General features: G+C 38.8%; 2 long non-coding RNA genes across 3 annotated transcripts; one reads left to right on the forward strand and one right to left on the reverse strand.

Annotated features, from left to right (window-relative positions):
- The first annotated feature begins 29,722 nt into the window (after positions 1 to 29,722).
- On the forward strand, positions 29,723 to 36,506 carry LOC137246627 (uncharacterized). 2 transcript variants are annotated; one of them, XR_010951613.1, is made up of 5 exons: positions 29,723 to 29,762; positions 30,157 to 30,330; positions 30,403 to 30,633; positions 35,714 to 35,894; positions 35,965 to 36,506. It is a non-coding gene; the product is annotated as an uncharacterized lncRNA (long non-coding RNA). The 2 variants fall into 2 exon arrangements; XR_010951614.1 differs by lacking the exon at positions 29,723 to 29,762 and adding an exon at positions 29,813 to 30,054.
- A 2,096-nt stretch (positions 36,507 to 38,602) lies between these two features.
- On the reverse strand, positions 38,603 to 42,628 carry LOC137244271 (uncharacterized). Its single transcript, XR_010950867.1, has 3 exons — positions 42,459 to 42,628; positions 42,157 to 42,387; positions 38,603 to 38,680 (listed from the first exon to the last, which is right to left on the reverse strand). It is a non-coding gene; the product is annotated as an uncharacterized lncRNA (long non-coding RNA).
- Positions 42,629 to 72,089: the final 29,461 nt, after the last annotated feature.

Genomic DNA, 72,089 nt, shown 5'->3' on the forward strand with positions numbered 1-72,089 from the left:
GACCGAGAGTGGGATAATGAGATTGACTCTGGGAAGCTGGGTTTAAACGGCAGCCTGACGATATAACGACCGGTATCATCGCGTGAGGTTGTGGCTGCGTAGAAATTCTCGCAAAACTCGTCTTCTGGGGTTATTTGGGGTTTGGTGGGAACTTCCTCCAATTCCCAGAGTTTTCGCAATAGAGAGTTAAGATCTTCGTTCGTCACTTCTGACACTTGCATGCAGAAAAGGTTGATCATCACAGGGGCGCTACCGCTCAGAATCCATCCAAAAATGGTTTTCTGCGCTAGAAGATGGGGGGAAAGTTTCTCAACGCCATTTTGGATGATTTGCGGTATTACGTCACTGCCTAGGACGAGATCTATTTGCGAGGGGGAGTGACAGTTCGAGTCTGCGAGGTTGAGGTGTGCCCATTTTGCTTGAAGCTTGCTAGTGAGCTTAAGCGAGGGGAGCATTTTTGTTAGCCGGGGTAATAATATTGCCTCTGCACTTATTCTGGTTTTAAAATCGGGGAATTCCAAAGTCAGAGAGTACAATTTGTTTGAGGTCTGAACTACCTTGCCGCCCATCCCTGATATTTCAAATCTAGAGGGTTTGAATGGGAGCTTGAGTCTATCTTGGGCTCTGGTAGAGATAAAGGTTCGTTCAGATCCCTGATCCACAAGAGCTCTGAGTTTGAAAATGTCTCCTTTATGCTCTACGGGTACGATAGCCGTGTGTAAAATTATTTCACAATCGTTTTCGGAATAAAACGATTGCACTTGGCTTTTCTGCGAGCATGAAGGGCTTTCATCCAGAGCATTGGCTTGATCGGGAGTATTACCGGGTGAGACTGTGGAATTCGTGGTCGTAGCTTGTGAGGCTGTCTTTTGCAATCGTGAGGGTTGTCTTTCGGCACTTGAGATGTGTCTTCGTGAAGAACTGAGTTGTGCCGATCTTGACATTGATTGCAAGTTTGAGTACTGGGATAGTCTTTCAATATGTGTGACTGAGAGAGGCAATTGAAACACATATTGTTTTCTCTCACAAACCTTCTGCGATCAGAGGTCGACAGCTTCTTAAATTTGAAGCAACTTATAAGGGGGTGAGATGAGGTTTTACACATAGCGCACTTGTACATTGTTCGCTGCTCTGTCATATGAGACTGGGTGTGGGAGGTCGGTCTATTTTGAAAGGGATGCGACTGTTGGGGTTTGAATGATGGCCTAGTTTGGGGGATGGCTTTAAATTTATTTGGTCGCCATTGATCGACTCGCTCTACGACTTCATATCGAGTTGTGAGGAACTGGGCCATTTGGGACCAGTTAGGAAGTTCTCTTCTTGAGGTCAGAGACTGCTCCCATAACGTGACTGTATTTTCAGGGAGTTTAGAGGTTACGGGATAAATAAGTATGGGTCCCAGTTATCTGTGGAGACTTGTTGCGTGGCGAGAATTTGAAGGCAATTATTTACCGACGATTGCAACCTTTGAATGTCTTCACTGTTTTCCGTGGTGATCGTTTTTAAATTCATCAGAGCCCGTATTTGATTATCTACGAGAACTCGTCTGTTCTCGTATCGAGACTTTAGGGCTTCCCACGCTAAGGCAAAGTTGTCATCAGTCAAGGGAAATTGGTTGACTATTTGAGCTGCCTTTCCTTGGGTTTTGTATCTGAGGTGATACAATTTTTGCGCTTGGGAGAGTTTCGGGTGGTTAATATAAACGGCTGTGAACATGTCACGAAATGAGGGCCATTTTTCATAACCACCATAAAATATTTCGGTATCGCAGGGAGGGAGTTGTCGGGTGGACCTGGTGTGACGGTAGGGGGCGCGGGGGCATTTGCTTGTTTAAGCAACTGAAGCTGGTCTTCGATCTGGGCTTTCGTGTCTTCGTACGCTATGAGACAGGACCTGTATTTGCTATTAGCAGATGTTGGAAAATCTTCGGGCAGGTCCTGATCTGGGGTTTCGACAATCTTATCGAAGACGGTTTGGACTCTATTCCAGAATTTTTCTATGTTTGGGGTTTTTTATTCTGAGTGAAGACTCCGTGCTGTCTTGGAGCGACGTCGACCTAAACCGAGCAAAATATTCCCTAAAATTGTCCGTTTCAGATGTAAATTTTTTGGGGGCAGACGAGATTTTAAATCTTTTAACTCCTTGAGTTTTGCAGCCACCTTTTTTGGTTTCATCGTCACTCATTTTTGAGCTTTGTTTTATGACGCTTAGAGTTGAGAATTAATAAAATTTAGCTAAGAGAGAAACAACTTTTTTTTTTTTGAATAGAGAGTATTTGCTTTTAACTATGTGAGGGAGTTACTTTTAAATATTCACGTTAAATAGCAAGAGAGAATAATTTCCAAAACTAAAAAAAGTTTTTAAGTTAAATTTTATTGAGGGGGTGACCAATCGAGTTTGACCACTGTGCCGCGTTTGCACTGTATTTAATGCGTATATATATGGGGGGGATTAAATATACGTGGGAAAAATACAAATATATATATATATGTAAATATGAGTAATTATTTTTTAAGATTTTCACTATCGATATTTTTTGTGGACTGTATAAGAGAGATACAGAGTGAAAGTAATAATAACCACTGTTTCGGGGAAAATATAGCTTTACAAGGGGAGAAACTATATTTTTTGGACGCTAGTAACGCACCGAACCACTCTTGTACCACTGTATAAGTTTTTAATTTCACCGCTTATGTCGATTTGTGTAATTATAATTATATAATTGCAACGTAAGGAAATTTTGTTTTCAATTATTGTTAAAATGGGGGCAAATCAGACGCTTGGAGAGGTTTTGCAATATATTTAATTAACGACAAGAGATATTTTAATTTAAAATGAGAAAATTTTAAATTATTAAGAGATTTGTCGCATTAAAATATAAGGGGTGCTTTTAGCAAGTGTGCCCACTGTAGCTAACTACTGAGTTTTTCTTATTTTGCTTTGCACATATACCGTACTGAGTTTTGCAATATGGGGTTATTGCTATATATATATATATACGAAATGGTATGTGCAGGTTTTGGTGGGAAATTGAGAAAATTTGGCGGGAAATGAGGATTATTGGCAGGAAATTCTAATCCTCGAAAAGGAAAATTGCCTTGATTTTTCTCGTTTATGTATATGTATGTATATTTTCCGTGTTTAGGGTGTATTAAAATATCATTTAATACTCACGTTTGGGACGGGTATTCTATTCTTCTTGGTCGCTGGTTGCTCTAGTGGCGTCGAAGGACCACTGGCGGGGGGCTGGCAATACAAATTTACCTACCTTTTTTGGGATGCGGTTGCTGCGGCGGTGATAGCGATGATGTGGTGGTGATGGCGGTGGCGTTTCGATGATGGTGGTGATGGTTATCTGGCGGCAGTGGCGAGGTGTTGAGGGTGGCAGTAGATGCTGTGGAGTTCGGTCGGATGATGACCACAGCGATCCCTTTTGATGTGTGCAATGCACTTTGTCTAACTTTTTGCACAACCTAATAGCAGTCTTTATATACACACAAACCACTATTAATTTGGGATTTTACACAAGAGAAAAGGCACTTGGGTCTTGTTCAAACTTTAAAACAAATTTAGTTTTTTATACAAAGAGATTTTACAACGATAAAAAGATTTTTCCAAATTCAGGTCACACCGCGAGATAGATAAAATTCGAATTATAGGTAAAAGAAATGTCAACAAACATATATATATATGTACATATGTACGTACATGTCAACTGTCAACTCATCGTTGGGGTTGCCAGAGGGGCGAAACGTGAACTCTTATACTCTAATAGATATAACTATAGATATAATTCATGGATTTAACGTAATTCATGAGTCGTAAAGATAATAACTATACATCAAATAGTAATGTATAAAAAGGTTCAATGTACATATTTATATATATTTAACTTAGTTACGGTAATTATAAATAAGGTACATGTTCAAATTCAATATAAAAAATTCAGGTAAAATTCAAGTTCTTTTAATTGGTTATAAAAATACGATGTTGATGGAGTTGGCTGTTGATGACTGCAATAGTCGCTCAACCACTGAGCATCAGCCCCTGCCCCCGTCTTCTCCCCCCTCTTTTCCGGCAGTAATCGTGCAGGTCAGGAAAACAGACTTTTAGTCCCTACCTCCGTTTGCACCGTCTGCCAGCACAGAATATATAGGTTTTCGACATCCGCCCAATGCAGCACCTGCCTTGGGTGGTGCCACTTTCCTAGATGTTCTGGTCTCCGCGACGGCAACCCCCGACGGGTTTCATAGCGCCATGTTGCCAGGTCGCAAACACAAATCATCCGGGTACCCCAATGCTTGCCCAAGGACGCCCAGTCCCAGGGCCACAAGAGCAATTGCGTCCTGGCCTTCCACAACCCAGGCGTAGTCAGCCGTCACTTACCCCCAGAGTGGCGGCGTCTCCCCTTATGCACTTCAGAATTCTGCAGTTAAACTGTAATGGACAAACTGGGAAGATTACGGAGATAGTCGATTTCATGAAACGGCACAACATCCGCATTGCTGCGATTCAAGAGACTAAACTCACAGCAAGATCTGCATTGCAGACCTGCTCTGAGTATAATGTCCACAGGAAAGACCGCGAGAGCGGAAATGGCAAATGGAAATGGCTTCGTGTTTATCATACACCACTCTGTGCAATATTATATATTTGATCCTGGCATCGACCGCAGGGAAAATGTCTTAGAACGTCAAAGTCTATCTGTCCGGTCAGGCGATGCAAACCTAGAAATCATCAACATCTACATCCCTCCTGCCACCTGTTGCCCCAGTGGATACCCCCCTAATATCAGGGCCTTACTCACTGGCAACAATCGCATTATCTTAGGCGATTTCAATGCCCACCATGATCTATGGCATTCAAACTTGCGGGCGGACAGTAGGGGTGAGATGTTGGCGGATCAAATAGAAGAAACGACGTTCTGCACAATAAACGGAGACGCCCCACACGTACGGTAGGAAGCTGTCACAGCTCGCCAGATATCTCAATCGTGAGCGCAGAACTCGTAAACTGCGTCAACTGGCAGCCGATGGTAACATTGGCATCCGACCACCTGCCCATACTTATTTCGCTCGAGCGTACCGCCGACTTCATCGTCACTGAAAAACGCACTTTCATAAACTTCAACAAAGGAATGTGGGAAGAATATAAATCCTTTACAGACAACCGCTTTGCTGCCCTCCCTATCCCGACTGATGCCCGCCAAGGGGAGCATGCCTTCCGTAAGGTCATTGAATCCGCCTCGGCACGTTTCATTCCCGCCGGGAGAATTCCCGAAATCCGACCCCACTTCCTGGCGGAGGCCGCAAACTTAGCGATAGAACGTGACCTTATAAGACAGCTTGATCCAGGCGACCCCCAAATAAGGGATATAAACCAACGCATCAGATTGCTTGTAGATGAACACAAGCGGGCGAAATGGGAGGAGCACCTAAGAGGTTGTAACCTCTCTACCGGTGTGGGTAAACTTTGGTCCACCGTAAAGTCCCAATCGAATCCGACTAAGCACAAAGATAAAGTTTCCATCGCCTTTGGCGACAAAGTGCTGTAGGATGCGAAAAAGTGAGCGAGCGCTTTCTGCCGACAATACATGATCCATCCTACGGTCGACAAACATAGACGGAGAGCCAATAGACACGCACATAAACACAAATTCAGCGCGTCACCAATCACCATCACCGCTAAAGAGAATGAGGACGCCATTGGTCGTGCTAAACCATCCAAAGCAGTAGGCCCAGATGGCATAGCCATGCCGATGCTTAAAAGCCTAGGGAAAGCGGGTTTCAAATATTTAGCGCATGTCTTCAACCTGTCTCTTTCCACCTTTTTTATAACCCGAGAAATGGAAAATGGCCAAGGTGGTCCCGCTACTAAAGCCTGGGAAACCAGCTAACATAGGTGAGTCGTATCGTCCGATATCTCTCCTATCGCCAGTGGCAAAGACGCTTGAAGCCATTTTGCCCCTTATTTCCAAGCAAATTTGCAGCTAGCCCCTCATCAGCGTGGCTTCAGAAAACTCCATAACACTACCACCGCGCTAAATGCCATTAGCACCCAGATAAATTGCGGTTTAAATCAATACCCCCACCATAGAACAGTACTCGTAGCGCTAGACCTATCAAAAGATTTTGATACGGTCAAACATGGCTCGTTACTGCAAGACCTGGAAGGGTCTGCCCTTCCCCCATGTCTTAAAAGTGGACTGCAAATTATCTGGGTGGTCGGCAGGCACCGGTGCGATTTAGAAACGAAACATCAAAACCAAGGAGAATTAAACAAGGGGTGCCACAGGGTGGTGTCCTATCCCCACTTTTGTTTAATTTCTACATATCTAAGTTACCTTCACCACCGGAAGGAGTCACAATCGTTTCCTACGCCGATGACTGCACAATTATGGTCACAGGCCCGGGCCCAAACATCGATGCGCTATGCAATAAAATAAACGGCTACCTCCCTGATCTCTCCACTTTTTTCGCCTCGCGAAACCTGGCATTATCCCCGACTAAATCCTCCGCGACCTTATTTACAACATGGACGTCCCAAATGTTGACCATTTTGAACATCCACGTCGATGGCGCTACGCTACCGACTGTCGTACACCCCAAAATCTTGTGTGTGACGTTTGATCAGGATCTACATTTTGGTGAGCACGCAGCCGCAATTGTTCCGCGAATTCAGAGCCGTAACAAAATCCTCAAATCCCTCGCTGGCAGTACCTGGGGAAAAGATAAAGAAACGCTCATGACTACATACAATGCAATTAGCCAGCCGATTACGTGGTACGCGTCACCCATATGGTCGCCAAGCCTAAAAATTACCCACTGGAAGTAGCTACAGGCCTGCCGAAATACTGCTCTCAGAATCGCCACGGGCTATCTTCTTATGTCCCCAGAACACTATCTGCATAATGAGGCGAGAATACTCCCCATAAGGGAGAGAAATGAGATGCTGACCAAACAGTTCCTGTTGAATACCCAGAAACCTGGGCATCCCAACAGACATCTGATTGATGAACCAGCACCGCCTAGGGGCTTAAGGAGTCATCTTTGTAAGCATTTTGAGGAAATACGGCACCTGAGAACCCAGCCGTATGAAGTGAAAAAACACAAGCAGGTCCTTGATGAACTCCATAAACAGGCGTCGGAACTTTATGCCGGGAATTGCCCGGTGAATTCAGTACTTAAAGAAGAGTATCCAAAACTCGCGGAAGAGGAACGCATACTCCCCAGGGAAACGCGTGTCACTCTTGCTCAACTTCGTTCTGGATACTGTAACAGGTTAAACTCTTACCTATCCAGAATCAACCCGGACATACAAAATGTATGGCCCGCTTGCAATGTGTCCCCACATGACACCAACCATCTCTTTAATTGTAATGTGGAACCAACGCCTCTAACACTCCTTTCCTTATGGTCCACCCCTGTTGAAACGGCAAGTTTCGTTGGACTCCCCTTAGAGGATATTGATGACAATTTGTGATCGGTCGCGGCTACTAGGTGGGGCGAGCATTGCTACAACAACAACAACAACATAGCAGAGTGACTTGGCAACTCCCCTTGCGCTATATTGACGGCGGAGGTAAAAAGTTCTCTGGCCTGGGCCAGAAAAATATTGCTGCCAAGAACAACAGTAATAGCACCCCTGCTGTCGAAGGTGCTGCAGTCTCCGCTGCCATCACAACACCGGCAAACCTGAAGGCGCCGGCCTTTCGCGAGAGGGGAATTCTTCAATATAATACTTTAAACGATAGTATCGATAGTCATATAATAAATAGTACCATCAATAAGTAAAGCTATCGATACTATCGTCGATAGTTTTCCACCTCTACTAATACGCCACCAAAAATAATACGCTACCGAAAGAGGTCTCAAACGACGCGTCTTGACATCAGTATTAATAATCCAAACGGGGAAAATAAAAATTTTAAGTCGTTCAAAAAATATTAAGGAAAAACCAAAAATTACCCTTGGTTCCCTCCGAAACCGGGGGTGGGATCCATAATATTTTTGCGCAGAACACCTTTCCGCATTGGTGGCCTTCGGCCACGCTTATAAAAAATTACCCTGGGTGCGTCCAACACCGCTTTGGAGACCAAAACTATATCCGCACAAAACACTTATGTTCACAATTTTTTTTGTGGGTACGACAACATTACAACAACCACATGAAAATCGCCAGCTTCAACTGCAAATATCTCCGAACAGAGATAAAATTTTCTTTTTCGCCTTCGCATAATTGTTGTCGAGGTCAATACGCGTCTTTTGACACCTCTCGATATTTTTTGACGCGTATTAGCAGTCTTGGCTAAAACCATGATAGCATTGCGCATGTAAACATTAGTTCAGCTGTTTTTTATGGGCAATTTTTATGTAATTGTCCTTTAGCTCTTTTTTATCTTTTCTTTCATTCGCTGAAACAGTCAAGTGTGACGTAGATGCGCAGAACGAAACAATTTTGAACTCGTGAACGCACAATTCGATTATCGTCGTGAACGGACGTGTTTCTTTGTGTTGTGGGGTGCGCGCTTAGTATACACGACTAAAAAGCTCTTGTTGGCAACAAGGATTAATAAAATATTGTTTTTAAGTATTTCGTACACATCTGGTGTTGGCACCAAATCAACCTTTGAAATAACTAACTAAAACCAGTTTTTCAGCTGAGCAGCTACAACAAATTACCACGCAAAATTCCAATAACACAACAAACCAAATGCCAATTGGCGGCACTACGGTAAATGCAGAGAAAATTGATAAAAATATAACACTTGAACTCTTGTATAACGAGATAATGAGTCTCAAAGCAATAAACATTGATTTTTTGGAGACAATCAATAGACTGAAGGAGGAGAATATCGCGCTGAAAGAAAAAGTCGCAAAGCTGGAACGTCAAGTGAATTGGAGTGAGCAGAAGCGACTGGAGAGAGACGTTGAAATTGTTGGGATTCCTAACATTGCCACCGACAAAATAGACGAGTGCATTGGAAAAATAATTGTAAACGCGTTGGGTGTTTCTGTGTCGCCTGGTCAAATTGAGAGAAGTTACATCAAGCAATACAATGACTCTTCCTCTTCACCGCGCAAAATTCTTTGTTTGCGATTCTCTTCGCTTGAGTTTAAGAAAAAAGTAATGAGTGCAAAAAATGTGGCGAAAAAGAAACTAACAACCGAGATTTTTACGGGCGCCAGCAGTAAGCACAAGATATACATTAATAACAGCCTCACACCCTCTAACAGATCTCTGTATAATGCTGTTAATAAAATAAAAAAGGAAAAAAATATAAATATGCGTGGTTTAGTGATACTAAGTTTATGTTGAGAAAAGCTGATAATGATGCAGTTGTTGTTGTCTGGTATTCCGGACTAACTTTATATTTTTATCGTTTTTATTATTTTGTTTTGAGTTCTTTAACTTATAATGGATTTCAATGATCTCTACGTCGATAACCCATCAATAACAGCCCTTTAAATAATGTTAACCAGCTTTCTTATATTGAAAATTGTATTTATATATTGCATCAAAACATACGTAGTCTGCGGCAAAACTTCGATTCTCTACTGTGTAATGCAGAAACGTTTCCAGTCTACCCAGACATAATAGTTGTGTCGGAGATATGGATATATTCTCATGAGAATAGCTTTTATGATATTCCTAATTATAACTTTTTTGCAAATAATAATGACGATTATTCTGCTGGAGGTGTGGGAACTTTTGTGCGAAACACGTTTGATTGTACTATTGCTAAATACAACGTGCAAAGTGCTGATATTTTGAAAGTTTTGCTAAAAAATGGTGAAAAAACTTTAGCCTTAATATGTGTATATAGGTTACATTCTGAAATTATTCAGGCCTTTCTGGAAGAGTTCTCAGATTTTTTAAATGGTTTAAAAGAGAGGGATGTAGTTATATTAAGTGATTTGAACATAGATATAATGCAGTTGAATGCGGTATCTGAAAGCTACCTAGCACTATTGGCCAGTCACGGTTTTACATCGTACTTAAATGAGCCGACAAGGAACTGTTCTGGCACTTGTCTGGATCATATTTATTCCGTCTTAGCAGCTTGTGTGCGTGCACTGGCATTAATTTGGAACTAGGTATTACAGATCATAGTATGACTGGTGTCAAACTTGAGTTCCATATGAAAAAGAAAGGTTTAACGAGCAATACAAAAACGAATATGATAAACTATTCCATGCTTAATGAAAAGCTGCTTTATGAGGATTGGGTTGTTGTCTACGCTGAGAAAGATATTTCAAATACATACTCTCTGTTTATAAATATATTGCATGGTCACATAGAATTCTCTAGTTTCACTTGTGCTCGACGTAAATTCAAAACCAAGCTTAAACCCTGGATGCATTCTACCCTTTTAAAAAGTATAAATTTGAAAAATAAGTTAGGTGTTAAGTGTAGAAAGCATCCAAGAAATCTTGCGCTTCGATTTCGTTACAAAAAGTTGTGCAAAAAATTAAATAAAGACATAAAATGGCACCGAGATACTTATTTCCGGAGTAGACTATTGAGCTGCCATGGGAACACTAAAAAAGAATGGGAAGTTGTAAATAGCATTATCAACCGAAATAGCTCTGGTAGTGAACGGGTTATTGCTCTGAATAATTGTGGCAATATGATTGACGACCCCTCTGTTGTTGCTGATATTTTTAATGATATTTTTGTGTCTGTAGGTCAATGCAATACTTCTTCCTGCAACTGCATCATGTCCAGTGGTGACGCATCTATTTCTAGGTGCAGTTTTATGTTTGAACCCTCACAGGCACTGAGCTCCTTGCAATAATAAAAAGTCTAAGCAACTCTGGCTCTAGTGGATACGACGGTATTTCAAATAAACTTCTTAAAAACATAGCCCTTAATTTGCTGGACGTACTAAAGCATCTATTTAATACTAGTGTTTTTACAGGAATTTTCCCCGATGCCTTGAAGTGTGCAATTATTATACCCGTGTTTAAAAAGGGTAACAGGGAAGATAAAAATAACTATAGGCCTATTTCACTTCTATCCTCTATATCTAAGGTCTTTGAAAAAGCTCTTAAAAATCGAATTATGCAGTTTGTAGAAAGCAGAAGCTTTTTTGTCCAAGGCAGTTTGGTTTTAGAGCAATCCGCTCTACTGAAGATGCTCTCCTAGAATTGTGCTCTTTTATTTATCAAGAGTTGGACAATAAAAAAAATTGCGCTGGTCTTTTCGTAGACATAACCAAAGCTTTTGACACGGTAGATCATGCTATTTTAATAAATAAATTATATGATGCCGGTTTTCGAGGATTTGTACATAAGTGGTTTCAATCATACCTTTCTGAAAGGGTACAATGAGTCAGAGTTTGCGGAAAGCTGGGGAAAACTAATCCAATCACGAGAGGGGTTCCGCAAGGCTCCGTGCTCGGTCCCATCTTATTTTTAATTTATGTTAATTAAATTTTTGATATGCCCTTCTTGGGGAAAGTCACTGCATTCGCAGATGATCTTGCGATGGCATATAGTTCTCCTAACACCCTTGATTTGATAAGTAGTAAAAACCATGATGTACATCTACTGAGAACTTGGTTTGCAGAACATAAGCTCGTCGCTAGCAATAAGACCAAACTCATGAGTTTTAGTCTAAATATAAAAAAAACCACCGGATGTAAGTATTGTTTTTCATTCTGCGATTTGCGGCCGATTTGCTTTACATGACAATATGCGCCAAGATTTTCAATCCGGTACCTTCGCCTCGCTTGTGGCCTCTAGTAAGGACTGCTTCACGATAGACTATGTTGATGAATTTCAGTATCTGGGTGTAACGGTTGATACGAATATGAGCTGGGGTAATCATATATCCCATCTAAAAAAATATCTTCAATTCTCTTTGCGTTGTCTTTATCATCTAAGAACTTCCGGCTCCAACAATCTTCTCAAAATAGTTTATTATGCGGTCTTTCATTCTAAATTAAAATACGGAATCAGCTGTTGGGGTGGCGCCATCCTTAACAAAACCCAGCCCTTACTAGTATTGCAAAAGTATGCTGTTCGAAAAATATCTAATGTTAACCGGCTGCATCCATCGAGAGAACTTTTTAGAAGTCTAGGGATTCTACCAGTCAAGGACCTGTATTATTTCAAAGTTTTAAAAATTTGTTTCATTAGATGTGGCTACCTGCAAAGTATGAAGTCGGAAACATATAACCTGAGGACAAATTCACAAACTAGAGTCGTTGTACCTTCGACCAGAACCACACATTCAAGCAAGTTTTTCAAAATTGTTTCACGAAAACTCTTTAATATACTTCCCACAGAAATACGTACTTTACGGAATCTTCGGCAATTTACAGAAAGTGTTAAGTCCTTCCTCTTAAGCCTCGCACACAATGAAATCGAAGTTTTGCTTCAGCCAGCTACATAAACCGTTTATAATAACAAATACTTCATAATTTTAATTGCTTTTTCTTTCATTTACCCATGGGTTTGTTGGAATTTTAGCTGAATCTTTTTATATACTATAATTAAATTAAACAGCTATTTATAATTTAATCACTATATTTAACAGCCCACCCCACTGTATTTTTTATTGAATTGGCATAAAAATGTCATAACTTTTCCTATATCTACTTGTACATATATCTCATATATATAAGATTAAATTGTTTGCTTTTACGATGTTATTTTAATATGTACATACATAGATATAAGGAAAATGCCTAATAAATGAATGAATGAATGAACTTCTGTGTGTTGGAGTTCTGTTAACGTGACGCGACACAAAATTTGTCAACACAGTTTTTGGTGGCGACAAACGCGGCAATACAGAATTCAGCTATTAAAACTTCCAAAAATAAGCTTCTTTTATGCTCTTTATTTATTAATTTTTTATTCAATTTCAGAAAATAGCCAAAATAACCAGCAACAGTCAGTTTAATAGAATTGTGGCAAGGTTCTAGGGCAGCGGTCGACTGCAAAAACACGTCCAAAAAACTCAGGAGGGGTATCAAAAGACACGTATTGACCTGGGTTTTAATAATCCGAAGCCGGAAAATAAAAATTTTACTTGCGTTAGGAAATATTTGCAAAAAAACCAGTTGTGGTTCATTAAAAGGTGTATTGTGAATATTCAAGGATTTTTTATTTCCGTCCTCGGATTATTAATACTGAGATCAATACGGGTATTTTGATACCCCTCCCGAATTCGATTAAGTTTTCCATTAGTGCACCAGGCTCTGGGAGAGAATCGCAATCATCTACAATATATTCAAACAAATTCCTTGTGTGTATTTTGCCCGGAATGCTTAATTGTGCACATGGTTCAATTATGTACAGGTTGGCTCATGGTACAATAACCAGGTAAAAGCATCAGAGTTGCATTTTACATGTTTTTTCATTCGAAGGTGGTCATAAAATGTCAAACTTTGTTTATGTTTACATTTTTCGTTTATTTACTTTTGATGTGAAAATTTATTAGGTAATTCTTTACTTTAGCTCACAACTACTAAAACTCGTCCAAAAATACCGGGAGAGGTGTCAAAAGACGCGCTTTAGGCCCAGGGCCACGAATCCGAAAACGGAAATTGAAAATTTTATTTCTTTCCAGATATATTTACAAAGTTGAAAATTTTCATGTGGCTGTTGTAGTTTTGATGGTGTTGTGTACCCACAAAAAAAACTGTGGGTAAAAGTTTTTGCGCGGATATAGATTTGGTCTCCAATGGTAATTTTTTATAAGCGCGGCCGAAGGCCGCCAACGCAGAAAGGTGTTCTGCGCAAAATCACCATGGATCCCACCCCCGGTTTCGGAGGTACCCGCGGGTCTTTTTTCGGTTTTTCGTTAATATCTTTTGAACAAATTAAAATTTTTATTTTCCGCCTTCGGAATATTAATACTGATGTCAAGACGCGTCGTTTGACACCTCTCTCGATATTAGCAGTCGACCCCTTAACTAGACTATTACCTGTGCGAAAATACCATGGATTCCACCGCCGGTTTCGGAGCGCTCCGGTGCCATTTTTCAGTTTTTTGGGAATATTTTTTGACAGAAATAAAATTTTTAATTTTCGCTTTCGGATTCGTCGTCCTGAGTCCAAAACGCATTTTTTGACGCCTCTCCCGATATTTTTGCACGAGTTTTTGCAGTTGTGAGCTAAAGTAAAGAATTACCCCGCAAGATCAAGGAAGAGGAATAATTGGGAAAAAGCTTTTGGCGTTAGCTTCCCTAAAATGGCTAAATTTTTTCGCTCCATTTTCAGGCCTGTGACCTTATTGTGGGAGCTCAGAGAATAAATTTGATGCCCAAATCCACTCCATCGCTATATTTACCGTCTTTGATGTAAATATTGTTTCCCGAATGTTGTAATATAAAAAATATAATATAATTTTATGTATGACTTAGCAGTGCTAATCAAGAGTTTGTAAAAAACGGAAGTTGTCTCATGTTGTTGTTGTTGTTGTAGCGATTAGGTTACTCCCCGAAGGCTTTGGGGAGTGTTATCGATGTGATGGTCCTTTGTCGGATACAGATCCGATACGCTCCGGTAACACAGCACCATTAAGGTGCTGGCCCGACCATCTCGGGAACGATTTATATGGCCACATTGAACCTTCAGGCCATCCCTCCCTCCCCACCCCCAAGTTCCATGAGGAGCTTGGGGTCACCAGAGCCTCGTCTGTTAGTGAAACGGGATTCGCCGCTCGAAGGTGAGGTTGACAATTGGGTTGGAGAAGCTATATATTGCGCAACACAACCCCTTGAATCCCGGAAGTTGTCTCATCGTCCCCAACGGTCATTCCTACAGTTATCTACAAAAATATCGGACTATACTTTCGCCGCTACAACGTGAAGGAAGGACGAAGGATAAATAATAAAGTCCCTTCTACATGTTCGCTTTTTTATAAGTGACACCGTTGGAGCGAAAGGTCAATACTTCGCACGGAACAGCTGCAGCACACTAACGGATATACATGATGTACCACGAATAAGCCGTGAAACCCAGACGCAGTAACCTCCCCTAGTTTCAGGGCCACCATTAGTTGACAAAGAGCAAAAATATGCTATAAAAGTATACGCAAAACGGCCCTTATCAGGGCCACCACTAGTCAACAAAAAAAAAAAATGCTAAACAATTATAGCTACGAAAAGCGGCCCTTATCAGGGCCACAAACAGTTTGCGAAGAGAAAATATTGCTAGACAATTATGTTTTACATGCTATAGATTCACTTTTGGATTATTTATATCATCCATATGATGACAAGAAAAAAACTGGAGTATAACTGATACTGAAGTTGAAAACGGAAATATTCCAAGCCGAACTTTTACCGTAGCAGGTACCGATACCAGATCCAACCTAAAGCCAAAATTGCTACAAAAGTCTCCTGGCTAGAGCCAGAAGGAAAACCCGGAACCGTAATTGAAGTCAGTACTACAACCGAACTAGTATCCAAAAATTAAACCGAAAGCAAAATCGGATCCGAACAGAGGAGCCAAAAGAAAAATTGGATCAAAACAACCATGCAATGGGGCTGAAACCGAAAGTTCTGTGGCATAGCCACTCATTTGAAATTTTCAACACACCCGTGCTTTTTTTAATTAAAAAAGATTACATCTAAAGACATGGAGTACATATCCTTCAAAGAAATCTGCACCTCAAATACCGACACGAAGAGTTTCCAACGTTAAACGTTATTATGTATATATGTATCTTCGATATTTATTAGGTTACTAAATTACTTAATTTTTACTTTACAAAATACATGAAATTTTAAAATAAATCAGTACTTATTCATGAACATACTATTAACTCAGCATTTTATATACAATTTCATCCCAAATTTTCAACATCTCTTGGAGACAGTAACGTTAGCATTCATACATACATGTATTGAGAATAAGGTCCACTACAAAAAACATTTAGCAATAGCATTTCCCAATATAATTTTAATACTACAAAATAACGACCTTAGGCAGATAAAGTAATATAATTCCTAAAAAGTTGTATATCACTTTACATTAAACTGCTTTGGAATATAAATACATACACAAAAGTATGCATACAATACAAAACGGTCCCTTATTTATATATCATAAACAAAATTAATGTTGCGACCATTAGATATTTTTCAAATCAATTGGTTCTAGCACTATCTCCCATAATGGAGACATTTCACGTAAACGTTCGACATGTTTGATGCAGGTATCGGTAATATAAACAACCTCTTCAATGGTGGTAAAACAACCAATACCAAATCTATTAAAATTTAACAATAAATTACTTTTAAATTAACTAACCAATTCAGTACGGTACACTCGTATACCTTATTGAACTATGTGCCAAATCCTCATCAGTTCCAATCGCACGTAGGTTCCAGTGATGCAGAAGTACATGCTGAGGTACTAGACAACGCCATATCTTTTAAGGCCATAAGTAATGATAAATTTAATAAACCACTATACCTTTGCTCTGAATCACCATTACATATACCATGTGATAATCTTGAAGTGATGCGATCATATAAACGTTGCGACAAAAAATCTATAAATTTCTTATCATATTCCACTTCCTTTGAGTGCAGGATAACATGCAGCACCAAATCCAATAACAATAATCCGAAGGCGGAAAAGAAAAATTTTAGCTCGTTCAAAAGATATTCCCAAAAAACCGAAAAATTACCCCGGAGTGCTTCGAGACCAGGGTGGGATCCATAGTGTTTTTGCCCTGGCGGCCTTCGGCCGCGCTTATAAAAAATTAATCTGGGTGGGTCCAACACCGGTTTGGAGACCAAAACTATATCTGCGCAAAACACTTATGTCCACAATTTTTTTGTGGGTACATTATCATCAACATTACAACGCGCACATGAAAATTTTCAACTTCTTTTGCAAATATCTCTTGTCCAACACAAAATAATTTACCTCCGCCTTCTGATTATTGTTGTCGAGGTCAATGCGCGTCTTTTAACACCTCTCTCGATATTTATGGACGCATATTATCAGTGTCATGCTGTCATATAGAATTAGCAAGAGTTGATGCGCTGGAAACGTTGAAGAAGTGATTCAGCTGCTATATTTTAATAAATAATAACAATAAATTAAATATATATAATTTATTTTCCATTAAAAATGCCTTTTTCCTCCAGCTTCATCAGCAAACCAGCGTTTTTCTTTTTTGTTTTGGCTTTGTTGACGAAAATTACATGTGACATTTTTATTTTTCCATCACTTTTGACAGAAGAAACTGAAAGAACTTTTGACAGTTTATGTACAAACGGCAATAACAAAATACACGGGAGGGTTGCATTTTCGCTAATGCTTCTACCTGGTAATTGTACCATGGGTTGGCTCACCTCATCATCTGATTTTATATATGTCATTGCATGGTCGAAGGGATTGTCAAAAGGAGATGGCAAACTCAAAATGAAACCAACACATTGGCAGCATTTTACTTACACATACAAAAACTGCTAAGTTTTATGTTTCCATTCCATATCATTCGCACCAACACCAATACACAGATTTTGACAATTTGAACAGACATATTTTGTTGCTTTACAGATGAGCCAACCTGTATATAGTTGAACCATGCTTAGTAAATACCAATTATGCATTGACGTGACATTGATGTTGATACGACGTGATGTCGATGACGATACGAAGTGATGGTTGACGTTGACAACCGTAATAGGGGTGACTGTCTTTACCTATAAAGAAGGCCCAAATGCACAGTTTCAATTTTTGTGAAGCTTTTCAGACACAAAATAAAATTAGCATTTTCGAATTAAAGAAATACATACATGAATTTAAAAACCGTTTCTACCTTAAAATGTTTTCCTATCAAAATGTACATGACATGAAATGTAGGTTGCCATTACTAAAATATTGTCATGATTGAAGATTTATTAGCATGAATCTTCTATGTTTCGAGATTTAATTTTGTATGACTTAACGTTAGTTTAATTAATATTGCAAGATTTAACGTTAAATCCTTTCAAATGTCTAAATATTGAGTAATGCTCTATGGTATGTAAATATTCGAATTAATACTACAAGTTATTAAATTGGTATAGTAACTTATCGATGTTTATTTTAGATATTTAGTTTCCGAAGGCTGCTTTTGTAGTTTTTTTCTTAACCGCTTGGCTCTTTTTTTGCAGTCTTTTCGTCTTGGTCTTGCTGCTCCTTCATACTAATAACCTGTATGTTCTTTTGCCTACAATATTCCTTTCTTCGCAAATGCCTATATACATGAAATTCACCGGAACCCGCACCAGCGCTGGAACCCATAACGTTCCCAACGAAATTAGGGACTGTTTGATTATAGTCCCTTTCCTTATTGAACTCGGGCAGCACAACTGGTTTGTGGTTTGGAAATATATAAATTTAATATGTTAGTTGAAAAAAAAAATTATATAAAGTAGCACATTTTTCAATTTAATAAATACAAATTCATAGTGGTATAGCCAGGATTTTGGAAAGGGGGAGGTCACATTTTTGGAGGAAAATTGAAATTGAGACAAACACCAAAAAACTGTATACTTTTTATAAATTAACATATAAAATGACAAAAAACCGGACAGAATATTCTGAAAAACAATGCTGAATCTTTTCGTGGGTGAAATGAGAGGACTGATAAAGTAACATTTCGTGTGCCTAAAAGGCACCTGCTTTCATTCTCACCATTTATTTTGCACGCTTGCAAAAAGTATTATTATCATTTTGACCCGGTTTTTCGAGTTCTCAAAGACTCTTATTATTGATTGCTATATGTCGAGAAATAATTTCAAGTAAACTCTTGATTAAATTTTTTAAGAAAATTGTATGTTCTTTCATAATTCGTAGTGTACCAAATGAGACGATTAACCACCAGCGTGTTAGCGGGGGTTAGAATATACCCGCGGTAGATATGCCTGTCGTAAGAGGCGAATAAAATACCAAATAGACTCTAGGGGTTGTCAGCGCAATATATAGCTTCTCCAAACCAATTGTCAACCTCACCGTGGCGAATCCTGTTTCATCAACAGCCGAGACTCTTGCGACACCGAACTCCTCACGGATCTAGGGCGTGGGAGGGCGGTATGGCCTAGGTGGAATGTGGTCATACCAAATCGTTCCCGAGCTGGTCGAGCTTGGTACCAGAAAGTACCGGATCTGCATCCTGCAGAGGATCATCAACATCGATAACACTCCCCAAGGCCTTCGGAGATAGATAGTAGAGCGTTTTCCAAAGCAGTCGTTTCTATATACCGGAGCGACTCGGGATTTTTCCCGACCAAGGACTGTCATTTCAGTGTAACAGTGCTCCGGGAAGGTATCGACCACAATCCGGGTCTATCTCCTGACCCCGGTCCTGAGAAATGGTTTTGTTGCGTCTGCCGGAAAAGAATATTTTTAGGACGGTCACACTCTTTTCAGTGTGTCTCGTGTAAGGAATGGTTGCATCGGACAGGTTGTTCTGGGCTAGATCCCAAAACCAGACGTCCACGTAACTTCTTTAAATCTTTTGTAGCTCCCTTATCGCCCCCCCCCTCCATCCGCCCCGCTGCTCAACAAACCACAGTAAGTACCCGCTGCTGCTTGAGCCCCACGGCGCCACCAACTCATACGGCTGCTCCCACTCATACCTACAATCTCCGTACTAGAGTCGGTGGCAATGCCGAGCATAAGCCCCTGCCCCCGCCTTCTCCCCTTCTTTTCCGTCAGCAGTCGTGTAGGTCAGGGAAACAGACCCTTAGTCCCGACCTCCTTTTGCACCGTTTGCCAGCACAGAATATATATGTTTGCGACATCCGCCCGATGCAGCTCCTGCTCCCACTTTCCTAGCTGTTCTGGTCTCCGCGACGGCAACCCCCGACAGTTTTCATCGCGCCAAGTTGCCAGACCGCATACCCAAATACACCGGGTACCCCAATGCTTACCCAAGGACGTCAGTCCCAGGGCCACAACTGCAGTTGCGTCCTAGCCTTTCACAACCCAGGCATAGTCACCCGTCACTTACTCCAAGAGTGACGACATCTCCCCCGTTGCACTTCAGAATTCTGCAGTTAAACTGTAATGGATAAACTGGGAAGATCACGGAGATAGTCGATTTCATGAAGCGGCACAACATCTGCATTGCTGCGATTCAAGAGACTAAACTCACAGCAAGATCTGCTCTGCAGACCTGTTCTGGGTATAATGTTCACAGAAAAGATCGCGAGAGCGAAAATGGAGGCGGCCTCATGTTTATCATAAACCGCTCTGTGCAATGTCATATATTTGATCCAAACATCGGCCGCAGGGAGAGTGTCTTAGAACGTCAAGGCTTATCTGCCCAGTCAGGCGATGCAAACCTAGAAATCATCAACATCTACATCCCTCCTGCCACCTGCTGCTCCAGTGGATACCGCCCTAATATGGGTGCCTTACTCACTGGCAATAACCGCATTATCTTAGGCGATTTCAATGCCCATCACGATCTGTGGCATTCAAACTTGCAGGCAGACAGTAGGGGTGAGATGTTGGCGGACCAAAAAGAAGAAACGACGTTCTGCACAATAAACGGAGACGCCCCCACACGTATGGTAGGTTACAGTTCGACGAATATATCAGTCGTGAGCGCAGGACTCGTAAACTGAGTCAACGGGCAGCCGATGGTAACATTTGCATCCGACCACTTGCCTCTACTTATTTCGCTCGAGCCTACCACAGACTTCATCGTCACAGAAAAACACACCTTGATAAACTTTAAAAAAGGAAAGTGGGACGAATACAAATCCTTTACAGACAACCGCTTTGCTGCCCTCCCTATTCCGAAAAAATTGCGCGAGCGCTTTTTGACGACAATATATAATGAATTCGACGGTCGACAAAGACAGACGGAGGGCCAACAGACACACACATAAACATAAATTCAGCGCGTCTCCAATTACTATCACCGCCGAAGAGGTTGAGGACGCCATCGGTCGTGCTAAACTATCCAAAGCAGTGCGCCCAGACGACATAGGCATTCCGATGCTTAAAAGCCTAGGGAAAGGGGGTTTCAAATATTTAGCACATTTCTTCAACCTGTCTCTTTCCACCTTTGTCATTCCCGAAAAATTTAAAATGGCCAAGGTGGTACCGCTACTAAAGCCTGGGAAACCAGCTAACATAGGAGTCATATGGCCCGATGTCTCTCCTATCGCCAGTAGCCAAGACGCTTGAAGCCGTTTTGCTCCCCTGCTTCAAAACAAATTTGCAGATAGCCTGCCATCAGCATGGCTTTAGAAAACTCCATAGCACCACCACCGCGCTAAATGCCATTAGCACCCAGATACATTGCGGTTTAAATCAAAACGCACACCATAGAACATTACTCATTGCGCTAGTCCTATGAAAAGCTTTTGAATCGGTCAACCATGGAACGTTACTGCAAGACCTAGATGGGTCTACCCTTCCCCTTCAAAGGAATACTCATTACCACTTACAAAGCAATTGGCCAGCCGAATGCATGCTACGCGTCCCCTATATGGTCGCCAAGCCTAAAAACAACTCACTGGAAGAAGCTACAGGCCTGCCAAAATACTGCTCTCAGAACCCCCACGGGCTGTCTTCTTATGTACTCAGAACACCATCTACAGAATGAGGTGAGAATACTCCCAATCAGGGAGAGACATGAAATGCTAATCAAACAGTTCCTGATGAATACCCAGAAACATGGCCATCCCAACAAACATCTGATTGATGAGCCAACACCGCCCAGGGTCTTAAGGAGTCATATCCGAAAGCATTATGAGGAAATACTGCACCTGAGAACTCAGCCGTATGAAGCCAAAAAACATAAGCAGGTTCTCAGTGAACTCCACAAACAGGCGCCGGTCGTTTATGCCAGGAATAGCCCGGTGAATCCAGTACTCAAAGAAGAGTACCCAAAACTTGCGGAAGAGGAACGAATACTCCCCAGGGAAACGCTAGTCACTCTAGCTCAACTTCACAAAAATGTATGCCCCGCTTGCAATGTGTCCCCACATGACACCAACCATATCTTTAATTGTAATGTGGAACCAATGCCTCTATAACCCCTATTATTATGGTCCACCCCTGTTGAAACAGCAAATTTCCTTGCTAACATTTGTGATCTTTCGCACCTATTGGATGGGGACTGCTACAACAACAACAACATAGATAGCAGAGAGACTTGGCAACTCCCATTGAGAGGAATTATTCAATACAATAATTTAAACGATAGTATCGATAGTCATAAAACATAGATAGTACCATCGATAGGTAAAAACTATCGATATATCGATACTATCTTCGATAGTTTTCCGCCTCTTCTAATACGCTACCAAAAATATCGGAAGAGGTCTCAAACGACGCGTCTTGATATTAGTATTAATAATCCAAACGGGGAAAATAAAAATTTTAAGTCGTTCAAAATATATTAAGGAAAAACCGAAAAATTACCTGTGGGTTCCTCCGAAACCGGGGGTGGGATCCATAGTATTTATGCGCATAACACCTTTCTGCATTAGCGGCCTTCGGCCACGCTTATAAACAATTACCCTGGGTGCGTCCAACACCGCTTTTGAGACCAAAACTATATCCGCGCAAAACACTTATCTTCACAATTTTTTTGTGGGTACAAAACATTACAACAACCACATGAAAATCGCCAACTTCAACTGCAAATATCTCCGAACAGAGATAAAATTTTTCTTTTCCGCCTTCGGATAATTGTTGTCGAGGTCAATACGCGTCTTTTGAAACCTCTCCATATATTTTGCCGCGTATTAGCAGTCGACCCATCAACTACACTTTTACCATTCTTTCACTCAATCTGGAAGCGCAATACAGTATTAATAACATATCTACACCTAGAGCTTTAACTGGTAAGATTTATTGGATCTCACATTTTAACCTGCACTCACCGCTTTTACGGTTGTCAATAGTGAGAAAATTAGTGTCGATCCTCATGAATTGGTATCGGCGTTGTCAACGTCGATAACTATTGACGGGTATTGACGCATTTTTGGTATTGGCTAAAACAATGTTGAAATTGTGTTGACGCGACGCGACACAAAATTTGTCAACACAGTTTTTGGTGACGACAAACGCGGCAATACAGAATTCAGCTATTAAAAATTAAAAAAATAAGCTTTTTTATGCTCTTTATTTATTAATTTTTTATTCAATTTCAGAAAATAGCCAAAGCAACAGTTAGTTTAATAGAATTGTGGTAATGTTCTAGGGCAGTGGTCGACTGCTAAAACACGTCCAAAAAACTCAGGAGAGGTATCAAGACACACGTATTTACCTTGATTTTAATATCCCGAAGCCGGAAAATAAAAATTTTACTTGCGTTAGGAAATATTTGCAAAAAAACAGTTGCAAGCTTTCAAGTGGTTCATTAAAGGGTGTTTTGTGAATATTCAAGGATTTGTGGCGGTGCAGTTCAAGTTTTCGGAACAAAAGTGTTGCTTAGCAACGAACATTTAAATTTTATATTGTTCAACAAGTTTTCATAGTTCAGTCAGTAATTAAATATTTTTCATTGTGAAATAATAAAAATACTTTTATATTTAAATTTCAATAGGAAATATTTATTCTTATTTTCATATATTGGTGACCCCGATAAAAGTTTATAACGCGTATCTCATAAGATGCTTCGAGGTGAAGATCAGCTCGTTACCCTTCGCGGAGAAAATTAGGAGCTTCAACGACAAATCGACGAATTCCGCCAGCAAGCGCAACAACAACATAATCGTCAATTGGAGCATCAGCAGCAGCAGCAGCCACCATCACCGCAACCACGACAGCAGCAGCAGCAGTGGGATTATAATTTTGCCGCTAACTTCGCCGATCATCGCCCTGCAGCCCATCGTGTTGCAGTAAAACTGCCCCCTTTTTGGTCTGACAAACCAAAATTATGTTTTTCGCAGGTTGATTCGCAGTTTACGTTGTCGGATATTACAAATGAGGTAACAAAGTTCCATTATGTTGTTTCGCAGATGGGCGCACGTATCGCATTGGAAATCGAGGACGTTATAGAAAATCCTCCTCTGCAGAATCCATACACATTTTTGCGCACAAAATGTATTGATCGTTTGTCTGCGTCTGAGCAACAATGAGTCCGCCAACTTATCAGTGAGGAAGAGATCGGCGATCGCAAACCATCGCAGTTTCTCCGTCACTTACGCTCTCTCGCTGGTTCAACTATCGTGCACAATAACCTCCGTCGTCAACTCTGGCTTAAACGTCTTCCGTCCAACGTCCAGGCCATTCTGGCGACACAATCTGAATTGCAGCTCGACAACATTGCGGAGCTTGCTGACAAGATTGTCGAAGTCTCACCGAGCACACCGACTTTCGCTGTAAATGCAGCGCTCAGCGATAAAAGTATCGAAAGCAACCTATTAAATACGATTGCTGATCTACAAAAGCAAGTGGCCGAATTGTCTGCTTTTCGTTCGTGCCCTCATCATTCATATAATTCTTCCAACAGCTCTCGACGTCGTAGCAAATCTCAAAATCGAATCAACTCTAACCAACAAATTTGTTGGTACCATAAAAAATGCCAGGACAAAGCGAAAAATGGTTAAGTCCCTGTAATTATTTGGAAAACGGAAAAGCAGTTTGTGAATGCGGCATCACACTGCTTGTCAACCAGTTGCCGCCTAATTGTCACTGATAAGATATGTAAACATCGCTTTCTCGTCGATACTGGTTCTGACTTATGTTGCTTTCCTCGACGGCTATTACGTGATCGTCGTTCTCCTGTCAATTACGACTTGTGTGCTGCAAATGGAAGCAAAATCAAACCAAATCATTTTCTAACCTTGAATATCTACTTAGGACTTGGTCGTGATTTTCCATGGAGATTTGTCGTCGCTGACGTCGATTTACCAACAATTGGATCGGATTTTCTCCGTTATTATCACCTTTTACCGGATTGTCGTACAAAACGCATCGTCGACGTCACAACTGGTCTTCAAGTACACGGTTCTTCTCAGCCTTCATCTCAAAGCAGTGTTAAAGCAGTTCAGAACTCGTCGACTTTCGGTGCTCTCATTTGTCAATTTCCGGAAATTACTCGTCCACCTGGTTTACCTCGTAATATAAAACATGAGACTGTTCATCAAATTCGTACAACTCCTGGGCCACCCGTGGCAAGCAAAGTACGACGCTTAAATCCTGAGAAATTAAAAATAGCTAAACAAGAATTCGACGCTATGTTACAGGCTGGTACAACTCGTCCATCAGAGAGTTCTTGGTCATCGCCTTTACACTTCCCTGCAAAAATTCTTGGATTACGTGTTCCATTTTCTTCATGTTGGAGTACTCTAACAATACTCCTTTGATCAGCCGATCATTGCTCGTTTTTTAACGACAGTGATCACAACACGATGACGATCGAACAGAGTTACCAAAAGTAAAATATTGCATGAAAATAACTAATAATAAAATTTTACTTTGGCAACTCTGATAAAATGCAACAGCGTACTAGTTTTATGTATACCCCTAGGACTTATACCCAACTTTTACTACGACTTCTTATACCCGGGTACAGGTGTGGCCAGTAGCCTGTTTTACCCGTTTTTTCTCATTTTTTCTGAGAAACAAGTTATTTTTTTTAATGCAATGATGTAGCTGACTATCTCACGAAGATTTAAGTAGTTATAAACATATATTTGTAGCCTGCTTCTAAGAATGCGCGCATTCTAAGTTATTTCTAAGAAGTCAATAATTTCTATTGTTGTTAGAATTTGTAGAATACAACCTTTTTCGCGCACTCTTAATTATTTAGAAGAAGACATTATATTGTACCCTTGCTAGAATTTGCTGACAAACAACATTTGATATAATCCAACTACCTGGCAGGTAAGAAACGCTTCCAGAAACTTAAGGGTTGCAGCTATATAAACGGCAGTTTTGCGAGTTTATTTAAGTTGATTTATATTTGTGAAAATAACAAGTCAGAAAAAATTTAAAATATTACAACATGGATAGCAGAAGGAACATGGAATATTTGTCTTCGAATCAATATATGAGGTAAATACAAATAACTCAAATATAATTTCATAAATGGAATAAAAATTAATTATTTTTATATAGATTATCTGACACTGAAAAAGAGCAGTACATACAAAACCTGTTTGACGAAATCTCAGATGATGAATTATTTTCCTACCCTGAAGGGGATGAAAGCGAACAAGTAGCAGTAGCAGATGGCGTGGTTGAATCGGATGTAGAAGACCCTGATTACACAATTGACAATGCCCAGGTAGATGAGGCTGATTACGAAGAATCTGACAATGAATCCGATGCTGCAGATGATTCTGAGGAGATTAATTTTCGTGCAGCTGAATTCGTAGCACGTGATAGTACCATATGGAGCTCACAGCCACGACTTGCACGCCAAACTAGGCAACAAAATATTTTGCGACAGCGAAGTGGGCCCGCAAGATCAACTACTATGATGTCAATAGTCAATACATATAAATGTTTTATGACTCCGGAAATGGTGGATATTATAGTACGCTACACGAACAAAAAAGCAGAAGCTACATATGCGGAATTAAAAGCAAAACATCCAGAGGCGGAACCAAAAACATGGAAGAAGGTTACTTTGAGCGAAATGTATGCGTTCATTGTAGTGCTTATTATGACTGGCGCTAACCATAGCAATGCCGAATGTGCGCCGGACTTGTGGTCGGTGGAAAATTGTCCATTATATCGTGCGTCAATGGGCATTAACCGCTTTCAGGCCATACTGCGGTTTATAAGGTTTGACGATGGCAACACACGGGCACAACGTTTGGTAACTGACAAAGCTGCACCAATATCCGAGCTGTGGACCATGATGAACTACAACTTTGAGCAGTCATATAAGCCAAGTGAATATCTAACGGTAGACGAGCAGCTCTTTCCATATCGTGGCCGCACCCGTTTCACGCAATACATCCCATCGAAAACGGCAAAATATGGCATCAAAGTGTGGTGGGTATGTGATGCCAAAAACGCATATCCACTGCATGGACAAATATATACTGGCCAAGCACCTACGGGACGGGAAACTAACCAGGGTGAACGCGTGGTCAAGGATTTAGTAAGCCGCTTTCATAGAACCGGCCGAAATATAACGATGGACAATTTTTTTATATCCCTAAATCTACTGGAAAGCTTGTCATCCATGAATTTGACGGCAGTTGGAACTCTGCGGAAAAATAAGCCCTACATACCAAAGGAGATGTTGGCACACAAAGATCGTGCAGAGAGGTCAAGTACATTCGGTTTTAGGCCCAACATATCCATTTGCTCCTATGTGCCGAAAAAACAAGGCAGTTATATTACTATCATCAATGCATGACGATGATCACATTGGCGAAAGCGGCAAACCAGAAATGATCGAGTTTTATAACAAGACAAAAGGAGGAGTGGACGTGATGGACCAATTGCTTGGAGAATATACTTGCCAAAGGATGACAAAGCGTTGGCCGTTGTCCCTATTCTTCAATATGATTGATTTGACGGCATTGGCAGCTTATATGATATATTATGAGAATAATCCCAACATCAGATACACAATGCGAAGCGTAAGAGATTTCTTCGCCAGCTCGCCAAGGAACTGTCAATGCCCATAATTGAAGAGCGGTCGGTGAATCAGCAAGTGATGCGGAACTTCAACACAAAAATTGCAGTCGCGAGTTTCATAAGTACGGCCTTGCAAGGAAGTGCTAACAATAGCCCATCAACGTCTGCAGCTGCTGGTGCAAAACCAAAGAAACAGCAGGTTGGAAGCTATTTTCTCTGCTACATTCATGACCAACACAGAAGACGAACGCGTAACATGTGCAGAATATGTCAGCGCCCAATATGCATACAGCATTCTTCAAATACATTTACATGTAATATTTGTGAAAATAATGAAGAAAATTGAATAATTTAAATTTGTTTGCATATTTAGTCATAAGAAATAATCAATAAAATAATATTTTAGAAAGAAAATAATAAATCAAAATTTTTTTCCTTCAAAAAATGAGAAAAAAAGCTACTGGCCACACCTGTACCCGGGTATAAGAAGTCGTAGGTGTCAACTTCGAAAGCTTATATCTTTGCATGGACCTAGCATGACAAATGAGACACCAGTCGACGTAGATTTACTTCGTTTTCCTAGATCAAAAATTTCAAGTCAACATCTTTAGCGATTTAGGAGCTACATCACTCCAAAGTAGCTACTGGCCACACCTGTACTTGGGCATAAGTCCTAGGGATACATATTATATTAATTTCTTTATTCACGCAAATGCTAAATAACATAAGAATATTCGTAGTATAAAATATAAAAGTTGTATTGCCCCTCTTCATTTACTTTCATTTTAAATTAAATTCACTTCGATAATTCTTTCCGACACAATTCCTCTTTAGTACTTTGGCATATGATCCTCTGTGGGTGCTCCATGGAGTACAACAGTGAAAGTACTTTGGAAAGTACTCTAACGTATGTACTCTATGGCATACTCACAAGCAAAGCGGGAGTGGGATCACCTACTCCTCTCCTAGGACATCGCAATATTAATTGGAGCACATTTTTTGTTTGTCCTATACTCCCAAAGGAGTATTTCTTACATTATTTATAGAGTACTTGCGTTTTTTGAAGGGTTGGCACTAAAAAGTGATTCAACTTGGCGTCCTTGTGGAGATTTTCGTGCATTGAATGCTCGTACTATCCCAGATAGGTATCCTGTCCGTCACATTCACGACGTCACTCACTTTATCGATGCTTGTACGGTATTTTCGAAAATTGATCTTGTTAAAGCTTATCAAAAAATTCCTGTAGCCGAAGGTGACATTTCCAAAACTGCTATTATTACTCCATTTGGCCTTTTTGAATTTCCATTCATGACGTTTGGACTTCGAAACGCTGGCCAGATCTTCCAAAGATTCATGGATGAAGTTTTGCGGTGCTTAGATTTTTGTTTCGTTTATATGGATGACATTGTGGCGGTGCAGTTCAAGTTTTCAGAACAAAAGTGTTGCTTAGCAACGAACATTTAAATTTTATATTGTTCAACAAGTTTTCATAGTTCAGTCAGTCATTAAATATTTTTCAATAGGAAATATTTATTCTTATTTTCCTATAGATTTTTTATTTCCGCCTTCGGATTATTAATACTGAGGTCAATACGGGTATTTTGATCTCTCGAATTCGATTAAGTTTTCCATTAGTGCACCAGGCTCTGGGAGAGAAATGCAATCATCTACAATATATTCAAACAAATTTCCTGTGTGTATTTTGCCCGGAATGCTTAATTGTGCACTAATAGCTATCAGCAATTATTTAGATCCACAAATTGTTCACTAAACAAAAAATTAACTCAATACAAATTGTAAATAACCAACTGTCAAAAATATAGGGATCGTATTTTTGTCGATATCACGTCGACATCAATACATTGTCTTAGTAAATACCACCCTGCAAGACGGAGGTAACCAGTTCACCCACACATTCAAAGCTTTTTTCGCTCTCCACTAACACATCGACGTTTCATCCTGTCATCGAAATGACAGTTCATTAATTATTCCGGAAAACATTGAAACGCAAAAAAAATATAAATTGTTTACAACGAAAAATATCTTGTGCTTTTAGTTGTGACATGTGACGGAAATTAAAAATTTTGTTGCATAGAACACCTTTTTGCGTTGGCGACCTTCGCCCAAAATAACATTAAGTTAATTTGAATTGTGACATGTGACTGAAATTAAGAATATTGCTGCAGAGACCACTTTTTGCGTTGGCGGCCTTCGCCCAAAATAATATTAAGGGTAAAGTTTTACAAGACGGTACACCACCTAATTTAAAAATATCAAATAATAATAAAAACGGAGCTCGAGACGCGCCTTTTGATTCCACGTTTGATAATTTTTGATAAAAATTGGGTGGTGCACCGTCTTTTAAATCGTTACCATATTAAGTTGTATAGAATCGACGGGATGGCCTACAAGGTTTTATGTCAACTAAATCGCTCCCGATATGGTCGGGCTAGTACCTTAATGGTTCCCGGAACGTACCCGATCTGCATCCGGCAAAGGACCAACAAAGTCGATAACGGGGAGTGTCCTTATCGCTACAACAACAACAACATTATTTACTTTCTGATTTTCATTCATAGGTATGTGCATTTTTAAATAATAAAAAAATGTTATATTGATCTAATAGATAGCATCTCCGCCGGGTTGCGATTCAGCTCAGAATATGCCAAAATCAGAGGAAATCTACAAAAACAAGGTACTTTACAAGCAACATGCTTTGGAATACGGTACCAAACTGGTTGGATGTATTTCCCTAAAAAAGGGTGGAACTACGCATCTTGGTTTGCCAGTATTTGCTTCGGTAATTTATATTGATTTGTAGTGATTAAAAATTGCAATAGAAGATAATGTAATGTGAATTAAAATTGAATAGGTAGCCGGAGCAAAAAAGGCAACTGATCGGCATGCAACTGTTATTTATGTGGTGCCACCGGGAGCTGCTGCTGCTATCCTAGAAGCATTAGAAGCAGAAATGTCTTTGATTTTTTGTATCACCAAAGTTGTGCCATAACATGATAGGGTTCGCGTTAAGCACGCTCTCTTAAGGCAAAAAAAATCGCGTCTAGTCAGGCCCGATTGTCCAGGAATCATCGCACCAGAAAGGGTAAGTAAATTGGCTACCATATTAAATATATAAGCAACATGTATGAATTTTTTAGTGATAATTTTTCATGCTTTTGTTGATAATCAACTGAAGAATGCAAATACGACAGAGTTCGAAGTTCATGTGAAAACCAATTAATTTTTTTAATTAGCATTCGGAGAGAAAAATACATATGTATGTATGCATAGAACTGCATAGAAGGGGAGGAAAAATTAATTATTATCAGTAGATTTGCAATATTTTTTCATTTTCCCTGCATCGCAGTTGTCATTACATTGCGTTAAGAGAGGACATCAACACCTTACTACCCACAGCCAGTTAAAATTATTGTAAATTTTGCTCTTTTCATCACTGTTTCAAAACGTGGAAAGTTATATATCGAGCATTCCATGGAGAATGGTGCATTTTAGCAGACTTTCGCATTGCCGGCATTATTAAGATTCAATCCCTAGAAGGTTTAATGTAGTCATATCAATAGTTCCCGAGAGGGTGGGGCTAGTACCACAATGGTGCTTGTTACCGGAACGTAGATAGATAGATCATTTATTGAGGATTGCATAGTGGCTTGCACATCTCCTTCACAGCACCTCATCCTAGCCGACTTCCTTGATGAACCCCAGCAGTGTTCTTTGCTTCAGGTATTAAATGTGGGAATGCTCTGGCCATGGTGAGCCCATAAACTTAGCCCTACGTCTTGAAATTGCGCCGCAATCTAGAAGGATATGGGCCACCGTCTGCTGATCGATCACAAAATCGGCATGTGTTGTTCGATAGGATGCCCAGCTTTTGCATGTGACTGTTCAGTCTACAGTGTCTTGTAAGAATAGCCGTTGGGGTTCTTAGGTTATCTTTTTGAGAGGCCTATTAATGCCCTATATCGAGTTGTGCTGTAACCCCCTAACAGTAACTTAGATTGACTCAGTCCTGGCATATTGCGCCAGTGTTCTCTCTTTTCCCTCCCTTCTGCTAATAAATGCCCCTGTGGGCCAACTGGCAGGAACGGCTCGGGATCGATGGGTCATGCAGTTGCTGCCTCTCTTTCCGTCTTGTCCGCCTGCTGTTGTTGTAGTAGCAGTGCTTCGCCCCATCCAATAGGTGCGACCGATCACAAATTGTCATCAATGTCCTCTAACGGGAGTCCAAAGAAACTTTCTGTTTCAACAGGGGTGGACCATAATGAAAGGAATGTTAGGGGCGTTGGTTCCACAATACAATTAAAGACATGGTTGGTGTCATGCGGGGACACATTGCAAGCAGGACATACATTTTGTATGTCGGGGTTGATTCTGGATAGGTAAGAGTTTAGCCTGTTACAGTATCCAGCTCGAAGTTGAGCTAGAGTGACTACTCTCGTTTCCCTAGGGAGAGTGCGTTCCTCCTCTGCTAGTTTTGTTCTTTGAGTACAGGAATCACCGGCATAGAGGTCCGACGCCTGTTTGTGGAGTTCACTGAAGACATGCTTGTGTTTTTTAGCTTCATACGGCAGTGTTCTCAGGTGCCGTATTTCCTCATAATGTAAAGAGGCCGTGAACAACAAGAGCCACAAATGATTTATAAAAGTTACGAGGACGCTGGATTTTGGAATCTAGCCCAGAGCAACCTGTCCGATGCAACCATCCCTTGCACGTGAAACACTGACAAGAGTATTTATTTTTTTAATTTAATTTATTTATAATTACGGCTGTTTAGGCCCTAAACTTAAACTACTAAGTACAGTTCATTGTTATAATCACTTATTTCTATTGAATATGCTGTTGGAATGCCATGTGATTCCGATCAGCATATTTACTAGCGTGACAGAGGGACGAGTCTGGGAGCCACTCATTAAAGGAAGGTTGGAAAGGACGCGTTTCCAATCCTCCAGTGCTCCCAGCTTAAGGCAACAAAATTTGGAATTTATATTTTTCAATTATATGTGTATTTTAAGCTTTCGGAATGTATTAGTCTCCGATCAATGCAGCTAAACATGTCTTTGGATGTTGGAAATTCAAAATAACGTGTATCCAATCACCCCTCAACTTTGTTTAGTAAAGACGCTGTCGGAATGCATGAAGATTCCGATTAGCACAGCTCAACATATAATGGGAGGTTGAAAAGGACGTGTTTCCAATCCCCCTTGCTCCAACTTTTATTTGGCCTTATTTTCGTTATTTTTGTTACACATTATATAATTTTATTGTTATATTTAAGCTGTCAGAATGCGAATGATTCCGATCAGCAACAGTAAATACCAGCTGGAAATACCGAATTCCAGCGAAATTAGTTGTTGGAACTGTCTGGAGTTACAGGTGGCGACCGATTTTCTTTTCCTTATGGCCGGATGCATTGTATTTTGCTGCTACCATTATTACCATTCCCTTTTCGCGCTCCAGTATCGGTATATCATGTAAAAAAATAAAAGAAAAAAAAAACTATCTTATTGGAAGGGTTTTACAATGCTCCAATAAACTTTTTTTAAAAGTATTGAAGTTATTACTACTTTTTATGTGATTAGGAAGTTCATTGAAATATTTCAGGCCCTTATATATATGACCGTCCTAAAAAAATTCTTTTCCGGCAAACGCAGCAAACCCATTTCTCAGTACTGGGGTCAGGAGAAGTACCCGGATTGGGGTCGATACCTTCCCGGAAGAGGAGAGTATGGCGCAGACCCGCTGCAAGGATCTGCTGGGGGGTTGATAATTCGTAGGAGAGTGGAGTCCGCCTGCTCATTGCCCTCCACTTCCCTGTGGCCTAGGACCCAGGCCAACAGTACTACGTTGTGTGCTCCTAATTGATTCAGCTTTTCTACGCACTGAAGGACAAGTGCTGACTTTATTTCGAACGCCGCAAGTGCCTTTAGTGGAACCTGACTGCCTGACTGAGTATGGCAATTGTTTCATTGGGGTATCAGCGCTGAAGGTTCAGCTTAGCGCACTAACTTATGGCGAATACTTCCGCTCGAAAATGCTCGGATGTGCTTTTATAGTTACTGGTATTTTGGTTCTGGGTCCGAAAACTCTGGCTCCAATCCCCTCTGGCGTCTTCGAGCCATTTATGTACCTTCCGATCTTGAGCCTAGTAATACATTGCACCCGCCTATACCTATACAGCCGTACCAAGAGACGGAGCAGCCCATTACATATTGGCACAACCAGAGCACTGCTGGACATCCATCCTATATGAAAGCTATACATTCAAAAGTGTTTGTACCAGTGGCTGGTGCACACCGAACTGGACCAATGTATGCTATATTGAGGCCTGCACAAATACCAAGCTATGTTTATGTAAATAATGTTACTGCTAATGTCAATTTGCACGGTTGAGCACATACAGTACCTACGTTTATACAAGGTGGAACACCACACTACCTACATGGCGATGTAGCCACCGATCAGGTTGTTGTAAGAGATTAATTAAAATATGTTATTCATAAACACTGATTCTTATATTTTTATTATCATTAATCTGTAGACTAGACTCATGACGGGTATTCTTACTGGACACTGCCTTCTGGCGTCACATGCCTTTAAATTAGGCTTGGTCAGTGATAGCAGATGTAGGAAGTGCGAGTTGGAGGAGGAAACGATCGATTTCATTCTGTGCTCGTGCCCTGCGCTTGCCGGGCTAAGACTCCAGCTGACAGATGTCAGATCTATAAGCAGCAAATGGCTTAAGTTCTAGGAAGCCGCTAACCCGCTGGAGCCATGAGAAGCGTGAGTGCACTTTGGGTGCCCCAAGACAAGTTCCGTACCTGCACCGAATAATTTGATAGATAGATAGATTAGATAGGGATCTGTTCTAGGTTCAACTCTTTGGAATGCGGTGTATGGCGGGGTGCTACAAATCGACCTTCCCGGAGGCACGGAAATTGTCGGCTATGCAGATGATATTGTCGTAGTAGCAGTGGCCAAGAAACTTGATCTGCTCCACGCATTATGTAACGACGCCATGGGAAGAATAACGGAATGGTTGACGAACACGGGGCTGGAGATGGCTAGCAATAAGACAGAAGTGGTTCTGATGAGCTCAAAGCGGACTGTGGATGAGTTGGTCCTAACCATAGGAGATTTTCAAATAAATTCAAAGCCCTCCTTGAAAGATCTAGGAGTAATCATTGACTCAAAACTAACTTTTAGGGAGCACTTCAGGGCGGTGGGGGACAAAGTTTCTAGAGTTAGTGGAACCCTAACGCGAATAATGCCCAACATCGGCGGCCCAAGCGAAGCTACCCGTCAGCGATTATCCAACGTAACCAGCTCTATAATATTATATGCAGCACCAGTATGGCACAGATCTAAAATGAAAAAGATATACTAGCAGCCTACCGCATTACTGCTATACGAATAGCAGTGCTGTTCCGACGACGCGATTCATGTTTTATCCAGGAAAATCCCAGTAGATCTACTCTCAGGTGAAATGGCCGATCTGTATGGCATTGGATTCAGCCGACCATCTGAAGATGCTAAGAAAAGCGCAAGGTCACGAACAATAGTTAGGTGGCAAGAACGGCGGGAAGATTCGAGAAAAGAGCGCTGAACCTTCATGCTAGTCCGGAATATAGCGGAATGGTACGAGCGAAAACACGGCAAACTAAATTACCATCTCACACAGACATTGAGCGGGCACGGTGGCTTGAAGAAATATCTACATAAGCGTGGGATAGAGGAGGATCCTTTCTGTCCAAGCTGTCCGTCCGAATTGGAAAGCGCAGAACATGTAATATTTCACTGCCCTCGTTTTCACGGCGAAAGACTGTCTGTAAACAGAGTTTTTGGAGAGGAACCTTCCATTAGGAATTTAGTTCCACGAATTTGCGGACAAATAGATTGTTGGATTGCTGTGAGCAAGATGGCCTTTATAGTAATGGCGAAATTGATGATGCATGCCGAAAGGGAGCGTAGAGAAATGCGCATACGAAGTAGTGGCGACTAAATCGCCTTTGAAGTTACTTTACCAGGTCCTGATTCTAGTTATCTGAAATTTCTCTTGTGCCTTTGGAAAAGAGCTATGTGTGGAGCGCTATTTATGGAACACTTTTCGGCTTATATTAAAAACTTTTAATCTATTCTTACTGATATGAGTTTCTTTTTCATTCTAGGTAATTTGATTTTGACGATGTGAGGATAGAAATATCCCAAATATTCCAGCTGTGGCTGTAAGAACATACATTTGCTCAAATTAGAAGAAAACTGCACGGTTGAGCACATCCAGTATCAAGGTTTATACAACGAGGAACACCACACTACTTTCACGGGGATGTAGCCACCGATCACGTTGTTGTAAGAGCTTATTTTAAATATGTTATTCATAAACACTGATTCTATTATTTTGTTTTGGTTTTTACTTTAGAGTCAACCTGTTATATAAGCGATGTCAGCTATGCCTGTAACGTAAGCGCCTTCAGATGTAATAGTTACCGCGGACGCGGTCACAGGAGTAGTTCACTACGTGGGGATTACACTAATCAAGGACTTTCAATATCGGAAGGTTTTCCAGCACTATAACACACCAACAATATGTGCAATCACCCGAATAAATTGTACAACAAACGTTAACACCACATCATCAGCCAGCAACAACAACAACAAACGCAACAAGTTGAAACTTCTAAACAATTAATGACTAGTGAACCACCAACATATCCGCAATATGCGCAAACATCAACACCAACATGTGTCGCCTACTTTGCAAAACGGTGAAGATGGCCAAGGCCATTCTGATTCTAATACTGATAAAGGCGAACCATTGGCAAATTTAAAAACTCAAACAGACCACGGAAAATGTTGATGATGGTATTAATTCTAGTACGGATAGTAAAGAATTTAAACCTAGGAAAAAAGCTAAACTTGATAAAAACTTAACCGAAGATGACAATGTTTCTAATTCTAATACATAGGAAGATGAACCTTTGATAAATATGAAGCTTAAAAGAGAGTTATCAAAAAATGACGATGATGATAATGATGTTGATGCAAAGTCCAATGTTGAAAATGTTGAAAATTATGAAACAGAATCTGAAAATAGTATGAGTGTGGATTACAACCTGAAGCAAAACTGCCATATCCGGTACGACCAGAATTAGATGTTAAGAAAAGAGCCTACATAAAAAGGCTCAGTATATTTATGGAAAATGTATCATGAGACAATGCCCAATGTACGTATTTCAATTAAATTCAGCACATTGTTGGAAAAAGCATCTAAACTTTATGCATCGTGTAGAGAAACCAGAACATTTACAATTTAAATATAACGAACGTGGTGCAAAATGTAAATTTTGTGATATTCAAGCAGCTACACCAGCTTCAACAAATTATTGGACCATGAGATTTCTCATATGCCTAATAGTCATTATTTAAAATGTAAATTATGCGATTGGAAGACGAAAATACATTGAAGTATGAATTTTCATTTACGTGTACAACACGCTGAAACAATTGATGTAACAACGAAAAGTTTAGAATTGAATTTTTGTCCATATTGTAATCACAATGGTATTTACGCAAACAATTAATACATCTTTTCTATGTTTAGAATGTGGTGAATAATTTAGAACAAATACAAGTTTACGTGTGCACCACAAGATTTGAACGGAAATATCTTGGGGGTATGGCTACACCTATGTGGCATCTACAAGCTATTTATAATGACTAGTATGGAATGAATCCGGATATGGAAGAAAACGGAGGTGATGAAATGAATCACCATGCTTCTTTGGATTCTGGTGATACTCCTGACATGCTTCCTAATTTCCCTACGTCTGATGTTACTATACCTACCAAACTAATATGACGGCAAACTGATGAGCAACACTACCAGCGCAGGAAAAATAAAAACTTCAAAACAAGGTTTCGGAAAGGGCGCGACTATGAATAGACGTTAATGTATTTATATAGTTTATAAATATATAAAATTCACATATGTAAAGTTCGCTAGAGTAATAAGGCAATAATTTAAATTGTAAAAAAACATTGTATATATGAAAAATTTATAATTAAATATTATCTGAACATAAAGGACGCGTTTCATTCATAGAAAAAGCGATTTGACAGAAGGTAACCGATACGGGTAACCGATAGACCAGTTACCCGTGTTGTTGTTGTTGCATATGTTTTGGTTAGCGATAACGAAAACATAACTGATGAAGTAACTTAAAAATGTAAATAACATCGAGCGAGAAGGAATGTCGAAAACACAATAGGTAAGAGCGAGAAAGCGAGTCACACGTACACTATTTCCCTACAAGACAGGTACCCGTTACCTAATCGATTAGTTAATCATCACCAATAACTTGTTCAACAATTATCGTCTTAATGACTTTTAAATTGCTGTCGTGAAAAAGGTAACGCATGCGCTCTCTCAAAATAGTGTACGTGTGACTCGCTTTCTCGCTCTTACCTATTGTGTTTTCGACATTCCTTCTCGCTCGATGTTATTTACATTTTTAAGTTACTTCATCAGTTATGTTTTCGTTATCGCTAACCAAAACATATGCAACAACAACACGGCTAACTGGCCTATCGGTTACCTGTATCGGTTACCTTCTATCAAATCGCTTTTCCATGAATGAAACGCGTCCTTTATGTTCAGATAATATTTAATTATAAATAATTCATATATACAATGTTTTTTTACAATTTAAATTATTCCCTTATTACTCTAGTGTACTTTACATATGTGTATATTGATATGTACAAGCTAATTAAGTACAATAACGTCTATTAATAGCTGTGCCCTCTCTGAAACTTTCGAAGCTCAGTGATGACGCCCAATTTTTCCTGCGCTGGTGGTGTTGGTCAACATCAGTTTGCAGAGCCATATGAGTTTTGTAGGGATAATACCGGAAGCCCCAGTTCGTGCTATCAAAGTCGATTTATAGGTGATATTGATCCTTTGGTCTTGACCCTTTTCCATAGTATGCTTGTTAGCGCCTTATCTGTGGTACTAAAAAAGCGGGGGGATAGTTGTCGCAGTTTTCTTATAATTTGAGCAAATTTATGTTCTTGCTTCAGCTACAGCTGGAATATTTTAGAATATTGCTATGCGCACATCGTCAAAATCAAATTACCTAGAATGAGAAAGAAACTAATCAGTAAGGATAGATTAAAGTTTTTAATATATTTAACCCGAAAAGTGTTCTATAAATAGGGCTCCACAATTAGCTCTTTTCTGAGAGGCCAAAGACACAAGGGACTCAAGGAGATACTTCGCTGTTGCATTCCTAGAGAACACAACATTATAACAAGGGATAATTGATTGATGTTACGAAGGAAATTAGACGTGCTATAAAAACAAACAAGTGCAGATGACTGTTTAATTCAACAACAACAACAACTGTTTAATTCATTATCCGAAGTTCTTGTATGGACGTACAGTATGAAAAGTGCAAAGTACTGCTAAAACTGATTTCCCCGAGTAACCCGAGAACGAATTGATGTGACTACGCCTATCCTTATTTAGCAGCAGGGTCTAGAACCAGTTCCCTGTTGGACAGGAAAATAAACGTTTGGTTATCTCCAAGTTGATCATATGCTATTACAGAATATACTCGTTTGCTGCATCCGACCAGTACATCCAACTTTCCAGATTTTCTGGGCTCAGCAAGGATATCCTCCTGAATGGTGCATTTGATGCACGCTGCTGCCTGGCCGCTCACCCAACAACACAAGACACGACGGAACTTTCCTTGGGACACCCAAGGTCACTAACGCTTCTCATGGCTCCAGCGGGTTAGGGGGCTTAGAGTATACCCGCAGTAGGCATGCCTGCGTAAGAGGGGATTAAAATACCAAATTGGTTCAGGGGGTTGTGTAGCGCAACCCGTTCAATGGGTTGCCAGCGCAATATATAGCTTCTCCAACCCAATTGTGAACCTCACCTACCCGTGGCGAATCCTGTTTCTTTAACAGCCGAGGCTCTGGCGACCCCATGTTCCTTATGGATCTACATTTGAAGGCGCTTAGTTAGCTGACATCGCTTACTTAAACGGTTGATTCTAAAGTAAAAACCAAAACCAAATATAGGTTAGGTTGAACTGGCGGGTTCATGACGACCTCACATAGACTGAATGAGTCCGTAGTGTTACCAGAAGTGTGTTTTAACGACCAAGCTAAAAACCCTATCAACAACCAGGACATGTTATAAAATAACTCCGTCCTCTTGACAAATACCAGAAGCTTCTTAGAACTTAAGCCACTTGCTGCTTCTAGATCTGACAGCTGTCAGCTGGAGTCTTAGCCTGGCAAGCGCAGGACACGAGCACAAAACGTAATCGATCGTTTCCTCCTCCAACCCGCACTTCCTACATCTGCTATCACTGACCAAGCCTAATTTAAAGGCATGTGACGCCAGAAGGCAGTGTCCAGTAAGAATACCCGTCATGAATCTACAGTCTACAGTTTAATGATAATGAAAATATAAGAATCAGTGTTTATGAATAACATATTTTAATTAATCTCTTACAACAACGTGATCGGTGGCTACATCGCATGTAGATAGTGTGGTGTTCCACCTTGTATAAACGTAGGTACTGTATGTGCTCAACCGTGCAAATGGACATAAGCAGTAACATTATTCACAAAAACATAGCTTGGTATTTGTGCAGGCATCAATATAGCATACATTGGTCCAGTTCGGTGTGCACCAGCCACTGGTACAAACACTTTTGAATGCATAGCTTTTATATAGATTGGATGTCCAGCAGTGCTCCGGTTGTGCCAAAATGTAATTGGCTGCTCAGTCTCTTGGTACGGCTGTATAGGTATAGGCGGGTGCAATGTATTACTAGTCTGCTCAAGATCGTATGGTACATAGATGGCTCGAAGACGCCAGAGAGGATTGGAGCCAAAGTTTTCGGACCCAGAGCCAAAATATCAGTAACTCTAAAAGCACATCCGAGCATTTTTAAGTGGAAGTATTCGCCATAAGTTAGTGCGCTAAGCTGAAACTTCAGCGCAGGGGCAGTCAGGCCCCACTAAAGGCATTTGCGGCGTTCGAAGTAAAGTCAGCACTGGTCCTTCAGTGCGTAGAAAAGCTAAATTATTTAGGAGCACACAACGTAGTACTGTTGCCCTGGGTCCTAGGCCACAGGGGCGTAGAGGGTAATGAGCAGGCGGACTCAGTGTTTAATTTATTGCGTCCCTCCCACAAATTGTCATCCTCCCAGCAGATCCTTGCAGCGGGTCTGCGCCATACTCTCCTGTTGTTGTTGTTGCCATACTCTCCTCTTCCGGGAAGGTATCAACTCCAATCCGGGTCCTTCTCCTGACCTCAGTCCTGAGAAATGAGTTTGCTGCGTTTGCTGGAAAAGAATCTTTTTAGGACGGTCATATATATAAGGGCCTGGAATATTTCAATGAACTTCCTAATCACATAAAAAGTAGTAATAACTTCAGTACTTTTAAAAAATGTTTATTGGAGCATTGTAAAACCCTTCCAATAAGATAAAATTTTTCTCCTCTTATTTTTTACATGATATATCCGATACTGGAGCGCGAAAAGGGAATGGTAATATTGGAAGCAGCAAAATACAATGCATCCGGCCCTAAGGAAAAGAAAATCGCAGGGGCATTTATTAGCAGAAAGGAGGGAAAGGAGAGAACACTGGCGCAATATGCCAGGCCTGAGTCAATCTAAGTTACTGTTAGGGGGTTACAGCACAACTCGATATAGGGCATTAATAGGCCTCCCAAAAAGATAACCTAAGAACCCTAACGGCTATTCTTACAAGACACTGTATACTGAACAGTCACATGCAAAAGCTGGGTATAATATCGAACAACACATACCGATTTTGTGATGGATCAGCAGACGGTGGACCATATCCTTCTAGATTGCGGCGCAATTTCAAGGCGTAGGGCTAAGTTTATGGGCTCACCATGGCCAGATCATTCCCACATTTAATCCCTCAAGCCAAGAACACTGCTGGGGTTCATCAAGGAAGTCGGCTAGGATGAGGTGCTGTGAAGGAGATGTGCAAGTCACTGTGCAATCATCAATAAATTATCTATCTATCTACGTTCCGGTAACAAGCACCATTGTGGTACTAGCCCCACCATCTCGGGAACGATTGATATGACTACATTAAACCTTCTAGGGATTGAATCTTAATAATGCCGGCAATGCGAAAGTCTGCTAAAATGCACCATTCTCCATGGAATGCTCGATATATAACTTTCCACGTTTTGAAACAGTGATGAAAAGAGCAAAATTGACTAAAATTTTAACCGGCTGTGGGTAGTAAGGTGTTGATGTCCTCTCTTAACGCAATGTAATGACAACTGCGATGCAGGGAAAACGACAAAAATCTTGCAAATCTACTGATAATAATTAATTTTTCCTCCCCTTCTATGCAGTTCTATGCATACATACATATGTATTTTTCTCTCCAAACGCTAATTAAAAAAATTAATTGGTTTTCACATGAACTTCGAACTCTGTCGTATTTGCATTCTACAGTTGATTATCAACAAAAGCATGACAAATTATCACTAAAAAATTCATACAAGTTACTTATATATTTAATATGGTAGCCAATTTACTTACCCTTTCTGGTGCGATGATTCCTGGACAATCGGGCCTGACTAGACGCGATTTTTTTTGCCTTAAGAGAGCGTGCTTAACGCGAACCATATCATGTTATGGCACACCTTTGGTGATGCAAAAAATTAAAGACATTTCTGCTTCTAATGCTTCTAGGATAGCAGCAGCAGCTCCCGGTGGCGCCACATAAATAACAGTTGCATGCCGATCAGTTGCCTTTTTTGCTCCGGCTACCTATTCAATTTTAATTCACATTACATTATCTACTATTGCAATTTTAATCACTACAAATCAATATAAATTACCGAAGCAAATACTGGCAAACCAAGATGCGTAGTTCCACCCTTTTTTAGGGAAATACATCCAACCAGTTTGGTACCGTATTCCAAAGCATGTTGGTTGTAAAGTACCTTGTATCCTTGGCAAATGACACGTGAATCTGCATTTAATGTTACATTTCCTCTGATTTTGGCATATTCTGAGCTGAATCGCAACCCGGCGGAGATGCTATCTATTAGAATAATATACAATTTTTTATTATTTAAAAATGCACATACGTATGAATGAAAATCAGAAAGTAAATAATGTTGTTGTTGAGGTAGCGATAAGGACACTCCCCGTTATCGACTTTGTTGGTCCTTTGCCGGATGCAGATCGGGTACGTTCCGGGAGCCATTAAGGTACTAGCCCCACCATATCGGGGGCGATTTAATTGACATGAAACCTTGTAGGCCATCCCGTCGATTCTATACCACTTAATATGGTAACGATTTAAAAGACGGTGCACCACCTAATTTATTTAAAATTATCAAACGTGGAATCAAAAGACGCGCCTCGAGCTCCGTTTTTATTATTATTTGATATTTTTAAATTATGTGGTGTACCGTCTTGTAAAACGTTACCCTTAATATTATTTTGGGCGAAGGCCGCCAACGCAAAAAGATGGTCTCTGCAGCACAATTTTTAATTTCCGTCACATGTTACAACTAAAATTAACTTAATGTTATTTTGGGCGAAGGCCGCCAACGCAAAAAGGTGTTCTCTGCAACAAAATTTTTAATTTCCGTCACATGTCACAACTAAAAGCACAAGATATTTTTCGTTGCAAACAAATATATTTTTTTTGCGTTTCAATGTTTTCCGGAATAATTAATGAACCGTCATTTCGATGACGGCATGAAACGTCGATGTTTAGTGGAGAGCGAAAAAAGCTTTGAATGTGTGGGTGAACTGCCCTACAAGAATACTGACTATCATATGACTATCATCTGATTGTCAGCAATGTCAACCTAACGATCAGCGCCTCCTACAAACTTTCTATCACAAACTTAAGGGGACTTGCGCAAATGTGATGTAAACAACTGTGTACGTGTGAGTTTTTGTCTCCTTCTTATACACCAACATCGCCTACTGATTAAGTATATAGCCGTATTGCTCACTCTCATTCCTTTTCCTCGATCAGTGCTGACACTCTAACTATCAAAAAGTGTCATAAATGATAGTTTACTGTAGATATCAGGTTTGACTGTTATACTATCATAAATGACAATTGTTATATTCCGCCAAAAATGAAACAATGCTTTTTGCTTTTTATTTACTTTATTTCATTACGTTTTTAATTTTGTACGTGATAAAGGCATACGCTTTTCTTATTTGTTTAAAATAAATAGTTTTATAAGAATTCGACTTCAGAATGTTCAATTTAAATTCAAAAAATAACAAAACAACAGAATTGCGCCTTCCTCATGCGGAAACACATTTAAAAATGAATCACCACTAACCACTATTATTTTTCGCGTATAAATTTTTTGAGTGAGCTCCATACATTCCGACAGCTTTTCGTATTTTCTAATATTATTTTCGATTTTTTTTCTTTTAGCGTGGAGCTTTGAAATGCTCTCTTTTTCATTTTTTAAACTTATTTTTTATATGGTTTTCGTCGGTTGAAAATGGCGGAATTGAAAAAATAACAAAACAACCGTGATAATTATTTGATTGTCATATGACAGTCAGTAGTGACAACATGATTAAATCGGATAAACTGTTCTCGCATACATAAAATTCCGTTGAGAATTATGTATCTGTCTCACATGCATAATGGTATCTGCTGTATGTTCTTTTGTTCTGTACCAGGTGTCCGAAGCTTTCCCAGTTTGAGTCCTTTTTCATGATTATAGGCTGTTGTTGGGAACATGCGGACATGCGTGATCGATCAAAGGAACATACATAAATTTAAGTATCAATGTTTACGTCATCGCAGGATCAGCATTGTCAATTACAAGTGTGAGTGTATTAGTAAAACTATCAGCGTTTCTTGTAGGGTGGTTACCGCCGTCTTGTAGGGTTTGAGAGAGCGCATGCGTTACCTTTTTCACGACAGCAATGTAAAAGTCATTAAGACGATAATTGGTGAACACGTTATTGGTGACGATTAAGTAATCGATTAGGGAACGGGTACCTGTCTTGTAGGGCAATTATGCATTGACGTGACATTGATGTTGATACGACACGTAATAGTCTCTACCTATAAAGTGGGACCACATGGACAGTTTCAATTTTTGTGAAGATTTTCAGACACAAAATAAAATTAACATTTTCGAATTAAAGAAATTCATTTTCATATTGTCTATAAAACAACAACATATCTGAATATTCTATTTTGATACATTATTATACTCACACTTGGCAGTAAAAATCTTAACTACAAAATCTTCAAAAAACATCTGTCATACATGAATTTAAAAACTGTTTCTACCTTAAAAAGTTTTCCTATCAAAATTTACATGACATGAAATGTAGGTTGCCGTTACTAGAATATTGTCATGATTGAAGATTTAGCATGAATCTTCTACGTTTCGAGATTTTATTTTGTATGATTTAACGTTATTTTTTTTAATATTGCAAGATTTAACGTTAAATCCTTTCAAATGTCTAAATCTTGAATAATGCTCTATGGTATGTAAATATTCGAATTAATACTACACATTTTTAAAATAGTATAGTAACTTATCGAAGGCTGCTTTTGTTGTTTTTTTCTTAACCGCTTGGCTCTTCTTTTTGCAGTCTTTTCGTCTGCAATTATTCGGTTATCATCAACTTGTTTTTGAAACTCTTGGTCTTGCTGCTCCTTCATACTAATAGCCTGTATGTTCTTTTGCCTAGAATATTCCTTTCTTCGCAAATGCCTATATACATGAAATTCACGGAACCCCCACCAGCGCTGGATCCCATAACGTTCCATACGAAAGTAGGGACTGTTTGATTATAGTCCATTTCCTTATTGAACTCGAGAAGCACAACTAGTTTGTGGTTTGGAAATATATAAATTAGTATGTTAATTGAAAAAAAAAAAAAATATAAAGTAGCACACTTTTCACTTTAATAAATACATATTCATAGTAGTATAGCCAGGATTTTGTAAAAGGGGAGGACATATTTTCGGAGGGAAATTAAAATTGAGACAAACACCAACAAACTGTATACTTTTTTATAAATTAGCATATAAAATGACAAAAAAACCGGACAGGATATTCTGAAAAACAATGATGAATCTTTTCGTGGGTGAAATGAGAGGACCGATAAAGTAACATTTCATGTGCCTAAAAGGTGCTAAAATATTATTATCATTTTGACCCGATTTTTCGAGCTCTCAAAGACTCTTATTATTGATTGTTATATGTCGAGAAATAATTTCAAGTAAACCCCTGATTTAATTTTTTAAGAAAATTGTATATTCTTTCCTAGTTCGTAGTGAACCAAATGAGACGATTAACCACCAGCGTGTTAGCGGGGGTTAGAATATACCCGCGGTAGATATACCTGTCGTAGGAGGCGACTAAAATACAAAATAGATTCCAGGGGTTGTCAGCACAATATATAGCTTCTCCAACCCAATTGTCAACCTCACCTATCCGTGGCGAATCCTGTTTCATTAACAGCCGAGACTCTGGCGACCCCGAACTCCTCATGGATCTAGGGCGTGGGATGGCGGTTTGGCCTAAGTCGCATGTGGTTATACCAAATAGTTCCCGAGATGGTCGGGCTTGGTACCGGATCTGCATCCTGCAAAAGATCATCAACATCGATAACACTCTCCAAGGCCTTCGGGGATAGATAGCAGAACGCTTCCCAAGGCAGTCGGTTCTATGTACCGGAGCGACTCGGAATTTTTCCCGACCACGGGCTGTCATTTCAGGGTAACCCAATTTAATTTGTTGCGTCCCTCCCACAAATTGTCATCCTCCCAGCAGCTCCTTGCAGCGGGACAACTCCATATTCTCTTGCACCGGGAAGGTATCGACCCCAATCCCGGTCTGTCTCCTGACCCCGGTCCTGAGAAATGGTTTTGTTGCATCTGCCGGAAAATAATCTTTTAAGGACGGCCACACTCTTTTCAGTGTGTCTCGTGTAAAGAATGGTTGCATCGGACAGGTTGTTCTGGGCTAGATCCCAAAACCAGACGTCCACGTAACTTCTTTAAATCTTTTGTAGCTCCTTGCTGTTCACGCCCAAGGGCGTCCCGAAGTGAACGCCTTATCTCCCCCGTTGCACTTCAGAATTCTGCAGTTAAACTGTAATGGATTAACTGGAAAGATCACGGAGATAGTCGATTTCATAAAGCGGCACAACATCTGCATTGCTGCGATTCAAGAGACTAATCTCACAGCAAGATCTGCTCTGCAGACCTGTTCTGGGTACAATGTCCACAGAAAAGATCGCGAGAGCGGAAATGGGGGCGGCCTTGCGTTTATCATACACCACTCATATATTTGATCCCAACATCGCCCGCAGGGACAGTGTCTTAGAACGTCAAGGCTTATCTGCCTAGTCAGGCGATGCAAACCTAGAAATCATCAACATCTATATCCCTCCTGCCACCTGCTGCCCCAGTGGATACCGCCTTACTCACTGGCAACAATCGCATTATCTTAGGCGATTTCAATGCCCATCACGATCTGTGGCATTCAAACTTGCAGGCAGACAGTAGGGGTGAGATGTTGGCGGATCAAATAGAAGAAACGATGTTCTGCACAATAAACGGAGACGCCCCCACACGTATGGTAGGAAGCTGTTACAGTTCGCCGGATATATCAATCGTGAGCGCAGGACTCGTAAACTGCGTCAACTGGCAGCCGATGGTAACATTGGTATCCGACCAATTGCCTATACTTATTTCGCTCGAGCCTACCACAGACTTCATAGTCACAGAAAAACGCACTTTCATAAACTTTAAAAAAGAAAAGTGGGACGAATACAAATCCTTTACAGACAACCGCTTTGCTGCCCTCCCTATCCCGATTGATGTTCGCCAGAGGGAGCGTGCTTTCCGTAAGGTCATTGAATCTGCCTCGGCTCGCTTTATTCCCGGCGGTAGAATTCCCGAAATTCGGCCTCACTTTCCGGCGGAGGCCGCAAATTTAGCGAGAGAACGCGTCCTTATAAGACACCTTGATCCCGGCGACCCCCAAATTAGGGATATAAACAAACGCATCAGATTGCTTCTGGATGAACACAAGCGGGCGAAATGGGAGAAGCACATAAGCGGTTGTAACCTCTCTGCCGGTGTAGGTAAACTTTGGTCCACCTTAAAGTCCCTATCGAATCCGTCTGTGCCAAATGACAAAATTTTCACCGCCTTTTCGGATGCGAAAAAATGCGCGAGCGCTTTTTGACGACAATATATAATGCATTCTACGGTCGACAAAGGCAGACGGAGGGCCAACAGGCACACATATAAACATAAATTCAGCGCGTCTCCAATTACCATCACCGCCAAAAAGGTTGAGAATGCCATCGGTCGTGCTAAACTATCCAAAGCAGTGCGCCCAGACGGCATAGCCATGCCGATGCTTAAAAGCCCAGGGAAAGAGGGTTTCAAATATTTAGCACATTTCTTCAACCTGTCCTTTCCACCTTTGTCATTCCCGAAAAATTTTAAATGGCCAAGGTTGTCCCGTTACTAAAGCCTGGGAAACCAGGTAACATAGGAGTCATATCGCCCGATGTCTCTCCTATCGCCAGTAGCCAAGACGCTTGAAGCCATTTTCCTCCCCTACTTCGAAGCAAATTTGCGGCTAGCCTGCCATCAGCATGGCTTTAGAAAACTCCATAGCACCATCACCGCGCTAAATGCCATTAGCACCCTGATACATTGCGGTGTAAATCAAACCGCACACAATAGAACAGTACTCGTTGCGCTAGGCCTATGAAAAGCTTTTGATACGGTCAACCATGGCACGTTACTGCAAGCCTTCCAGGTCTTCCCAGGTCTACCCTTCCCCCATGTCTTAAAAAGTGGACCACAAATTATCTGGGTGGTCGGCAAGCATCGGTGCAATTTAGAAACGAAACATCAAAACCAAGAAGAATTAAACAAGGGGTGCCACAGTGTGGTGTACTATCCCCACTTTTTTTTAACTTCTATATATCAAAGCTACCTTCGCCACCAGAAGGAGTTACTATCGTTTCCTACGCCGATGACTGCACAATAATGGCCACAGGCCCAGGCCCAGAGATCGATGAGCTTAGCGACATAATAAACGGCTACCTCCCTGATCTTTCCAGTTTATACGCCTCGTGAAACCTGGCATATCACCGACTAAATCCTCCGCGACCTTTTAAAGTGTCCATTGTAGACACCCAAAAATATGCCCCACACACACACTTACGTTTTTTCCTTTTTTTAAAGTTCAATAAATGTTTAAATTAGTTTTTAAATATAATTGTTTTTTTTTTAACACTTAGTTCTACACATTTTTCAGTTCTTAGTTTTTTTTTAAAGTATAACTTTAATTTTTTTCAATTTCTATTCACAATTTATATTTTATGATTTTGTGCACGTCTTTATATTTTGCCGGTTGTCTATCTACTCTAAAATATGTACCTACGCTGCGTTGCCATTTTTCATCTCTCTCAAGGCAATTGTCACTGCTGAGTGCAATTGGCATTGCTGTTCAGCAACAGCTGACGGCGATGCCACTTGCACGCAGGAATGCATTTTGTTGCGTAAAGCGTGTAACGCAGTGCGGTTATACCACCCTTCCTTAGAAAAAGAAGAATCTGACAAGTTGATCAGATTTGTCACATTCTTCTTGTTCCAATATATTTCGGTTACTCCACGGTAACCGTCCTCAGGGTAAAAATCAATTTTCACGTCTGCCCTTTGTGACGCAGTGACAGTACCAAACTCCGCGTCACACAGGCAGACGTGAAAATTGATTTTTACCCTGAGGACGGTTACCGTGGAGTAACCGAAATATATTGGTTAGAAAAGAAAAACACTTGTGTTTTATTTTTATGAAAAGTTGACCTAAAGCCAGCCTAACAACAAAGTTTAGTTACATAAAGGTCGCCAAATAATTTTATTGTTATAATATATTTTTTCTTAATTGAAAAAATTTTTTTTAAATATCAAAAATATCAATTGGCAAGAACCAGAATTGAAGTAGGAATAATGAGGACAAACAAAAAACCGCTGTGATGGCTGAATGGTTATAGCAGCGGCGCCTAAACGTTGCCGATGAAGGAATTTAGCAGTTCCCGAAATGGATCTATACAACGAGCTTTGGCAGTTGTCTAAATTTTTTCTTTCTTCTATTCTAATTTAAAATTTTTTCAATTTAGAAGAAATATATTATAACAATAATAATGATAAAATAATTATTGTTAGGCCTTGAGCTCGATATTAACTCGCGATATTACAAATTAGTAGGCCGATATAACAACAACAATTTTTTGTTTTCGTATATTAATATAAATTTTAATTAGAGATTTCATGCTTAACTAACATAGTAATGACAATTTAAAATTAGTTACAAGCTAGTTTGTAAATTTGTATGAGAAAAAAAAATTTCAGTTTACCTTATTGATTCGGTTTTTGTGAACGGTTTTTTCTTTTTATTTACTTCATCTAAAACCGTGACATTAACTCCATCAATTTTTGTGACTATATATGGTCCTTGGTAAATGCTTTCATGTTTATTTCTAGGTTCTTTTTGTATTACTACCTTATCGTTTATATTAATAGCTAACGGACGCGCCCTCTTATCATAAAGATCCTTATTTTTAATTTTATGTTTATTAATTAAATCTTTTGCTAATTTATGCGTTTTTTGTAGTCTATATTTTACTTCTTTTGCATAACTTTCAACATTGTAAATTGGATCGATTTGTTCCTTTTGAACTTCATTTGGTAAGGTAACATTTCTACCGAATACTAATTCGTATGGAGTAAATCCATTATCAAAAACTGTACTAGGAGTTGTATTATGCAAAAATGTAAAATATTTCAAATAAACGTCCCATTCGGGGAAGTTATCATTTAGAAAAGCTCGTAAATATTCATTAAACACCCGATGATTTCTTTCAATTGTACCTAGGGTTTCATGATGGTAAGCTGTAGAAAAATTATGTTCGATTTTTAGGAGTTTAGTTAATTCAGAGAAAATTTCATTTTTATATTCGGTTCCTAAATCGGTTTTAATTGATTTCATTATGCCATAAATGAGGATGAAGCCTTCAAAAATGGCTGTTGCAGCTGTTTTTGCTGTCTTATCAGGGATTGATATTGTAACTAGGTATTTGCTTAAATCGCACATAATAATAACCGCGAACCTATTTCCATTATTCGACTCAGGCAAAGGTCCTATTGTATCTATAACTACGACATCGAAAGGTTTGCAGGGTGTTGGTGTAAGCACCAAATTTTCTTTGGTTTTTGGCTTGACTTTATTCAAAAGGCATTTTTTGCAATTTTTGACATATGTGGCAATATCACGGGTCATACCTTTCCAATAATATTTCGTACGTATTTTTGCGGAACAGTTTTTATTTCCGCAGTGACCTCCTGATATCGGGTCATTGTGGTAAATTTCCATTAATTTAAGTTTCTTGTCGTTGTCTGTAACTGTTTCGACAGGTTCTATTAATAGTATTTTTAAATTTTTTAAAATTGAATTTCCTGTATTTTTAAAATTTGAAATAGAAAAATATTTAAATATTTGATCATCTTTTTGCCATTCTGCTTTCTTAATGTTGTGTTTACCAGCTTCTTTTTCAAGCTTCAAAAGTAATTCATCTAATTGCATTATTTTGTTAGTACACACAATATTAAGTAACTCGAGTTTTTTATGTTTTAAATGCGCATATATTTTTAAATTGATTTTATTATTATCGTTGTCATGACATATTTGGCTTTTTATCCTATGGATTTTCTTGGAAAAATTATATGAAAACTTGTCGAATACCTGTAATATGACATTTTCTTCGTTTATGTCTTCAGCCGATTGTTGTAATTGTTCGTGACGTTTCGTCATAGACCTCGTCTGTACCACTAAAATTTGATTATTGGACTTTTTAAGTTCTTGAATTGAAATTCGCGATAATGCGTCTGCACCTACGTTAGATTTTCCTTTAATATATTCTATGGTAAAATTATATTCGGACAGTTCCAAACGGATTCTGGAAAGTTTCGACGACGGATCTTTCATATTAAATAGATAAACTAGTGGACGATGATCAGATTTAACTTTGAAGTGAGTGCCATAAATATATGCACGAAATTGCTTGATTGCAAAATATATTGCCAAAAGTTCTAATTCTATTATTGCTTTATTTTGCTCCGATTTGCTAAAGGATTTTGAAGCAAAACAAATTGGCAAGTCGTTACCGTTATGATGACTCAGTATCGCACCACACCCTAACTTTGAAGCATCAACCGTAATTAAAAATTCTTTGGTGAAATCTGGATATTGTAAAAGTTTTGGAGAAATCAGGCTTTTTCTAAGTTTTTCGAAAGCTAACTCACATGCCGTATCCCAATTAAATTCAACCTTTTTTCTACTCAAACGATTCAATGGAGCTGCTAAAGAAGCGAAATTTGGAATAAATCTCCTATAATAATTTACAAATGCCACGAATCTTCGGACAGCATCTTTATCGCGTGGCTTAGGATACCTTTTAATTGCTTCAATTTTTGAATCGTCTGGTAGCAAACCATTTGCTGAGCATTTATGCCCTAAGAAAGTTACCTCAGGTCTAAGAAAAGTACACTTTTTTGGGTTAAGTCGCAAGTTGAACTTCCTACAGGTTTCGAAAACTTTTTTTAGATTATTGAGATGATGTGCTTCGCTAAATCCAATTACTATTATATCGTCTACATACATAAAGGCTTGGTTGGGTGAAATACCAGAAAATGCAATTGACATCATTCTTGAAAATGAATTTGGAGCTACGTTTAGACCAAATGGTAAAACCTTCCATCGAAATGCTCCGCGGTCAGTACTAAAAGATGTTATGTCTCTTGAATCTTTGTGAAGTGGGATTTGGTGAAAACCCGAAAAAAGATCTAAAGTAGAAAAGAATTTCGCACGGCCAAGGTTATCTAAAATATCGTCTACACGTGCCAAAGGAAATTTGTCGGCAATTAACTTTTTATTTACAGCCCTAAAGTCAACGCACATTCTATACGATTTTTGGCCATTTAGGTGTTTTTTCGGTACCAAAATCAAGGGACTGTTATAAACTTGTTTATTTATTTCTTCACGTTGAGAATACGGTAGTCGGTAATTTTTAATGTATACTGGCGTCGTATCGTTTAGTCTTAGTTTTTGTTCATAAAAATTGTTTATTGTCATTTTATCATTGTCTAGCGCAAAAATATCAGAATATTGTAAACATAAGTTAATAAGCTTATTTTCAGCATAATTAGGTATTTGTTTTTCTAAAATGCTTTTAAGTTCTTTGATACGACTATCTTGTTTTACTGGGTTATTGATTTTATAAACGTTATAATTAGAAAGTTTTTCGGTTTGAATGTTGTGGTTGTTTACGTATTTTACGCTATTTGTGGTATTTATTACCTTAATGATCGCATTACTAGTATCAACTATACATTTCGCTGTGAAAACACCGTCAGAAATCTCTTGAGAATCCACGAAAAGTGGTTCTGAGTCTTTTTCCAAGGCGAAAATTTTATAAACTTCGCAACGAGGTGGAATAACAAATGTATCGCTTTCCATTCCGTGAAGAATGGGAAGTGCGATCTTTTCATTGCCTATCCAGAAGGAAATGCAATTTGTTGCATAGCTGATATCGCATTTATTTGTTTTTAGGAAATCCTTACCAAGTATTCCATCTGATGGAATGTTGAAATCATTGCCTACCACGTGCAACGTATGTTTGATATAAAAATTTGAAAAGTGTAAGTTAGTTGGAAAAGTACCTAATGTAGAAACTGCATCTGTAGTTACTCCGGTAATATTAATTGTATCATTGTTATTAATCGACAAATTTTTATTAAGAGAAGAAATTTTAATTAACGAAATGTCGGCTTGTGTATCGACTAGAAATGTACAAAATTTGTTAGAACCAGTAATATTTATTTGTATAAAATCGGAATAATTTAAGTTAAGACAATAAACGTTTTTAGAAGAAAAATTGTGAGCTGAATCAGTTAGTAATTTGTCTCGTGCTCCCTCAGTGTTCGCTCCTGAGGGGCTTCCCTGTTTAAAGCCCGAACGCTTGCATTTCTAGCTCTATTATTGGAAGTGTTAGAACCGCTATTATTGCTAGTACGACTATTGTTGCTATTATTATTACTATTAGGCTGATTCCGATTTCCGCCGCCGGAACGGAAATTTTGCCTTTTATTGCCGCGATTGAAGTTGTTGCTATAGTTACTGTTACTAAAGGATGGTCTATTTTGTCTATCATTGTTAAAGTTACGATTTTGATTTTGGAAATTTCGACCTCGGTTATTACTTTGAATATTTCTAAAATTGTTATTGTTCCGCGCCCTAAACGCTAAAACTTGGCGTTCTTTTATTTCATTTGATTGCTCTACAATCAGTTTGGCTACTACGTCCTTGGAATCAGAAAAATTGGTTGAAGCAAGGATTGATTTTACTAAACTGGTTTTTGCGTTCAATCGGCAAACGTTAACTGTTTGCTCGATGGCCATTTCACGGGCTTTGGTCTGAGTAATCCCTTCGATAATGAGCGAACGCTCTAAAGCATCAGACAATTCCTCAACGCGTTTTGCAAAATCGGTATAATTATTATTATTAACTTGCAAAGCTGCAATTTTTCCGGCCACAACTTTGGAGTTGTCGGGTTTTATACGGTTACGTAGTGCTATTTTTATATCGTTAACAGAAAGTACTTGAGTTGGTATCGCTTCTCGAGCTTTACCATCGAGTTTGGATTTAATATATGAAATACAAATGCTAGTTAAATTTTCGTCGACAAATTGTTCGATTAACTCAATTTTAGTAATGAAAGATTCGAGACCTAGGGGCTCACCGCTATAATTTTCACGCATAATACCAGCACATATGCCGATAAACGTTCTTTTTTCTTCAGGAGTCGCCATATTTATATCGGAATTAGGATTCGAAATATTAGTTTCGGGCAATTCCTCAAATCCGTGAAATTCTCCGGACAAAGAAAGTCTAACAACAAGGTTTTTGATTGTACTGGGCGAATATGTGGTTGAGCCTTCAGAAACTGGGCTTCTAAAATCGAGATTTTCGGAATCGGAACTTTCGGAATTAAAATTTTTGGAATTGGAATCTGAATTTTTGGAATTTTCGGAATTTTCGCAATCTGAGTCTTGTTCTGAAATTCTGGGAACTACTTTTTGGTTTCTAAGGAACATATGTAGTAGGAAGCAAAGAAGAAATATTTAAACTGATTAGGGTCGAATTTGTAGAAATTGCTTACGAAAATTTAACAGAAATTGAAATTGAATTGAATGTTGATGTGAAATTGAAAGAATTATCCGGCAATTTAATGAAAGACTGAAAAATTAGTGATAAATTGATTGTATATTGAAGTAATTTAATTTAAATTGATTTCAAAGGAAAATATTTTATTTTTGTAAAAGGACTTGGCTGATGATAACGGACGCACCGCTTTATTAAAAAGATCTCAATGTGTTTGTGCTTTTACGGACGCACCGTTTTTATTAAAATTGTATGGTTTTATTTTTATAGATACGGGCGCACAGCATCTTTTCAAATTTATAATACGAGTATCCTCGGATGCACCGGGATTAAAAAAAAATGCATTGGTTTTGTACGGAACCACCGTTTACGCAGAAAAAATCTTTTTTGGTTAATTACGGAACCACCGTTTACGCGAAAAAAAAAAATTATGTATGTTTGTTTACGGACGCACTGTAGCGCACTGTAGGTTGCAAAATAAATTGTTACACTTGAAACGTAAGTACGTATATGGGGTAGTTGGGCAAAAACCAAAAAAAAGGTTGTTATAATGAAAATGTTGCAAAGTTATGTTTTTGAAAGTTTACAACAATTAGAATTTCCCTAAATTGGATTAGAATCAACGAAATTAAATTTTTACTTATTTATGAAGTTATGATTAAGACAGCTGAAATATAATGAATGTGAAAAAGTAGAAAAAGAATCGTATTTGATTAGATGCATTAATCGGAAAGTTTTAGGTTTGGTTTTGTCCAATTGTGACCCATATTATCTAAAAAATTCATTAAAAATGTTTACAAATGTATTTGTGTTGTGCTTTTCTCATTTTTTGTATTTTTTTTGTAATGTTTTAATAATAATAATAATATTATTAAATTTTGTTTGAAAATAGTAATAGTAATAGGAATTACATACGTGATGTTTATTTATAGGAAAAGTTAATTATAATGTGGTAAAATAATGGGATAGTGCGAAAATTCAAAACTAAAATATTTTTAAAGAACAAGTTGAAATAAAATTTTAATAGTCTACTTTAAAAAAGCTGGCTTTTCATCACCAACCATTTTCGTTATGGATTAGATACTCGTAGTGCAAATTTTCTCAAGCCGCTATTCGTTGCCAGTCGAATAATATAATATAACCATCTCTGCCGCTGCTAGCCTGCCATATGATACCCTCTTCCGTTATATCAGGCATGCTTAACCAACGAACCGATATCATTTCGTTACGATAATTAACGTTAATAAACGAAACAAAGTCATTTCGTTTCGTTTATTAACGTTAAGAACGTCAAATTAACGAAATGATTTCGTTTCGTTTTCTGCCGTATCAAAACGGAATCAAATCGTTTATGTTGATTATTAATTTCAAACTATGCTGGCAAAGCTGATTGATGGCGGAGTCATTAAAGGTGAAAGCATTAGCCAAGCTGATTTCAACTTTTCTCATGAATTTTGACAGTACGAACATTTCTCAGAGTGTTTTTGACATTACCACTAACGAATTACACAAACAAATTATATGGAGTTTGTGTGTGTATGTGCGCTCATTGTTACCACCTTACGGCTTCACCATGGCTATAGCATTGCCAGCACAATTCAAACATAAAGTATCACGTTTTTGTTAACGTTTTTAACGTTAACGAAAGCTTTTCGTTTCGGTTAAAAACGAGATACAATTTATCTTGATAATTTCTTTATCGATAATATTTCGAAGTGTTTCAACGGAAACGGTGGAAATTTTTTGATAAACGATTAGCTTAACGTTAAGGTGCATCCCTGCGTTATATATAATAACTTCCTCTGCTAGCGCTCTGCTGCTGCTGATGTTTGCTGTAGTTTTCGGCGTTATGTATAGGTGTAGCTGTACATATAGCCGTTATTGTATGTAGCGTGTTCTGCTTATGACCGTTATGTGGTATGTGAGGTATAGTACCCCTTTTGTAGTTTTAGGTTTTATATTATTTTAGAATTTATCAATTTTCCAAATTATTACCGTATGTATGTATAAATTATTTCAGTTATGTATTAAATTTGTCGATTTTTCCATTTTTAATAATTTGTAGTTTATCTCTGTTGTTGTTAGTTTTCTATATTATGTTGTATTTGTAGATCTTCTGCGTTTTTCGTTACAAAGAAAAAAGTTATGTAATTATTTCGCATATTTTATTATCTCCGAAAAAAATTAGTTTTACGTATTATTATCTTCACTTCAAATACCACCCTATATATCCATTTAAAATTTTTATAATGAAAATTTATTTTGATTTGATTCAGTTGCCTTTCCGCAATTTTGTTTTGTAAAGCTTTGAATATCCGTGTATCCGTATATTTTTGTAAAGTTTTTCATGTTTTTAAAATTTTATTTTTGCATGAGTTTTTGAATGTTTTTAAATTTTTTTGTATGGGTTTTCGAATGGTTTTTAAAATTTTTTTTGTAGGATTTTTTGTAATTTTTATAGTTTTTTAAATAGCATGTTTTTTTTTTGTGTAATTTTTGGAATTTTAAAATTTTTTTTGTTAAAATTTTTTTTAAATGTTTAAATTTTTTTAGATTTTTATTAGATTTTATGTTTTTTTTTGTAGATTTCATTTTTTTTGGATTTTTATTTGTAACTTTTTCTTTTTGTACATGTGTATTTCGTTAATATTTCATTTCAATTTTTGTGTAACAATTTGTGGTTTTTTTTTCCACTTAATTGGTGGTACACCCACGTATGTTGGGAGGTATTTCTATTTTTGGCCACTCGCCATGTGTGCAGGCCTTCGGCTCACGGTCGCCATTTAAAGTGTCCATTGTAGACACCCAAAAATATGCCCCACACACACACTTACGTTTTTTCCTTTTTTTAAAGTTCAATAAATGTTTAAATTAGTTTTTAAATATAATTGTTTTATTTAACACTTAGTTCTACACATTTTTCAGTTCTTAGTTTTTTTAAAGTATAACTTTGATTTTTTTCAATTTCTATTCACAATTTATATTTTATGATTTTGTGCACGTCTTTATATTTTGCCGGTTGTCTATCTACTCTAAAATATGTACCTACGCTGCGTTGCCATTTTTCATCTCTCTCAAGGCAATTGTCACTGCTGAGTGCAATTGGCATTGCTGTTCAGCAACATCTGACGGCGATGCCACTTGCACGCAGGAATGCATTTTGTTGCGTAAAGCGTGTAACGCAGTGCGGTTATAACCTTATTTACAACATGGATTTCCCAAATGTCGACCATTTTGAACATCCACGTCGATGGCACTACGCTACCGACTGTCATACACCCCAAAATCTTGGGAGTGACGTTTGATCGGGATCTACATTTTGGTGAGCATGCAGCCGCAATTGTACCAAAAATCCAGAGCCGTAATAAAATCCTCGAATCCCTTGCTGGTAGTACTTGGGGAAAAGACAAAGAAACGCTCATTACCACTTACAAAGCAATTGGCCAGCCGATTGCATGCTACGCGTCCCCTATATGATCGCCAAGCCTAAAAATAACCCACTGGAATAAACAACAGGCCTGCCAAAATACTGCGCTCAGAACCGCCACGGGCTGTCTTCTTATGTCCCCAGAACACCATCTGCAGAATGAGGCGAGAATACTCCCAATCAGGGAGAGAAATGAGATGGTAACCAAACAGTTCCTGATGAATAGCCAGAATCCTGGGCATCCCAACAGAAATCTGATTGATGAGCCAACACCGCCCAGGGGCTTAAGGAGTCATATCCGTAAGCATTATGAGAAAATACGGCACCTGAGAACTCAGCCGTATGAAGCCAAAAAACATAAGCAGGTCCTCAGTGAACTCCACAAACAGGCGCCGGACTTTATGCCAGGAATTTCCCGGTGAATCCAGTACTCAACGAACAGTACCCAAAACTTGCGGAAGAGGAACGAATACTCCCCAGGGAAACGCGAGTTACTCTAGCTCAACTTCGATCTGGATACTATAACAGGTTAAACTCTTCCCTATCCAGAATCAACCCCGACATACAAAATGTATACCCCGCTTGCAATGTGTCCCCACATGACACCAACCATCTCTTTAATTGTAATGTGGAACCAACGCCTCTAACACCCCTATCATTATGGTCCACCCCTGTTGAAACAGCAAGTTTCCTTGGACTCCCGTTAGAGGATATTGATGACAATTTGTTCGGTCGCACCTATTGGATGGAGCGAATCACTGCTACAACAACAACAACATAGGTAGTAGAGAGACTTGACCCTACCCTTGCGCTATGTTGGCAGAGGAGGTAAAAAATTCTCTGGCCTGGGCCAGAAAAAATATTGCTGCCAAGAACAACAGTAATAGCATCCCCGCTGTCGCAGGTGCTGCAGCCTCCTCTGCCATCACAACACCGGCAAATCGGAAGGCGCCGGCCTTTCCCAAGAGTGGAATTCTTCAATACAATACTTAAACGATAATATCGATAGTCATAAAACATAGATAGTACCATCGATAGGTAAAAACTATCGATATATTGATACTATCGTCGATAGTTTTCCACCTCTACTAAAACGCTACCAAAAATATCGAAAGAGGTCTCAAACGACGCGTCTTGACATCAGTATAATAATCCAAACGGGGAAAATAAAAATTTTAAGTCGTTCAAAAGATATTAAGGAAAAACCGAAAAATTACCCTGGGTCCCTCCGAAACCGGGGGTGGGATCCATAGTATTTTTGCGCAGAACACCTTTCTGCGTTGGCGGCCTTCGGCCACGCTTATAAAAAATTACTCGTCCAATACCGCTTTGGAGACCAAAACTATATCCGCGCAAAACACTTATGTTCACAATTTTTTTTGTGGGTACGACATTACAACAACCACATGAAAATCGCCAATTTCAACTGCAAATATCTCCGAACAGAGATATAATTTTTCATTTCCGCCTTCGGATAATTGTTGTCGAGGTCAACACGCGTCTTTTGACACCTCTCGATAATTTTTGACGCGTATTAGCAGTCGACCCATCAACTACACTTTTACCATTCTGTCACTCAAGCTGGACGCGCAATACAGGATTAATAACATATCTCCACCTAGAGCTTTAACTGGTAAGATTTATTGGATCTCACATTTTAACCTGTACTCACCCCTATTACGGTTGTCAATAGTGATAAAATTAGTATCGATGCTCATGAATTGGTATCGGCGTTGTCAACGTCAATAAATATTGACAGATGTTGACGCTTTTTTGGTATTGGCTAAAACAATATTGGAGTTGTGTTGACGTGACGCGACACAATTTGTCAACACAGTTTTTGGTGACGACAAACGCGGCAATACAGAATTCAGCTATTAAAAATGCAAAAAGTAAGCTTTTTTATGCTTTTTATTTATTAATTTTTTATTCAATTTTAGAAAATAGCCAAAATATCCAGCAACGGTCAGATTAATAGAATTGTGGCAATGTTCTAGGGCAGCGGTCGACTGCTAAAACACGTCCAAAAAACTCGGGAGGTATCAAAAGACACGTATTGACCTCTATTTTAATAATCCGAAGCCGGAAATTTTACTTGCGTTAGGAAATATTTGCAAAAAAACAGTTGCAGGCTTTCAAGTGGTTCATTAAAAGGTGGTTTGTGAATATTCAAGGATTTTTTATTTCCGTCTTCGGATTATTAATACTGAGGTCAATACGGGAACTTTGATACCCCTCCCGAATTCGATTAAGTTTTCCATTAGTGCACCACGCTCTGGGAGAGATATGCAATCATCTACAATATATTCAAACAAATTCCTTGTATGTATTTTGCCCGGAATGCTTAATTGTGCACTAATAGCTATCAGCAATTTTTTAGATCCACAAATTGTTCACTTAAAAAATTAACTACAATACAAATTGTAAATAAACAACTGTCAAAAATATAGGGATCGTATTTTTATCGATACATTGTCTTAGTAAATACCAATTATGCATTCACGTGAAATTGATGTTGACACGACGTGATGTCGATGACGATACGAAGTGATGGTTGACGTTGACAACCGTAATAGGGGTGACTGTCTTTACCTATAAAGTGGGACCAAATGCACAGTTTCAATTTTTGTGAAGCTGTTCAGACACAAAATAAAATTAATATTTTCGAATTAAAGAAATAATTTTCATAATATCTATAAAACAACATTTCTGTATATTCTATTTTGATACATTATTTTACTCACACTTGGCAGTAAAAATCTTAACTTCAAAATCGTGAAAAAACATCTGTCATACATGAATTTAAAAACCGTTTCTACCTTAAAATGTTTTCCTATCAAAATTTACATGACATGAAATGAAGGTTGCCATTACTAAAATATTTTAATGATTGAAGATTTATTTGCATGAATATTCTACGTTTCGAGATTTAATTTTGTATGATTTAACGTTATTTTATTTAATATTGCAAGATTTAACGTTAAATCCTTTCAAATGTCTAAATCTTTAATAATGATCTATGGTATGTAAATTTTCGAATTAATACTACAAGTTTTTAAAATAGTATAGTAACTTATCGATGTTTATTTTAGATTTTTAGTTTCCGAAGGCTGCTTATGTTGTTTTTATCTTAACCGCTTGGCTCTTTTTTGTATGTATGTATGTATGTAAATTTTCGAATTAATACTACAAGTTTTTAAAATAGTATAGTAACTTATCGATGTTTATTTTAGATTTTTAGTTTCCGAAGGCTGTTTATGTTGTTTTTATCTTAACCGCTTGGCTCTTTTTTTCCTTACGAAAGTAGGGACTGTTTGATTATAGTCCCTTTCCTTATTGAACTCGGGCAGCACAACTGATTTGTTCTGTCAATTGATAGAATGAAATATATAAATTTAGTATATTAGTTGAAAAAAAATAATAATAATATAAAGTAGCACACTATTCAATTTAATAAATACATATTCATAGTGGCATAGCCAGGATTTTGTAAATGGGGAGGAGATATTTTTGGAGGGAAATTGAAATTGAGACAAACACCAACAAACTGTATACTTTTTATAATTTAGCGTATAAAATAACAAAAAACCGGACAGAATATTCTGAAAAACAATGCTGAATCTTTTCGTGAGTGAAATGAGAGGACTTATAAAGTAACCTTTCATGTGCCTAAAAGGCATCTGTTTTCATTTATTATATCATTTTGACCCGATTTTTTGAGCCTTCAAAAACTCTTATTATTGATTGTTATATGTCGAGAAATAATTTCAAATAAACTCTTGATTAAATTTTTTAAGAAAATTGTATGTACTTTCATAGTTCGTAGTGACCAGCGTGTTAGCGGGGGTTAGAATATACCCGCGGTAGTTATGCCAGTCGTAAGAGGCGACTAAAATACCAAATAGATTCTAGGGGTTTTCAGCGCAATATAAAGCTTCTCCAACCCAATTGTGAACCTCACCTATCCGTGGCGAATCCTGTTTCATTAACAGCCGAGACTCTGGCGACCCCGAACTCCTCATGGATCTAGGGCGTGGGAGGACGGTATGGCCTAGATCGCATGTGATCATACCAAACCCTTCCCGAGATGGAATTTAAAAACCGTTTCTAACTTAAAACATTTTCCTATGAAAATGTACATGACATGAAATGTAGGACGTCCCAAATGTCGACCATTTTGAACATCCACGTCGATAGAACTGCGCTACCGACAGTCCTACACCCCAAAATCTTTGGTGTGACGGTTGATCAGGATCTACATTTTGGTGAGCATGCAGCCGCAATTGTACCGAAACTCCAGAGCCGTAATAAAATCCTCAAATCCCTTGCTGGCAGTACTTGGGGAAAGACAAAGAAACACTCATTACCACTTACAAAGCAATTGGCCAGCCGATTGCATGCTACGCGTACCCTATATTGTCGCCAAGCCTCTCCATCAGGGAGAGAAATGAGATGCTAACCAAACAGTTCCTGTTGAATACCCAGAAACCTGGGCATTCCAACAGACATCTGATTGATGAGCCAATCCGCCTAGGGACGTAAGGAGTCATCTCCCTAAGCATTTTGAGGAAATACGGCACCTGAGAACTCAGCGGTATGAAGCAAAAAAAAAAGGACGTGTGGCACCTGGGGGCTGCCGCGGTAAAGCTATTGCATATTATCAACTTATGCAATTATAATATTTATGCAACATTTTGTTTTCTTTGATATTAATTCAAGTTAACATTTTTAAGCGTGGTGGCCGATAAGAAAAAAAATTTTTTACTTTTATTGAATAAATGAGAAGTTAATATTTAACTTTCACTTTAACTTTAACTTTATTTTTAACTTTAACTTGAACTTTAATTTTAACATTCACTTTAACTTTAACTTTATTTTTAACTTTAACTTTAACATTCACTTTAACTTTAACTTTAAATTTAATTTTAATTTTAACTTTAACTTTAACTTTAACTTTAACTTTAACCTTAACTTTAACTTTAACTTTGACTTTCACTTTAACTTTAACCTTAACTTTAACTTTAACTTTAACCTTAACTTTAACTTTGACTTTAACTTTAACTTTAACTTTAACCTTAACTTTGACCTTGACTTTAACTTTAACCTTAAATTTAACTTTAACATTAACTTTAACCTTAAATTTAACTTTAACTTTAACTGTAACTTTAACTTTAAATTTAACTTTAACTTTAACCTTAACTTTAACTTTATCTTTAACCTTAACTTTAACTTTAACCTTAACTTTAAATTTAACTTTAACTTTAACTTTGACTTTAACTTTAACTTTCATTTTAACTTTAACTTTAACTTTAAATTTAACTTTAACTTTAACTTTAACCTTAACTTTAACTTTAACTTTAACTTTAACCTTAACTTTAACTTTAACCTTAAATTTAACTTTAACTTTAACTCTGACTTTAACTTTAACTTTCATTTTAACTTTAACTGTAACTTTATTTTTAACTTTAACTTTAACTTTAACATAAAAAGAATTAGTAATGGTTTTTGCCCCAATTGGATAGGCTTCCCTTCATCAATGCAAAGTTGTTGCATTGCTCGAATTGCTAAAAACGAAGCTGGTTTTGTACCATAAGTTACCGTGTCAAGTTTATAAATACGAAAGTTTTCAGTAGGACGATCCCTCCAGACAATACACTGCAGATAATTATCAGGATCAGACATTTTAACGCAACGATACATTTTGCATATGTCTGCAGTCAGAGCAATTTTAGATGATCGAAAGTTCAATAGCGTGTCGAATAAGGTGGGCTGTATTGTAGGCCCTGCCATTAAAATTGAGTTTAGTGAGCGTCCATTGCTGGTTGGAGCAGAACCGTCAAATACAACGCGTAGCTTTGTTGTTGTGCTATCTGCTTTGTGAACGCAGTGATGTGGTAAACAATGTCTACATATCTGGGCTGGTATAACGTCAACAGCTGAGATATGACCAAGATCGATATATTCATTAATAAAAGCAGAGTATAGTTGCTTGAGTTCCGGATTACGCTGAAGCTTACGCTCAAGTTATTTAAGTCTATATAAGGCCTGTTCATACGATTCTCCTAATTCTTCTGCCGGCATCTTTTTAGGTAAATGTACCGAATAAGCGCCAGATTCCAAGCGAGCGTAATTTTTAAGAAAGTGATTTTCGCACCTTTCTTCTTCCACAGTCATTTGAGAAGCTGAATTTATACGTTCCTCTATTTCCCAAAAACGCTTTACGAAATTATCAAGTTCTATATTTGTTTCAACCTCACCTGAGATGCCAGCAGCTGTCAAACATGAAAGTTTTGATGACTTTGTGGTACTGCTTCCAGACACAACCCATCCTAATTTTGTTTTTTGTAATACAGGTAAATCTTCGGCCAAATGTATTTGCCCGACGCATAACAGGTCAAAGAATAAACTGTCTCCAATAAGCATATCTATGCGCTGCGGTTCAAAACATAGTGGATCTGCTAAATTAATGTTAGTTGGAATCTTCCAGTCAACGGATTTCAAAGAACGGCTTGGTTGCACATCGGTGATGGTAGGTGTGACGACTGCTGATAATTTGGTATAGTAATTAGTGATACGTGAGTGTAGTTCAAGATCAACGATATGATCTGCAACAAATCCATTTTGGCCTATGCCAGAAACGGACAATGATGATTTCAATTTTCTTAACTGAAGCTGATTAACTAAGCGATTCGTGACGAAGTTCAGCTGGGATGCAGAGTAAAGCAACGCTCTGCAAGAAACCACCGAACCAGAACGGTTTTTTACGTAAATTACGGCTGTTGCTAAGATTACAAATGGCATATTGGTTTTACTAGAGTTAAACTCAGAACTCACCAATGTGGAACCTGTGTGCTGTGTTGATGGTAAGCTAGAATTGTTTACATTACCTGAAGAAAGTCTATAGTTTGATGTTGACGGCGAATCGTACACTAGTGCGTTGTTGGATAGCGCATTACCTAGATGAATTAACGTGTGATGTTTCGATGAGCAATATTTGCAGTTGCCTGATCTACAGCTCTTGACCGAATGTCCAGCTCGAAGGCAGTTTATGCAAAGTTGCAATTTTTTCACCTTCTTAAACCGCAAGGAGGGTGAAAGCCGAAGAAAGTTTTCACACTGTACGATGGTATGCTGGTTAGATTTGCATGATTTGCATTCGCTTGACGTCGAAGCAAGCGATACCTTACGATTATTGTTTAAATTTGATCGCTTTCCTACCTGTTTGTCGGACCTTAGTGCAATTTCTGCGTTTTCCACATTTTCCAAGTACTGGCAGCGTTTTTCCAAAAATTTAGACATTGAGTCCCAGGATGGTAATTCATTTATGGGTGTTTCTTCTTCCCATTTCTTTCTGGAGGCGACGTCCATTTTTTGAAAAGTAAGTTGGATAAGCATACCATCCGCAATTTGTTCCTTCGTACCCATTGTATGCAGTGCGCGTAGATGAGCGTTGATACCGTCACTTAATTCCCGAAGTTTTGCCACTGACTCACCTTCGATGCTCCTAAATTGTGACAATATCTCTTATATGTGCCTGAAAATTCAAACGTTTATTATCAAATCGTGCCTTTAGTAAATCGATTGCCTTTTCATAATTTTGCTCTGAAATTTCCAAAGAACGTATTGTGTCTAAAGCAACGTCGCGAAGGCTAGAGCGCAAATGTTGGAACTTTTCAACACTAGTTAAACCAACATCTTGATGCACCACTGTGTTCAACATTGAAAAGAAATCAGGCCATTCCTTATAATTACCACTAAACTTCGGAATCTGGAGTACTGGTAGTTTCTGTTTGGGCGGTGTAACGATGATGGATTGTTCTCCTGCATTTATTCTACTGGTCGAGGTGTCAGATGCTGCTGAACGAAGCGAATGTAATTGGCGTTTCAACTTTGTTTTAGCCTCTATGTAGCGATTTGTGAATGTCGAAAGAATTTCCTCGGAGCCATCCTCATCTTCCAGTTGTGAATGCGCAACATCAAACCTTTTTTCTAGCCGCTCCACCTGCTCTATTCGCACTTCAATTGCCGGTTCATCCATATTTCGCAGAGCTTCGAATGTTAGCTTGTCGTCAATCGTAGTAAGTTGCTGCACAAGGGAATCTCGCTTCTTTTTTGCGCCTTCTAAGTCCTCCGATTTCTTTGGCGGCATTATGGATATGATCGCTAATAATATTTAAATAAAGAAGGGGTTAAATAATACGGGCCGTGATCGCAAATCACGTCGGGGTCACCAAATATTTCGTGGCCGCTAAGCCTTTTTAGCAGCCAGTTGCCAAATAAAATGAGATACAGTTCGCCAAACCTCTGAAGCAAATTAAACTGCACCGCATAAAGAACCGAGCTGAAAAACCACTATAGTAAATGCCTCTATCGTATAGCCAAATTTAAGCACTGCAGCTGATACCAATCGCTTCCAAAAAAAAGACAAACCTGGATAAAACCAGTGTAAATTCTCCGCTGTATAAACGCTGTAAAATCCAAAACGGTGGAGCCAACTAGTAAGGGGTGAAGCTTATGCCAATTGCGTCCAAATAAAAGCCAAGATTTAATATTTTTATTATACTTTATTTTACCGCAATCGATGTGACAATGTCGAAGTCCAGCAAGAAAAGAAAGAAATATACATAAGCTAAATGCCAACGTCGCCCTAATTACAATATTCGATATACATACATACATTTCATTGTACATACGTACATATGTACACACCAATTGTGCAAATCACATGATTTAGCGGTCGCCGATTCTTCGCTGCACAATACCTTAGATTGCTTATTAGCTGTACCATCAGCTGATGTAGCAGTCGGTGACCTACTTTGCTTTGCAATTACAATTTGTCAAAGCAGTTTCTCCCAACTTAGAAGTGGGAGAAGCAACAAAATATAAAAAATGTATTTATGGGTGTATGTATTTAAAGCATATAATAACCCTTTAAGTATAGCGGAATTCTTGTGCGTGCAATTGTTCGGACTTAAGCAAGTACAGGCAGTGCTAGTACTATATAGTACAATTAGGAGTAGATAATATAATTAAAGTAGTATAGTATGTAATTAAACACCGTCCTAAAAAGATTATTTTCCGGCAGACGCAACAAAACCATTTCTCAGAACCGGGTCAGGCGACAGACCCGGATTGGGTTCGATACCTTCCCGGAGCAAGAGAATATGGAGCAGTCCCGCTGCAAGCAGCTGCTTTGAGGAGAACAATTTGTGGGAGGGACGCACCAAATTAAATTGGGCTACACTGAAATCACAGTCCTTGGTCGGGAAAAATCCCGAGTCGCTCCGGTACATAGAACCGACTGCCTTGGGAAGCGCTCTGCTACCTATCCCCGAAGTCCTTGGGGAGTGTTATCGATGTTGATGATCCTTTGCAGTATGCAGATCCGGTACGTTCTGGTACCAAGCCCGACCATCTCGGAACGATTTGGTATGACCACATGCGACCTAGGCCATACCGCCCTCCCACGCCCTAGATCCATGAAGAGTTCGGGGTCGCCAGAGTCTCGGCTGTTAATGAAACGGGATTCGCCACGGATAGATGAGGTTGGCAATTGGGTTGGAGAAGCTATATATTGCGCTGACAACCCTTAGAATCTATTTGGTATTTTAGTCGCCTCTTAAGACTGGCATACCCACCGTGGGTATATTCTTACCCCCGCTAACACGCTGGTGGTTAATCCTCTCATTTCGTTCACTACGAGCTATGAAAGTACATACAATTTTCTTAAAAAATTAAATCAAGAGTTTACTTGAAATTATTTCTCGACATATAACAATCAATAATAAGAGTACCTTTTGCAAGCGTCCAAAATAAATGGTGAGAATGAAAGCAGGTGCCTTTTAGGCACGTGAAATATTATTTTACCAGTCCTCTCATTACACCCACGAAAAGATTCAGCATTGTTTTTCAGAATATTCTGTCTGGTTTTTTGTTATTTTATATGCTAATTAATAAAAAGTATACAGTTTGTTGGTGTTTGTGTCAATTTCAATTTCCCTCCAAAAATGTGTCCTCCCCCTTTGCAAAATCCTGGCTATACCACTATAAATGTGTATTTATTAAATTTAATAGTGTGCTATTTTATATTATTTTTTTTTTAACTAATATATTAAATTTATCTATTTCATTTTATCAATTTACAGAACAAACCAGTTGTGCTGCCCGATTTCAATAAGGAAAGGGACTATAATCAAACAGTCCCCACTTTCGTAAGGAACGTTATGGAATCCAGCGCTGGTGCGGGTTCCGGTGAATTTCATGTATACAGGCATTTGCGAAGAAAGGAATATTCTAGGCAAAAGAACATACAGGCTATTAGTATTAATGAGCAGCAAGACCAAGAGTTTCAAAAACAGGTTGATGATAACCAAAGAATTGCAGAGGAAAAGACTACAAAAAGAAGAGCCAAAGGGTTAAGAAAAAAACTACAAAAGCAGCCTTCGGAAACTAAAAATCTAAAATAAACATCGATAAGTTATTATACTATTTTAAAAACTTGTAGTATTAATTCGAATATTTACATACCATAGATCATTATTCAAGATTTAGACATTTGAAAGGATTTAACGTTAAATCTTGCAATATTAACTAAAATAACGTTAAATCATACAAAATTAAATCTCGAAACGTAGAAGATTCATGCTAATAAATCTTCAATCATGACAATATTTTAGTAATGGCAACCTACATTTCATGTCATGTACATTTTCATAGGAAAATCGTTTTAATTTAGAAACGGTTTTTAAATTCATGTATGTATTTCTTTAATTCGAAAATGTTAATTTTATTTTGTGTCTGAAAAGCTTCACAAAAATTGAAACTGTGCATTTGGTCCCACTTTATAGGTAGAGACAGTCAAGCTGGAAACATTGGTGCTTCATCGGTAACCCTATCGGTAACCTTTTAACAGCTGATTCGACCAACCTTATGAGAATCAATGCAATCGATTATTGGTGCCGCTAAGGTCGTAACCGTATCGTAGCCAACCAATTGGGGTTTGGTTTACCGTCGTAACGATAAACAGCTGATTACGTTAGGGATACGGTTACAGCGATACGACATACGGCACCAATGACTCCGGCTTCAGCCCTATTACGGTTGTCAACGCCAACCATCACTTCGTATCGTCATCGACATCACGTCGTATCAACATCAATGTCACGTCAATGCATAATTGGTATTTACTAAAACAATGTATTGATGTCGACGTGATATCGATAAAAATACGATCCCTATATTTTTGATAGTTGTTTATTTACAATTTGTATTGAGTTAATTGTTTGTTTAGTGAACAATTTGTGGATCTAAATAATTGCTGAAATCTATTAGTGCACGATTAAGCATTCCGGGCGTGTATGGCGAAATAGCTCATAATCGTAGTAATTTCTGAACGGAACAGACGTGCGCGGAAAAGTAAAATGGACAATAAAAAATTTCTGAGTGAATTTATTGAAATGTATAAATCTTTGCCATCATTGTGGCAAGTAAAAGTTAAAGCAAGGCGGTGATGAGGGGGAATCGCTTCTCTCATTATTGTATTCCGTTTCGTTATGAGTGGCAAAATTTTTTGTAAAAGTTGGTCAAATGTTGCCTTGCTCATACGAACGTAATTTTTAAAATCATTTTGTGACGTGAATTCCAGTTCTTTAATAAGCTCACTTTGTCCAAGAACTGCTCGTTTTTTAAACCATTCTTTGCTCCAAATTCTTTTTTTGCGATCTTCTCTCTTTTTTTTAAGCTTAATTGCCACAGCGAGCAATATTTCTGCAGCACAATTGTTGTCCGTATTCATCGCTGTCTGAAAGAGAATTAATGTTCGGCCAAAAGTTCGTATGGTGTATGGCCAAAGCTGCGAACAAGATTGCGGAATGTTCGCGGAAATGTTCGTGTCGTGTATTTGGCGCTTAAGGCAATGTATTGATGTCGACGTGATATCGATAAAAGTACGATCCCTATATTTTTGACAACTGTTTATTTACAACCCTACAAGACGGAGGTAACCAGTTCACCCACACATTCAAAGCTTTTTTCGCTCTCCACTAACACATCGACGTTTCATGCTGTCATCGAAATGACAGTTCATTAATTATTCCGGAAAACATTGAAACGCAAAAAAAATGTAAATTGTTTACAACGAAAAATATCTTGTGCTTTTAGTTGTGACATGTGATGGAAATTAAAAATTTTGTTGCAGAGAACACCTTTTTGCGTTGGCAACCTTCGCCCAAAATAACATTAAATTAATTTGAGTTGTGACATGTGACGGAAATTAAGAATATTGCTGCAGAGACCATCTTTTTGCGTTGGCGGCCTTCGCCCAAAATAATATTAAGGGTAAAGTTTTACAAGACGGTACACCACCTAATTTAAAAATATCAAATAATAATAAAAACGGAGCTTAAGGCGCGCCTTTTGATTCCACGTTTGATAATTTTTGATAAAAATTGGGTGGTGCACCGTCTTTTAAATCGTTACCATATTAAGTTGTATAGAATCGACGGGATGGCCTACAAGGTTTTATGTCAACTAAATCGCTCCCGATATGGTCGGGCTAGTACCTTAATGGTTCCCGGAACGTACCCGATCTGCATCCGGCAAAGGACGAACAAAGTCGATAACGGGGAGTGTCCTTATCGCTACAACAACAACAACATTATTTACTTTCTGATTTTCATTCATACGTATGTGCATTTTTAAATAATAAAAAAAATGTTATATTATTCTAATAGATAGCATCTCCGCCGGGTTGCGATTCAGCTCAGAATATGCCAAAATCAGAGGAAATCTACAAAAACAAGGTACTTTACAAGCAACATGCTTTGGAATACGGTACCAAATTGGTTGGATGTATTTCCCTAAAAAAGGGTGGAACTACGCATCTTGGTTTGCCAGTATTTGCTTCGGTTGTTGTTGTTGTTGTTGTTGTAGCAGTGCTTCGCCCCACCTAACAGACGCGAACGATCACAAACTGTCATCAATATCCTCTAACGGGAGTCCAAGGAAACTTGCTGTTTCAACAGGGGTGGACCATAGGGAAAGGGGTGTTAGAGGCGTTGGTTCCACATTACAATTAAAGAGATGGTTGGTGTCATGTGGGGACACATTGCAAGCGGGGCATACATTTTGTATGTCGGGGTTGATTCTGGATAGGTAAGAGTTTAACCTGTTACAGTATCCAGAACGAAGTTGAGCCGGAGTGACACGCGTTTCCCTGGGGAGGATGCGTTCCTCTTCCGCAAGTTTTGGATACTTTACTTTGAGTACTGGGTTCACCGGGCAATTCCCGGCATAAAGGTCCGACGCCTGTTTGTGGAGTTCACCAAGGACCTGCTTGTGTTTTTTCGCTTCATACGGCTGTGTTCTCAGATGCCGTATTTCCTCAAAATGCTTACGGAGATGACTCCTTAAGCCCCTAGGCGGTGCTGGCTCGTCAATCAGATGTCTGTTGGGATGCCCAGGTTTCTGGGTATTCAACAGGAACTGTTTGGTCAGCATCTCGTTTCTTTCCCTGATGGGGAGTATTCTCGCCTCATTATGTAGATGGTGTTCTGGTGACATAAGAAGACAGCCCGTGGCAATTCTGAGAGCAGTATTTTGGCAGGCCTGTAGCTTCTTCCAGTGGGTAATTTTTAGGCTTGGCGACCATATGGGTGACGCGTAGCACGTAATCGGCTGGCTAATTGCTTTGTATGTAGTCATGAGCGTTTCTTTATCTTTTCCCCAGGTACTGCCAGCAAGGGATTTGAGGATTTTGTTACGGCTCTGAATTCTCGGAACAATTGCGG

The sequence above is a fragment of the Eurosta solidaginis genome, chromosome 3 (genome assembly GCF_040869045.1).
Source record: "Eurosta solidaginis isolate ZX-2024a chromosome 3, ASM4086904v1, whole genome shotgun sequence".
In the NCBI taxonomy this organism is placed as follows: Eukaryota; Metazoa; Arthropoda; class Insecta; order Diptera; family Tephritidae; genus Eurosta; species Eurosta solidaginis.